Source organism: Ostrinia furnacalis, unplaced genomic scaffold, assembly GCF_004193835.3.
Source record: "Ostrinia furnacalis isolate ACB-3 unplaced genomic scaffold, ASM419383v2 OfSCF0069, whole genome shotgun sequence".
NCBI lineage: Eukaryota > Metazoa > Arthropoda > Insecta > Lepidoptera > Crambidae > Ostrinia > Ostrinia furnacalis.
The window spans coordinates 916,819-971,189 of NW_021130308.1; the positions used below are offsets into that span (position 1 = coordinate 916,819).

A 54,371-nucleotide genomic window follows, 5' to 3' on the forward strand; every position below is an offset into this window, starting at 1 on the left:
ACCTGTAGTACAAAGTAAGTAAAATGATCAAGATTGCCTCACAGCTCAGCAACACCGTACATAATGCATTACTTCTGGTCAAATAACGTAGCATCATGCTCATTATGCATATATCAGAGTAATATCTAACTATTGTCTTCAATTGTTTTCCTAACTTCGTACTAACATAAGGTTGAGAGAGAAACTGTTAGCTGAAGGCAGCTTTTCTTTTAGCTTATCGACACAAAAATAGTTTCGCTCAAAAAAAATCTCAATACTGAAATGTATGCAATCAAATGAGAATGAACGAGAATTGAAGGAAGCCTATGTTTGACATTAAGCTGAAATAAAGAAGATCTAACGTTCGTTCGTTTCAGCCGAATGACTGTCTGGACCAAGGTTTTCCACAAAGACCGGTCCTGCGCCAGGCCCCTCTCGCGACCTTCACCAGATCATCGGTCCACCTAGTGGGAGGCCTGCCAACACAAGATCAAAAGCAATAAAACTTAAATAATTTTGTTCAACAATTCTAGAATCTCGTATGTGGTTGCACTAAACTTTGGTAAAGCATAAACCGCGTTGGGTCGCGGCAAATAAATCGGAGCCCGCGTCCGTCTCGCGTACAATCCCGTAATCCCGCGCTAGGGCCGCCGCACGAAGATGATGTCGCGTTAGGTAAAGGATTGGTTTGGTAATTGGGGTAACGATACTGATAAAAGATTTGCTAGTTAGTTGGTAGAAAATGTGACGCGCTAGATTTTGGATAACGACGTAAAAAAATGTATCTATTGCCTTCGAACCTTAATTATACATCGGCGTTTGCGTCATAAAATGAAAAATAGAGCTTTCACGGAAAAGTTCATAAGTTTGTATTTTAACCACGAAAAGTAAACAGTATTTTTGTTCCCCCATATTTGAACAACGCATAAACTTAAGAAACTTTTCCATTATTTCAAACAATGGTCTAATTTACCTCAACCACCCCGTTTACGACCAATTTGGCTCTAACTCCTAATTCCTTTAAATACACTCAACATCAAATAAACCGCACCTTCCGCGACGCGAACTTTAAAGATTTTCTTCTGACACAATCATGGTACCCCAACAATATTGGTGTTATTTGAAAGACCAATAAATATCCTTAAAGAAAAATACATTTCATTTCTAAATAAATGATTAACATATACCATAAATGTGACTTGAAAATAGACCTCACTTTGGGCTCACCTATGGGATCAATTAGACCAATTTTTATGGTTATAAAACCAAATAAAGATCTCACGTGTCCTCTTTAACAGATGGATAGCGATTAATCCCAACTTAACAGTTTTATAGTCATAAAAAATGGCTATAGCGTAACTACCTATTTTTTGAAGAAGTGACTCTGGATCCTTGTAAAGACACATTTTTGGGGTAAAAACCTTTCCTTTAATGAAATGAAGTTTAGAACTAGACTTTCAAATGGTACCAATGTTGGTGGGAAGTGGGGATGCATACGTTTGATAAGTGCTTGTCGCGGGAGGTGCGATTTATTTGATGTCGAGTGTATTTCAAACTATTTTTGTACCACATACGCAGCTGTAATACCACATAATGGTTCAACCCGCCCCCGGTTCTATTTCCAGTGAGGACACATTTGCACCCTCGCATATTCAAACTCCTTAATGTGTGGAGTTATGTCACATTACTTTCGTCCGCCTCGTAAAAGCGAGTAAGTAAATAATTTTCAATTTTTGATGTAGTATTTTTAATAAGAAATTTTGAAACTGAAATAATACTTAGGTCAAGTAGAAAATCATCATCATCATCTTTATCATTTCAGCCATAGGACGTAGAAAATACATTAATTTAAATTACTACACTCATTCAATTCATAATAAAGACGATAATTACAACATGACATCTATCAATTAAATTGATTTACATTTTATTCTTGCTTGTTGTTAAAAAAAATTTTTTATTATCATTAATTAATCACTTACTTTATTCTGTCAAAGTTAACGATTTTCTAACACTAATTAGGAAGTATTTTTTTACCCACTAATTTAGTTAGCTAATTGTTTCAAAAATGAAAAAAAAACGTTATATCAGACTATGAAATTTTTGGGTAAAATGGGCACTTTGACCCTTTTGACTTGAGATGTTAGCTTGAGCGTACTTAATCTCTACTAAAGTGTAAACTTTTCATATTAAATTCATATTAAGTAAAAAATGGTCACATCCAAGCTAAAATTCATAAAACTCAATTCAGAAACCGGTCTTTTATTGCAACTCCGTTTTTAAGTTTTTTTGGACTTATCCGATTTCGAAACTCAGCCGTCGATTTTTCTCAGGATCGTCACTCTCATATTGCTGATGGCAGCGCCTAGGGAGACGAGTGTCGGCATGAGAGATGTGATGAAAAAGTCGTGCTTTACTCATACATTAATAAGGGACGCAGAATTGGTACGTCTTGCACCAGTCAAATGTGTAAGGGCGTATAAAATATTTAATCACAAAGAATTTAAGAAGGGACGCGCAAGTTGCTGTAATTTTCAGACTGATTTGTTAAACTCAAATATAGGTAACAATTTAAAAAATACCATAATAGACAACGCATGGTATGGAATTTAACTGATTATTTCAAAATCTGAAGGCCTTTCAGGCACTTGTGATAATAATATCTGCTTGGCAAGCTCCACTATCACAAATGCAATCTTCAGATTTAAAGATTAATCATGGGTCAACCCATCAGTATAAAAATGCTAATGCAGATGGAGACTGGAAAAAGTTTTAATAACCTTTAAATAGCAATATTATTTATTTTTACGGCGAAGGTTTTGAAGGGCATGGAGTGCATAACATTAATTAAGTATATAGTTCAATATTCAGGCCCTACCTAAGGATGCTGCCACCTAAGGATGAAACGTTACCCAGTAGAGTCCCTGGTAACTGTTTTATTGCATTTCTCCAAATTAAACAAATATCCGTCTCTGAGTTTGTCAATGATAACAACATGTATTTGATTAGGGGAGACTGTCTGACTGAGAACTCACCTCTGTCTCCCCTACATGTAACTGTTTAAAATATATAAAAGACGTCTTTCGTTTAGTAAAAGTGCCTAGATTTATTTGCAGAAATCAGTCAAAGCATTTCCTTGGAAAAAGGTTCCCTAATCAATTTTCTTATTAAAAGCCAATCGATTACAAAACACCTCGATTCAAACAGCAATTATCTGATAGCGCTCTAATCCAACTTCGTGCGTCTGCTCTAGCGCTCTGAACGAAGACATTGATGGATGGATCAGACTGTAGAGTCGACTTTAAAAGGTTTAGCACTAGACGGATTATTTTCTATTATAGGCCCTCTATAAGACCCAGTTGGTACTTGGTAATGGAAACCATCTTTGAAAACTTATATTTACAATAAGAGATCCTTATATTGCCCAGCTGCTATCACAGTGTTTTGTGTACGCTTCAAGGCAAAAACTCCTCAACTCAACTGACCAGAGTGGATGGTATAAGCCAAATCTGGGGGCACGGCAGTGCCCCCACCAAGTCGAGCAAAAAAGCGGCACGGCCGTACCATCCTTTTCTCGAAGCAATTCAGGCCATTTTCGACCGCCTGTAACATCGTTGTGGATAAAACTAGAAGGCTGAATTTTCATTAGCTATGCAGGCATTGTAAAGACACGGTATATTTAAAATTTCATTCAGTTTGAACCAGTAGTTTAAGAATTATAACGGGTCAAAGTTACTTAATTTTGTCACTCACTGACTCACCGATCATCAAAACTAAGGCACTTCTAGCAGACCTAGAGGCTTCAAATTTGGAATATAAGTAGTGTTTGGTGTATGAATCAAGGAAAAACTAAAATATTTGGGGGCACGGTAGTGCAACCGCCAAGTCGAGTAAAATTTTTCAATTTCGGTCCAGTTTTCTAGATACATAACTGCTGTCTACAAAATACAAAAAGAAATGAGATTTGGGGGCACGGTAGTGCAACCGCCAAGTCGAGTAAAATTTTTCAATTTCGGTCCAGTTTTCTAGATACATAACTGCTGTCTACAAAATACAAAAAGAAATGAGATCCCATCAAAAACAATACTTGTCAAAAAAACCAAGTCTCGCAACTCAGTTGTTCTACGGTAAAAAGTTGTGAGATCCATGTAATACCAAGTCCAGGCCAGGAAATCTTTAACGTTTTACATAAATATTAACTTGGCCATCGCATGAAAACACGTGTAAATTAAATTATTTAGTGCGATGGCCAAGTCAATAATTTATGTAAAACGTTAAAGATTTCCTGGCCTGGACTTGGTATTACATGGATCTCACAACTTTTTACCGTAGAACAACTGAGTTGCGAGACTTGGTTTTTTTGACAAGTATTGTTTTTGATGGGTCCTCTATTTTCGTGAAGAAAGAGGGTCGTGCTCCTACAGTAGACAAAATAACCTTTGAGTGATGATGAAGAATACTCTGTCAATTTTAACAAGAAATACAGGGCATTTGAATATATTGTATACCTAATTTTATTTTATGTTATTTCTTAACATAACATTAGGTATAGACTTTGAGTTACATAGTACGATTCATAGCAATAGTTACCATTGAATGACCTACTTTGGGAGACGTTCATTTTAATGATAGTCACAAGATTCGTGTAAAATCTAAAGACATCAATAATCATGATTCAAACGCATTTCCTTTTTCAGTTAAAGTAGGTGGTTTCATTCTCTCGGTGCAGTGTAGAAAGCCGAGAATCATCAACAATCGTGGGACTATTTACTGGTAATCCATAATGAATCAAGACGTTTCGAATCATAATCAGCAATGATTATTGCGATGGTTTTATTTTGATAGTCATAAAACCTAAAAAGTGGATTCATTATTATTTTACTCTAGTGATGATGCATTCAAATTTTGTCATCGTTAAAGTATGAATTCAGTCAGTTTATTATTATGTGTGAGACTATAAAGTAACCGTAGGATAAGGTTTATAACTACGAAAGATGTTAAGTAAACTGGTCACTAGTTGAAATTTTAATTTATAAGAAATTACATTTTTTTTTATTTCATCGCGCGTTTAACTGTTTTGTAATAAGGCGGACTTACTTTATAAGTTTTACGGTGACATTACATACTCGTACCTACATTTGATAAAGATAGATATTGAGCGGAGTAATTAATTAATGTATGTTTTATTTCGATACAACAAACAATCTACCTAATAGTAAAATAGTACGAATCTCAAGTTTTAGTTACCAAAATTGCATCCCACGTTAAAGAATGAAATAAATAAAACAGCAGCATTAAAAAGAAGAACGACCCATTAATCCCGATCCCCCTTCCCCCCACTTGTATAGTTCCAGCTATTGAAAAAGAGCAGGACTTTTTTCACCTATAAACCTCGTGAAGAATTTAAGCTCGTAAAATAAAGGGGGCGATACCTGCGGGTGTTTAGGCAATGGGATAATGTACAATGATTCGTAGAGAATGCTGGAAGAGATTTAAAAAAATCATTTTCAGAAACATTACGATCTTGCTCGGCCATTGAAGGCAAGGGTGAAAAGGGATCTAATGAGTAGGTAGTCAATAAGTTTGGTTATTAAATTTAGCTTCACTCAAAATATTGTTAGACAAATCACCCAATGTTTAGAATGCCAAGTCATAATTATTTACTTTTTACTTTCACTGACATTTTTTATTCACATGTGCGTTATTTTTTTGTTTTTATGTTCATTTCATAATAAGTTAGCAAATTGTTAGGTACACGCAATTTTTTTAAACTACTCGTAGTTCGGTCATGTGCGTGCCTACCTACTTGATCAGTAAATATTTTTTAATTGTATCTTAGGCTGTTAAACAAAGGTTTATTTTAACATTAAACTATGTAACTTGCACATTTCCTTCAGGAAATAGTTTCCTGCATAATATTACTACTATTTTTTTACTACACAATTTATTCCATTTTAATACATACTTTAAAGTTGTAGCCCCATCCAGCATCTCTACACAGGGTGCACCGAGTTTTATTGGCGGGCGTCTGATATATAGGGTGTACCCCCGTAAATCTGTTGCGGCGAAATAAATAATTTAAAACTAATAAAACGCACGCGCATCCCCCTCCCCCTTCCCCCTAACGATTTGCTTGCAAGAACGTCATTACTGGTTTATAGCTATTCGGGGGTCGGAAATATTTTTATGCACCTGATTTGCTGATTGATTCTTTACTTTATTGAAAGGTAATAAATAACGTTGCTTCATAACATGACCCGTTTTAAAAGAACGCAAGTGTAAAGTTCAATAAATTCAGAGTCTAGAATGAAAACAAGTTCTTCTTAAAATAAATATTGAGCTTTCATAATTGTCAGATCTGCATAATTAATAATTAAAATACTTCCAAAAAACATCCTTTTTTTTAAGTCGGTTAAGAACCGGAGTGCAACACGGATTTTGGAAAGCCTGTATTCAGCAGTGGACATGTGCTGTCACCATAACACAAACTCGGTCTAAGATATTATTATTAACAAAAGAAAAATGATTGAATAACAATTAAACTACATTCATAATACTGTATGGTTACTCAACGCTTACATAAGTAATTTAAGTGCATTATTGTGACCAGCAGCTCTATGATTCTGACAACGAAAATTGTACTTTAACATAAAAATAATAAAGCTCAAAACAGATGTTAGTGATCGAGATCAGAAAATGCATTACGCACCGCGGAAACGCGTGGCTTTCTTTACGTTCGTGGTATTTAGAATGTTATATGTGTCACTATTTCTTATAATAGAGACGCATACAGAAGGTTCATTATGCCCCATCTTAAGGTTTCTTACAGTAACTGTTAAATATTATCTACCTAATATTAATTTATTAAATTGAATTATTTTTTAGAACTCACAAAATGGGATTAAAAGGTAATCCTTTTAATGAATGAGATATTCTAGATGTTTTATTAGATTGGCTCAAGTTAGGTAAAAAAGGAATGTATGAAAAAAAAATCCCTAGCTGAAGCTCGAGCATGGATAAGATATAGATAAATAATTCACACACAAAACAAGAAAACTTTGAGTCACAATCACAATCGACATTTTATCGAATCTTTCCAGTAGAAGGTTACTGTGTCCACCTCCACTGTGCCGCATAAATCAAGGGTGGGAATTCATCGATGTTGACAGGTTGTATTTTAAACCAGTGATTCATGGACCAAATATTTTGTAGTTGATATGAATGCATTCGTATTTATTATGAGTACTCACTCATGTGTACCTACCTACTATCCATGAAGATACTAACGACAGAAAAGAAATGTCTTATGTCAAGCACTTAAAAATACTATTTTCGATAATTTACGAAACACTTCACTAAAGATAATTGCAGTTGTAATAGGAAATCCACCGCATCCTTTCCCGGTGAAAGAACGCGTCAACAAGAATGTTTAGTACCGATCTAGATGCTCGGAGACTAAAAGTATGTAAGTAAGATACTAGTCGTTTCCGTTCTATCTGAAAGTTGGACACTTTTTTGCTGTTAACTACGTGTTATTAGTAGGCCAGTGGTACTCAATCTGTTTTAAGCTAAGGTCTTCTTTGTTTATACATACATATATTTAATCACAGAGTGACTTAGTGAGTAAACAAAACATAATATCGAAAAGGTATAGCAATGAATACGAAAGGGAAAGATAATTATCGAAAATCCTATTATTAACTAGCTGACCCGGCGACTCTGTTCCGCCTTAGGCATACTCTGATTGATTGCACACCGTTGATTTTTCGTCGGCCGATAGTTTAGTCGGGCAGTTGATCAGTATGGGCATGTATGGGAGTGCGCACACTACGCCGATTCAATTTGGCCGATTCTTCATACAATTTAAAATCGGGCACAACTATCGGCCAACTAAAAATCAACGGTGTGCGCCTACTCTTAAAGGCAATAAATATGCCATTCGCAATTTTTCCTTATTTGCTCACCGTTTAGACCTACCCTACCCTACGACAAACATTTTAAAACCAAAATCAGCTCAATCGGTCCAGATGTTCTCGAGTTTTAATCAGACTGACGAACAGCAATAATTCATTATTATTTATATAGATAGATTAATAGAGTCTAAGTTTTGGGCGCCATCGCGTGGTATAGAAATGTAGAGGTACAAACTAGAGACCATACATGAGATGACCCAAATGTGGAAATACTAACGCTCAAGTTAGTTATTAAGGTTAATCCTGAATAAGAGTCAAAGTCCGAAATTGAACAATACTACAAATTGTGATCCAATTCCAAAGACCTTCACCGATAAAAAATAAATAGAGTCATCATCATCATCTTCCAAAACAATGTCCAAAACCAAGGTGTTTCCAACAACACATCGTTATATTAGCTCTAATAAAATATCATAACAGAACACAATGGGTATAATTTTCTTAGTACCACGACAGGCCGAGTTAGCCTGACCATTACGTGTGGTGAAACCGCCGCCAACAGCCTGTAACCAGGTGGACCCATTGTTTTATCTGACATCAAATTGTCAACCCCCCCGTGCGGTTTGGGGTTCAGCTGGAGCCTGGTGAAACCATTTTAGTTTATCTACTCCCCAGTTAGGGCAGATGCAGTTATCGTTCGTTCGTTCATTCGTTTCAGCCGAATGACGTCCACTGCTGGACAAAGGCCTCCCCCAAGGTTTTCCACAATGAACGGTCCTGCGCTGCCTGCATCCAGGTTCTTCCCGCGACCTTTACCAGATCGTCGGTCCACCTAGTAGGAGGCCTGCCCACGCTACGTCTTCCAGCCCGTGGTCGCCACTCGAGATCTTTTCTGCCCCAACGGCCATCGTCTCTACCAGCAGTTATGTTATACCTACTGCAAATGACTGACTAACGTCCGGCCTAAAACGTCTTATTTAAAGGGAAATCTTCACGCGTGTCTGTTTAGTGCCATTAGAACTTTTGATTTTGAATAATGCGTTCATTCTTTTGAATGCGGTCAGACAATGACCGATTTTTTCCCTAGGTCTAGATGTCTCAAAATCAAAAATGTTTTTCACAGTTATCCTACCTATATGTAATTAACTTTTAACTACATTTTAAGTCCGGTTTCTCTGTTAAAAGATATCTAACTTTCTTTACCTTTTTACCTTCAATACTATGGCTAAGATATAGCATTTGCAACAAGAACACTTATTTCTCTTCATCAATAATGACTATTCAGTACCTACAAAATATATGTTTATTCTGGTACCCTTAACAAATCACCTATTATATCCAGTCGAGTTACATTTACGACTGCGTTCATGTCCTTGAAAAATGGATTGAAAAAAAAATTTCAGCTACGGAACCCTTCGCCATGCCTGCCTTCTCATTCTTAACCACTTTTATTTTTTATAAGCCATGCTCTACCCAATAATCCACCAATGTTTGTTGTGCATTCGTGTTGCGTGTGTGATTTGTGCATCTGAAGTTATGTGGTTCGAAATGCCTAAACGGTTTCTGATGCTGATAGTTCTGGCGTTGGTACATACAGGAACGTGTACCGGGATCAGCAACACGCAATTCAATGCAAGTTTACGGGATTATGCTGTGACTGAGGTCACTGAGGATACCGTACGTATTTTTTTTATTTCGACAACGTTAGCTCAGCTGTTTAGCCATAGGACTGCTAATTTGAAAGTTCGATCTCTGTCGATGGCAGTGGCTAATGCCGGTGAAAAGAAATAAAAGGAAGTACTGAAAATAGAAAATGAAAATAATTTATGTCTAATAAATTAGTTCATTAGTTATGCCACACAGTTAACATCATAGCTTCGAGTACAACTACTTATATTATTATTATGTAGTTTCATCGCTTCAATGTTTGCAGAGATCTTTTGTAAAACGAAAATGAGTTAATTAATTGTTTTGAGTATAATCATGTACGTACGAGTATGTAGTGTGTGACCTCATTCATTATACTTTAAAAAGTGATGAGATAGCTTGCTAATCGACACCAATAGAATCACACAATGTGTTACACAAATAAGACCAATGTCAATATTGAGACATTTTTGATCGATTGTAACAACATGCCTAATTTGAATGTGTATTTTTTCTGTTGACGCATTAGTTTAGAAAATTATGTTAAATTCAGTTTTGTTGAAAAAATGTAAAACAGGTAGCGTAAGAACATACACGAATTTATTATGAGAGATAAATTTGCCACCACACTACCTATATCATATTGAAATCATTTTTTCGCATAGTTCTGCACTGAATAAGTTAAGAGTGTAATTTCCATTTCCATTGTTGGTTTTCAGAATTCCTCGGATGTGAAAACTTTGCAGAAAGAGTTGTATGAAAGATACGCTCACTTAGCGCCGGTCAGCAACACAGTGCGGTTTAAGGTGCGTATAATAAAATTTATTTCTATCTGCATGTACAAGAAGACGACACATAAAGTGTTTTATGTGATTTTGCAAGAAGAAAAAAGGAAAATTAATGAAAAACATTTTCATATAAATGTTGCCAAGACGAAACCTTATGGCTCGCACTGTCTTTAACTCTTCACACTCGAATTTCTATTCAACAAGCCCTAATTTCACAAACTAACACCTTAGGACCAGTTTTGTGATGCGCACTGTAGTCAAATCAACAATTTTTAACCGACTTCAAAAAAGGAGGAGGTTATATGTTCGACTGTATGTATCTTTTTTTTTATGGCAAATGGTTAATACTGTCAGCTTGAATTTTAGTACAGTCTCCAAATATAACTTAAATTTTGTTAATATTAACCGTTTAAAAAAATGTAAAACTGGCCCTTAATCATAGTTTTTTCTAACACTTACACGAGCATTACAACAATACCCCCTAACTATAAATACTGCACCGTATCGCATCGCGCAGAGCTGATAGCACAATAAAATTGTTTTATTTTATTATTGTATCGGCTACCGGTTACTCATGTCCGCTCGCTATCAATATGGGCCATGGGGCATGTTCGAAGACTTGTTCAGACGAGTCGGGAATGTCGCAATTTAAAAATATTATCCTCACAACGACTGCTTGTAGTTAGTTTTCTTGTGGACATGTTCCACTTTGAGCACCGATTCAATAGCACCTGCACGAATAGCACCTGCCCTAGTACTTTTGGGGTGAAATTAATAACCTAACAAAATTAGCAGCCAGCACTAGACTGCTGTGTTGTATGTGCGATAAGTGGAATACATCGTAAAAATATTTTTTTATGCAGAACAAGGCAGCTATTTGACCGCAATCGTACCTGGTGTTAAGTAAGATGCAGTCTAGAATGGTACATAACTGCCCTGTAAATGTAAATAGGCCAGGTGCTATTCGTGCAGGTGCTATTTGGGCGGGTGCTTAAAGTGGAATACGTCTTCTTGTGGACTGTAACTATTATGCCGCCATAGATTGACTCAGACAGGCCAACTGGACCAACTGGTATAACGTGCCTTCTGGAAGTTGACTCAAGCCTACAATAATGAAACAAAAATAAATAAAAAAGAAAAGAAATATCCGAAGCTATTTAAACCTCTTTAGTGCCATAGATGCCCAGAAGTTAATCTGAACAGAAAGTTGAACTCTCTAACGACTAAAATTTCAGATGATGGCTTACGACATTGAAGGAGATAGGTATTAAATATAAATATAAATATAAATATCCTTGGACATTTACACTGCGCTTCTAGTCCCAAACTAAGCAAAGCTTGTACTATGGGTACTAGACAACGGATATAAACATACTTAAATAGTTTTTTTTTTGTAAATACATACTTATTATACATAGAAAACACCCAGTCCAATACAAACAAATATGTTCATGCACACAAATGTTGGTACTGTGCGGGAATCGAACCCGCTACCTCCGGAATAGTAGTCCGTTTCGAACCACTACACCAAACGGCCGACATATTACATTATATTACTTAGTAACTATGAGCCTAGGAAATAACAGAAATAGATGCAGGAATTAAAAAAAATAAAAGTACTTGTTCTTTGTATGTAGGATTAGCTAGCTGAATTCTGATTCTGATTCTGAATTTGGTAGATTGGTTAACGTAATTTTATTAACTGACGCGATGTAACAGGGATGGAGATCAGTCACCTGAGAATGCCACCTGCCGTGTGGATCTGCGGATGCATGTAAATCATGTAATGATTAAACCCTTGGTGCTTTGGCTGCAATTGAAGCAAAAGCTAAAGGAATAACCGCATAAAGGGTATTTTTTTTCTAGAATCCAGAACGAGAAAACCCGAATATCAGAAAATGCTTCATGGAAGTTTAAAATGTGAGGAATGTCATGACATAAAATTAAATTGATAACTTGATGAATCAAGCATAATTGTATGCTGTATTTCCTGAACAGTAAACCGGGCGTTTTCAAGGCGAGAGTGAATAGGCAATTACAGGGCAGATATGTACCATCCTAGACTGCATCTCACTTAACACCAGGTGCAATTGCGGTCAAATACCTGCCTTGTCTAGCATAAAAAAAATGTAGTAGAACATTATAATGGAACAATACAAATTAAGAAAATAAGACAGTGTGTTTGAACAATTAAAAAAATTGATAGAGGAATAAAATAAATGATTACACGAGAATCAGTAATGTGATTCATTCATCGCACAATGGGAAATGATCCTAAAAATACCTAACAAACAAGTACTAAATTGCCAACAATGTTATTCATGTAATCTTACTTACACAATCTCATTAATGTTAATGAGCTGACCCCGCAGTTAATCAGAAACTCAGAATAGATACTAGCTACCAGGACCCTCTACTAATTCCCTCTGAGTTAGTTCTAACACTTTGTTTTAACTGCCTCTATGGTTTAGTGGTTAGACCTGCTTCAGACGCAGAGGTCCCGGGTTCGATTCCCAGTGGGGGCAGAATTTTCTGTTCGGTTTGGTTGGTGGTAGGGCTTGTTCCAAGTCCGCCTGGCCACCTTCTTACCTAAGTCTGTCGCCATAACAACAATGTTAACATTTCCGGCCAGGCAGTGAGAGGTGAGATAGCCAGTTCCTCCGTGGTTGAGGATTCCGGGTGAAGCTCGCTTCCACCTTCGGCCTGATCATCACTTACCATCAGGTGAGATACAGGCCAAGAGCTTCCTCGTATGGATAAAAAAAAACATTTCAACAGCTATTTCAATAAAGTGGAGTCTTAAATTCTGATACCAAACGATTATTACGTCCTACATGAGTATTCATACCAGCTATACTTCATTGTAGTGTATGGAACTGAACCAGTCAAGCATTAGAAACCTATTTCAATGCATCAATTAGCAGTAAAAATACTTACTAAGAGCCGATTTCACCAATAAAAGAGTTAACTAACATATTGTCAGAGCTGTTATTGTCACAAAAACGGTTTTTTTGCTGTCACAAGACAAAATAATTGAGTAAATTAACGATAAAAAGATGTGTATTTCGTCAAAACAGGTGGGTAACGCTCTTTTCATAGGTTTGTTTTGAATATTTACGCAAATGATCCGTTATCATGACAATTACAATTCTGAAACTAACAGTTAAACTCTAAATGAAATCCGCTCTAAATGACACTTTTAAGTATAGGTTTAAGACACCTGCTAGCAAAACAATGTGGCTGAATAGTTAGTATTTAACTCATACATTAAAAATGTCGGCAAGTTGTTACAATGCATGTATACGTTTAGCCGACAGATAGCATCAATTCCAAATTCCCATCATTCTTCGTTAACAACCGTCATTATTCTAACACTCGGGAAAATAATTTGCTATTACAACTAGAGCACCGACACTTAAACCAATTTCAATCTTATCTTTTACACAATAAAGACTTGAGTATAATCAACGTTACTACAAAATGTTACCTCTATTCCTACCTTGATAGTGCAATTTTGAACTCTATGTAGCAGGTAATAAGAACGGTGCGCACGCGCATCTCACGAAGCCACTTTCCGAATGCCTAAGAATCTTTCCCGTGACGACCTCGACCTTACTCAGATATAACTGATACCAGTTCGCGGTAACTGAATGAGTCTCCCTTCCCAATAATATGGGTATCATTGGAAAATATTGTGTTTTGACTCATGTAGGTATTTAATGAAAGCAATAAGGAAAATTGAGGGATTTATACTTATCAATGAACTAACATTTAACTATAATACGAATATTATTTTCATACCATTGTTATTTGTTACAATAATCACTGGAAATCAGAAATGTAAAAAATTTGATAGTTTTATCCCAGTTTTTGAACCTGACCTGTCATATCATTTTGTTGATTGATACAACAAAAATACATACAGCCGAACATAGAACCTTCTCCTTTTTTGAAGTCGGCTGAAAACAAAAGCCAATGAGACCCTTTTCTTTCAAACAAATGACATACGCACTATGAAAGGTTAATGAAAATAGACATGATGCATATGCTAATGTCAGCTGATAAAGCTGTAAAACAATAATTGAAAGTGTCAACCGCTTATCTCTCTAACGTAATAAGACCTCTTTAAAAAAGAAAATTAAATTACGGCTTGATAGACACCCGGCTTCCTGAACCAGTATAATTGAACTCAATTATGCCTGTCGCTGCAGGTCAGTAAAGAAATTATAATTTCGACCTTCCTGCTTTGACTTAAGAAAGAAATTTTTCATGTCTGCACTACGCTCCGATGGTCAGGAGTTGGTCTGGGTTCACACGAACTCTTTGGAAAATGTTTTTAAATTGCTGGTGGGATTCGAACAGCGAATTTGTGGCCAGTGCGTAATTTAAAATTTGATTTGTAGCTACAATTGCGGGTGCACTACCTAATTAAAATAAGGATAATGTAAAAGAGTTTTAAAGTATTCACATTCAATTGGTTAGTTTTACAACGATAAGAAATGACGCAAGTTTTGCTAGAACTACAGTAGCTGCTGAAAATTAAAGTGATAACAAAAATGCTCTACTAACACTATACATTTTATTTATTTAACTTTGTTCTAGGAAGTACCAGATAGTGCTTTATCACCTAGTTCAGCACACGGTCGAGGACTGCTTCATCTAAACCATCATGGTAAATATTAACCATCTACAGTTTCTTACAATCTCCAAGACCATTGTCTTTTCCAAGTCATACCATAGTTGTACAATCTTTAGCTATAACTTTACTGACTGGTTTGTAATAGCATTAGCGTCTATATTTACCGTTTGTAATATCTCTACTCTACCATCAAAGACGATAATTTAACCATAATAGTTAATCGTTACACCACGCCTATGACATGAATATTAGAACCTACACGTTCACAAGACAATGTAAGGATGTAAATGAGTTTCCTAAGAACCTTGTATGTACTTACCTATCTAGATACATTTTGATACAAAGCAAGCACCGTATTCAAACAGTTTGTTAATCCTAACATTTAACGTATCAAAGTCATGTGTGATTTTTTAAATTATTTTCAGGGTATGGCCTTTTGGATCACGAAGAAACCCCTCATTATGGCTACGAGTATCACTTCCCAGATGATCACCACGGTCATTATGATGATCACCATGATCACCATGATCACCATGACCACTATGACGAGCATGATCACCATGGGCATGATCATTACGGTCATCACCACCTAGTCCATCATGACGATTATAAACATGGCTACGGACATCACTATAAACATTACGATCATGTAAGTAAACAAAAACGGCGAGTGTAGAAGGATCTAATACACATTTTGTATAAGACATCGCCGTGGGTAGATATCTTGATGGAAATATTTTGACATTTGCACTGCTAACTGGATTGAGAGCTAAAAGCTTTTATCTACAAGGGAAAGTCAATATTTTCTCTATGTTTCAGGTAGGTATAATACAAATGGATGCTTTCACTAAAAGCCTTTTAGGAAATTCTTGGCAAACAACATGGCTAACTGCTCTAAAGAATCTTTGAATATTTGCTTTACGTGCGTGTTTTCATGATTAGGATAAAGTTCTACTAGGTAACTATAATCTTAATCAGATTTCATAAGAATATCATTATCAAGTTTTGACAAATTACTCAATTTGATTCTAGGACACCCTTCACCAATCCCACGAAGGTTCAAGTATCATTTGTACAAAGACCTCGATGCAGGATATTATAAATTATGTCTGTCACACCTACTCGTCCGTGCTCATGTCTTGCCTAACAATCCCACGGTAGAACTAGGTACTAATATATTCAAGAAATCAGATAACCAGCCCTTCACTTTTTATAATTTCTCAAAATATAATTTGTTTAACATGGACCAACAATAAATTGATGAAGTTAGAATGTCTTTAAGTATTCATAAGTACCTATCCTAGATTCCTAGGCCTGAGAATATTAGTTTTTATATGATATTCTAGCTGTTATCATTATTATATTTACGATAGTACCTAAAATAGCAGCAGGTAATTAGTTAGTGTCTTCTACTGCGCTTTCTCATAAAATACGCAGGTCTAACCTGAAAACTCCGACGAATAACAACAACCTGTAATTCTTGATTGTGTAGGGCATTGCCCCGTAAGACCATATAAGTCTCAGGCAAATATTTTGTTTCAGGCTCTCGCCGCAAAAACAGTTCTGTGGCCCATAGCCGGTATCGCCTTATTGGGGGCTGCAGCTGCGTTAGTCAGCAACCCAGTTCTTCTCCAACTTGGAGTCGTATCAGGTCGAAGAAGAAGACGTGACACCGAAGAAACTAACATCAAGCAAGAGATATTCACCAAAAAGGGACTCGAAGATGAATTTATCATACACAATTTGAATCATTTCCATAAGAATAATGACAGTACATCCAATTCAAAAGTGAAAAATAATAGAGCGAGCAGCACTAAAAAAGGGATGTTATTGAATAAAGCCAAGAATAACCGCCATAGGTTATTGTTCAGAAATGTAAATCCAACTGGAAAAACTGCTATTCAAAAGGCTTTTAATCAAATGGAGAATAATAAAGATTCTATAGATAAACATTACATTCCTATACCGCTCATGATGAAAGACGATGACAGTAACTAGTATAAGTTAATTGAAATTACCTTCCTACCTACCTTGTTGTTAAGAATATGTTTAATACACTTGATACACTTTGATTAGTTTGATTAATTTTAAAAACTTACCCGAATCAAGAAAAAGAATTCCGAAAACACGCACAGAACACCAAAAACAGAACTCGCACAAGATCAATCACACATTACAAACTAGACAATTAGCACAATGTTAACAGCACTAAACACAACAATGACACAATTTAGAGACCGAACAATCAATATTAAACAGTTAAATATTGACAAAACAAATGCGGCACGTCAATTGTTTGGGCAAACGTCACTAAGATCATACGGGAGTGAAGTCAGCCGAGTAACTGAGAGCTCGATCAATGAAGTTGGTTGCTTAGGTTTAGCTGTGTGCGTGCGGACGGATGCCCAAGCGCAGGGGTGTGTTTAAAAACTTGCTCTTATTTTGCGCACGTGTGCGTGAAATGCCGGTATCGGTACCGTAATTCTGATCCTTGCTGCTTGGCGATAAAGTGTTTAGTAGAATGAACGCAGTGTTGATATTCACGCATATTTGTGCATTCTTGCATTAAAGTCCAATATCGATTATTTTTCTGCGCTTGAATTGTGTTTTAGTAAATTTTAAGCCATGTCACACATCAACATAGCTAATACAGCTACAAATTAATAGCAACTTGGTAGTTTTTTTAAAATTATTTTTGAACTAGTTCTCGTAAATGGTTTCTTCTTTGGCGTAATTATGAACTGTATTATTACCAGTGGATATTCAGTTCACCTGTTCAAACGGACGTGAAATCATTAAACGACAGATGGTTTGATGTGATGTTTTGAGAGTATCCAAAACAAAAGATAAGGGTTAACATCGTTGGCAAGTTTAATTACTAGCAAGGTGTCTGGTAAATTATGTACGGACGACTGCACATCAAGCTACTCATAAACGCTGATATTTTACTACAAAACTTGTCTTGATGTAGGTAACAAAGACCGTCCTTTTACTATTATTATGTTAAACTGCAAAATAATATAATATAGACTATCTACATATCGTCAGTTGCAGGTTCACTTGGGGTAACTGACAAAATACGGTTTTTGAGTTAAATATACAGTTTTTCTTAGTTTTTTCTGCTCTTTCGAATGGTATACGTAAAAAAATTCTAGCTTTAAAAAAATTACAATTACACGGACATTTTCAGGTGTGAACTTTTCAGATTTCCTTCAAAATTTTGGTGTAACTGACATTGTAATAATTTTACCAGGTTGAATTGGTGTATCTGTAATAATGTAAAAATTTTGCTACAAAACTTTGCAATTACACTGATTTGCTAAGGTTTATAACATGAAATAAAATAGGAATTTAGAAAGTTTTAAGGTATATTACATTATTATTATACCAGCAGTATCAGTTAAAGAAGTTAAAGTTAGCTCAACAAAAAAAATAATTGAAATTGAGCAACTATCCAGCCAACTAGGCGTCACTGCGCGTTGCTAACATTAACCTGTTGTTACTCTGTTACTTTTACTGTTGTAGTACTCATGACCTTAATTCAACATTGCTATAAAGAGGTGGGAAATTAAATCCATTTTGTTTTCAGTTTAAGTTGCCCTGTAGAGCTAAATACGGTATTGGTAAGTTAAGGTAAGTCAAAGCTTCAAAAAATATTAAAATTACTTAGTTTCACAGTAATACTTTAGTTATTTAAATATTTCTGTCTTAAAAAAATTAAATACACATATTTTCTTGATTCCCATGGCTTTTTTAACATTATTTAATGAATAAAATAAAAGTTACTTCTAATAAAATAAAATAAAAAACAAAGAAAACGACAAAATGTTATTTTTTTCATGAATTCTCTTATTTTTTAATACTTTTACATAAATTATACAGCAACTAAGTAAACAAAACCCAGCAAAAACATCAAATTATTTTAATTTGGGCAGTACTTACACCAATTTGACCTATGTTTTTTCCAAAAGTATGGTGTAAAATTAGTGTAACTGTCAAAAGTACAAAAATACATTGGTGTAACTGCAATTTATTTCCTTTACTAAAACATATTAGATAATTCTTTTTATTTAATCTAAAACCGCGTAGAAACCTAAGCATTTCTGTAAAAACAGATCCAAAAAAGGTTAAATAGGAAAAAAGTTATGTCCGATTTAAGACGAAAAAAAACTTTAAACGGCTCTACTGAAAAACTGTATTTTGTCAGTTACCCCAAGTGAACCTGCAACTGTTAGTTGTGATAGTTTAATTTCCAAACACACAGATGTAACTTAAGGGTAGGTAGGCCATCTGTCTCAAAACAAGAACCTTAACATTTAGTTAACCTGCGTTTAGTAAACAGCAAGCGAACACTGCCGCGTTTGGTTTTCATAATAACCGGTAGATGCCGCTTTTTAGCATTGAGTGTGTTTATAAAATAAATAAAAGGAAGTATGTGAAATCTGACCTTCAACTATAAAGTTAATATTATTAAAAGAAAAATAAATACTGAGAAACTATATATATTCTTTAATCATAAAGAAGTATAGTTTCTCAGTATTTATTTGTCTTAATAATATTAACTTTGTATTTCAGATTATGAAATAAATAACAGTCATGTAGATTCTTTACCATTTTAATTAATAATATAACTTCTTAAATAATATTATGTGGAACATTACCTAAATTATTATTGTGATGTATTCGGTCTTCTTCATTTTATTTTAAAGCCAAACTGAAAATAAAATAAAAATTATAGTTACAATGCCACAAGGTTTTAAAAAAATTGACAAAAAAATTAACAACTTCAAAATAACTGTTAGTACATCGTTAGCAAGGGCTTAAAAAGGTGTCAGGGTACTTCTCATTTACACTCAAATTTGATGGTCACACAGTAATAGTTCATAAACGGTATAAGTTAGAACAATAACTTTGAAATCAGATGATAAAATATCTATTTAGCTACATACAAAATAAATTTTATCGTAATAGAAGCAAAAATAATACGAAAAAATCACATGAAACGATAAAAAACGGGGTCATTTTTCGCGTTCTCATCGTGTCACACCTTCGGTTGCAATGAAACATTTGGTTACTGCATTCACAATTTTCATTCAATTTGTGTGTATCATATACTAAAATCATCGTAATTAAATATACTTTCCACACAACAGTCAAAAAAATATCTTCTTATAATTATTTTGAATTGAGAAAGCGAAATACGTTGGTCACACGATTTTAGGTACCTAAAATTTTGAGTAATAATACAAAATTGCCGTTAAACCGAACACCAGCAACCAATCACAGCATTCTATTCGGTTAACGTCAGTCGCGCTTCGACCATTGGGGAGGTGAGATAGGTCGATCGTCGCTCCGCGAAAAAAATACGTAACTTTTTGTGATTATCCATAGACATACCGTCGCTTGCTTGAACAATATTTTCTACCTCTAAACTTTAAACAATTTAATTGAAACTTTGCCATTGAAAACTCAACATGTTAGACTTATTTGTGTAGTATTCAACTTGAACCGTTAAATTCAAATTTAAGGATAATTCATAAAAAACTAAAATTTTCGTCACCTTCGTGGCATCACCTTCGTGGTGTTTTATACACGAAGGTGATTTTAGGCCACGAAAGTGATTTCTTGCTTTGGTTTATTTCAAAATATAGTGACTGGTGTTTATGTTTTTACAATATTTTAATAACTAATAAATTATACGTGGTTGGTAGAGATCAGTAGATCAATAAATAAATAAGGGCTTCGTATTTTTGTTGTCTGTCTGTATGTATGTCTGTATATGTGACTGTGTAGGTATCTGTTTGTAAGATACATTTAATCTGAAGTTTGAGTTATAAAAGATTGGAATAAAAATTGTTTTTGAAAAACAAGCTTTTAATGCGCTAAAAAGAATAAAATAAACTATAAATTATTTCAAACCCATCAACTTATTACTTTACTCAATTTATATGACTAAAAGCTAATCGCGAGATTTACTTGTACAAATAGAGGCTTGGCGACCCCCCAGGGGGTCGCGACCCACAGGTTGAAAAACACTGATCTAGGCCAACGTACTCTTTAAGACGAATTAAATGAGCCCAAAGTCAACGGGGCTGTGTCGCTTTATTGCGGAGTTCCTATGGCCACCTTCCACTCCATCATCAGACTGGTTAACATATAAGTAGGATTGAAGTCATACTCGATGAGGTAGTGTCGCTTTAGTGCGGAGAATTCGTATGCCCACCTTTCAGCTCCATCATCAGACCCTAGTTATCATATGTGATTGAAGTGCTCGTCAATACGAATTACCAAACTTGACGAAGTTGTGTCGTTTTATTACGTAGTTATTATGGCTACCTTCCAGCTCCATCATTAGACCCTAGTTATTATTATAGGATTGAAGTTCTCTTCAATACGAACCAAATGAGCCCAAACTCGATGAGGTTGTGTCTTTTCAGTGCGGATTTCTTATGACCACCTTCCGGCTTCATCATCAGACACCGGTTATCATATAGGATGGAAGTTCCCGTCAATACAAATCAAATGAGCCCAAACTCTATGGGGTTATGTCGTTTTTTGCAGAGCTCCTATGGCTACCTTCCAGCTCCATGTCATCATAATATTGCATTGTCATCCGACTTACCTACACATGCATGAAAAATTTCAACTCAATGGGAAACCGGGAAGTTGGTCAATTTTAAGTTGCAAGATTTGCCTACACCAGACATGTGAAAGTAAATATAAGCTTGCAATAATAATAAAATACGAGGCCCTCTGGCCAAAATAAAAAATATATTTTTGTTGAGGAACTGATAATCAGTAAGAGTTCTTTTTTATTGAGGTACTGATAATCCGTTTTTTGCTTCTTTAGCATTTCAGAATGCCACCAGTGTCACCCTTAAAACCAATTGCGTAGAATCTTGTAACTTAATAGATGAGTTAATCGGTAAAATTGTATCTTGTATTTAAGGTAGGTAGGTACCTATTTATATTATGTTATTGCTATTTATCTATGAAAATAAGACAAAATATGTGTTATACTAAACACTTAAGAGTCATTTACAGTAGTAAAGTTTGAAAAAAATATTGCTGTGAAATACAGAATCACTTTCGTGGCATCAAAAAATTCAAAACGTTAAAGCTTCCAAACGAGACTCACTATTTGACTGATTTACTGAGAATACAATCTTCACATCAAGCGCTACAATTTTTGTTTACAAAAAGTTTAAATAAGTTAGAAATAAAATTCGCCACGAAGGTGACGATGAGAACCGTGGCGATGAGAAATACCCGTCAACATGTCGTTTTGATTAGAAAACCCCCACTGGGCTTAAAAATAATTAGTTAGCAATTTATATTAATGGTTAAGCTCACCTTAGGTGCATTTTCTACAGCACATTTGAAGATCAGTCTAGCTCTTTCACAGCCTTTTTCTCCATCACTGACCTCTTCGTCGTTCACTAAAAGAACAACGTTGGTGATAAAAAAATATTCTCTAGATTTTTCTAGATACTTATTTTGACGAATTCGCTCTTTAATATTTTATAGTAGAGAAGGTGCTCTTTAATATCCATCATTGGAAGGATAGACGATAGTGATTTGTTTGTATTACCTTTGACACACACGTCCGCCATCTTCTTTGCGTTTTCCAGTCTCTTATCGTCGCCATTCTTTGTGAGCTCAGCCACTTTGTAAGCGTGCTCTATATTGTAGAGACCTTTGTCAGTCATCTGTAAAATATAGAATGTTAGGGTTAAGTACGAATTCACAGTGACAAGTGACTTTCTTAACATACCTAATTCTTTATTGCCTATGGTGCGGTCTTACGTTACCCAAATGGAAGATTTCCAAGAGTTTTTCAGCGCTTCAGTAATAGGAAATTAAAATGGAAAAGTTATCTATACAAAATTTTTAAGTCCGATCCGAAATTACATATTTTTGCTAGGTACCAATATAGAATCCTCAAAAAATCATAAGATTACCCCTTTAGGATCAGTCTGATTTTGATTTTTAAGGAAAGTGAAAAAATTTACTGACTTAAATTAAAATGTGGATCGTTCGTTCCACATTTTGTTCAACATCATAATCATCATCGTTGCATAATCTTATTTCACGTCGAATATTATCGGACTTAATCATTGAGAACAACATCTTGCTACAAAATATTTTCAATCAAATAAGGGCCATAATATCCTTACCAGGCCGTCCAGCTTATAGGCGCAAGCCAGCAGACACTTGACTTCAGGTTTGTTGGGGACGATCAGCTGCTTCAGGTTGACCAGCTCTATCATCTCCACCGGGTTATCCTTCATACACTGCACTACCAGCTTGATGAAGTTTGCCTTAATCTCTTCCTCGGTCAGTGCCTGTAATTTATTAGGTTATTTCTATAACTCGTCTCATAGTTCATAAAATAAAGGACACATTTATTAACTTTCAATTAGAATGATTCGCTGCAGTCCTAGAATCGTCCTTTAAAAGCAATTTCTGGAATTCTCCAGACCATTTTAAAAAGTATAAATATTGTATATTTTACTTACATTGCCATATCCACTAAATAACGCCACAGCAATCAAAAATAACTGTATCATAATGATGGATTTTCTTCAATATTAGTTTTTGGAATGAATATTCATCAAAAATTTCGTCAATTTATACTATGTTTGGAAATAATTGATGTAGGTGCATGTAAATGACTAATTTTAGATAAGTATCAAGTCTTTGTATGTAGGTAGGTAAACTATAAAATAAATTATAATAATAACCCATCTCTATTATACTTCATCTATTACATTTCAGGTTTTGATTATCATAAAATACTTATATCTTGAAATCATAATCTATGTATGAAATTATGCAATTTATTAATACGTTTACACGTGTGTTAGGTTTTAGATACGGAAGTTTTGCCATTTAAAACATAGTAAGCAGTGTTCATGACAAGACAATATTCAAAGGGGAGCCTACAAGCCACCTCTTCTTCAGTTAACACGTTGAGTGCGAAACCAGGTCTATAGACCTTGTGTACGTCTCGCTTACCGTGCGGCTAAGAAAATTATAGTCTTCCTTGTCGTGCGAAAGGCATAACTTCAATTGGGTCCGGTGTAGGAAAGTGATGAATATATATCTATGATGTATTCTTAAAATAGAATCCAATGATGTACCTACCTTAATACCAGGTTTTTAGACCTGGAACCGCACGGAAGTAATAAAATGTCTTCACAATGCGAAACCAGGTCGAAGCACCTTGTACCCTGCGCACCTGGTACCGCACCCCACGCTAGCTTCGTGCAGCCAGTGCTGCCTCGCATTCGTAAGAAACGCACATGTCGACATGGCGTCAAGAGAAACAAACAAAATCAAAACTCCAAATTGATTATAATTTAATTTGCTATACGATTTATTGCTAATTTAAATAATGTTTTTCGTGACAAACATTTGAAGTTGTAACTAAATGTTATTAAATAATATGTTTTCTTTAAATATAGCTTATTTAAGTATTTATGCACGTATGTCTTATTTGTAAAATATTTAGACTAAATTATTAAAACATCTTTGTTTGTTACTTTTTTATTTTTTTATTAAAACTTAATTTAAACTATCGATATTTGTATTTCACATCACTAGAATACCCACCAGACTTCCCTACTTCAGTGCGGCACAAGGTGCATAAGCCTTGTATTTTGAATATAGCTATAATTTTCATACTAAACAAGTTATTCACGAACGCCTTCAGGTGTATGTCAATAAATGCATTATTATTAATATTCAAAGAAAAAAAACACAATATCTATTAACATGAAGCCAAAAATAAAATTAATATATCTTAAATATTACAAGGTCTTTAAACCTTGTGCCGCCACAATGTAAGTTTTAATACCAGGTTTATTGACCTTGTACCGAAGGAATGGAAAGTATTAGAAAGTTACTGCCGCAGCAAAGGTGTTAAGGGATAAAAAAATATTCCAGAAAATTCATTGTAAGTATTTATTTGTAACATCTTAAAACTTAATTAGGTATGTGGAGCATTACAGAAACATTTCAATTAAGTATCGCCTGTTCAATAGGTTTTTAATCCTTTCTATCGACTTGGTCACTGTGGTTCATTTCTTACATGCCAAGCTATAGTAGAAGATTGTCTGGTATTCTAGAGCTTGAATCCGAACTGAAAATAAATACATGTGTTATTATCCCTGAATTGCACTGGCTTATTAATTAAGTTTAAAATAATACACAATTTAAAGCATTTGTGATGTCCTGAGTTACCAGTTCCTAGATTGAATGTGCTTGTGAAGGTATTTTTTTTTTTAAAAGAAATGGTTACAAAAGTAAAATCAACAGTTATAGGCCTAGAGAGGAGTAGATGTGCGGATTATTTCCGCCGAAATTAGAGGAGAGGAAATGTAAGCTGCGCGTAGCTGTCGCCAATCAATCAATCTACGAAATATGACTTTGTGAATAGCAAATCCTAGTATGTACGAAGTAGTAAATGTGAAACTTCTACTGTATTAGTCACTATTTTTTAAATATTTTAATGTAAATGCTTACCTTGGGCGCATTTTCTACTGCACACTTGAACATAAGCCCTGCCCTTTCACAGCCCTTTTCTCCGTCACTGACCTCAACATCGTTGACTGAAATACAAAGATTATTAAAATTTCATTGATTGCCAAAAAAGCATATCTCGAAAGGCCGCTAAGTCTTAGGAGTAAGAAAGTAAGTCAAAATTATAAAACAGTACCTTTGACACACACGTCGGCCATCTTCTTTCCGTTCTCAAGTCTCTTCTCATCGCCGTTCTTGGCAAGCTCAGCCACTTTGTAAGCGTGTTCGATATTGTAGAGACCTTTGTCGTTCATCTGCAAAAGTTAAATATAAAGAACATGATCTTCCATTTTTCAATGATCAACATCATCATTTATGCCATAGGACGTCCACTGCTGAACATAGGCCTCCCCTAATCCACGTTGATCGATTATTCAATACTACGTGCTATTTCGACTTATTTCTATAGAATCAGTGGGTACCTAGAGCCAAAATCATATATCGCTCTTCAGACTACGGGTACCTCACTATCAGGTCCTTTAGTCTACACTGCAGGAGCAAGACCCTCTCTAATTTACCAGAGGCAAACGAAGGATTTGGCCTTCACTCCCCACGCTGGCCAGACGGGTTGGGGAGGTGAAGTAAGGGTTAAACAGAGTTTAACGATACGAAGTCGCACCAATTGCTTACTTCTCTACTACACGATTAATGCAGGATTCTATGCGAATTAGATTTGGAACAGTTAAATAATAAGTCCTTAGAGAGCGCGTCCTTGGTTGCTTCGAAAGAACTCTGTTAAGGGATCGAGCCTGCAAGCTCTATCATAGTTATTAGTAATCCATAGTCCATAGTTCAGCCAAATGACGTCCACTGCTGGACAAAGATCTCCCCCAAGGCTTTCCATAACGACTCCTGCGTTGCCCGCATCTAGGTTCTTCCCGCGACCTTCACCAGATCGTCAATCCACCTAGTAGGATGCCTGCCCACGCTACGTCTTCCGGCCCGTTGTTGCCACTCGAGAACTTTTCTGCCCCAATGGCCATCGTTTCTACAAGCTATATGCCCCGCCCACTGCCACTGAGATATGGGCAATTCTACGAGCTATGTCAGCCAGGCCTAGTTAACCGTCAATATTAATTACGACGAACTTCTAAAGGTAGCAGGAAGGTGCTGGATGCAGGCCCCTACCAACCGGTCAATATGAAAATCATTGGGGGAGGCCTATGTTCAACAGCGGACCACCTATGGCTGAAATGATGATGATTTTTTTCAAGATAAATTAAAAATATTGAGAACTTGAGGCGACACTTAAGATTGCTGATTATTGCCAGAAAAAAAATAATAACTATGATGATGATGCTGATGACTTCCTTACAATTCCATCCAGTTTATACGCGCAGGCCAGGAGACATTTGACTTCGGGCTTCTTGGGAATCACCAGCTTCTGAAGGGCGGTCAGCTCAGTCATGTCCACTGGGTGGTCTTTGAGACATTTCATCACCAACTTTGTGAATTCTGCCTTAAGTTCTTCTTCTGTTAGAGCCTGGAAGTCAAATCACAACCAATAGAGACCTTACTGAAAGTGAAGCAATACCCAAACACATTTTATTTATTGTACAAGCAATTTATACATTGAAGCGCTTTGTCTTAAAATAATAACTTAGCTATATGAATACACAAATTACACATAGGTATGAGTACATTTTATTTGACCTAACTTTCTTATACATCTGAATAAACTTACCCCAGTATTTAGAAGAGATTTCTTAGATAATAATACTGCACATATTGCGTAATAGATACTTAAAGAAGTGCATTAAAACAAGTAAAATACTTAAATACTCACATAGGTATATCCTCCAAATACCAAAACCACAAACAATATCCGCATCATTTTGGAAGTTGAGTCTTTTAAATCCAATTTCAATTTAAATGTTTAGCAATACGACACTGTATTTATACGTGCAGGATCTGTTTTAAAACCAATTTGATTTAAAAACCGAAATTACTATAATACTATAATTTAAGTTCATGAAAATAAACCTGTCCTTTTTAAACAAATGTTATTTCTGTCATCATTATCAATCATTAGATTGTTCAAATTAAATACCTACATAACTATACCTATTTCAACAAATGAAGTTGGAGAGTCATGACCGTCTGATGTACACACACACACAACCCAGGTTTGATTTTCAACAATGTTAATAAACTTGCACGAGTATATATTGTCTGTTACAGGATCATTCCTTTTCTTAAAGGTTGCTATGGAGGGAAGATCTCCATAATTTATACTGCTCTGACTGAGTTTCTTGCACTGCTTCTTCTCAGCACTGGCCTTAATGTCCATAATAGTGGTAGGGTTAAGGATTATACTACATTATAATGGGATTTATTATTATAATGGGACGGGTAAAAGGCTAAAAGCGCTTCTTAAATAACCTACTTGCAAATAATAAATGAGTTTTATGTTCTTCTGTTTAATTAGTTTTTTTGATATTATTTAAATGTTTGACGGGCTAAATGGATCAGAATATCTTAACTGAAATGTAATAATATAAATTTTAAAGATCTATTTTCTATATGAGTGTCTTAGGACCGGAAATAAATTATTATTATTATTCATAATTCATTATTACACATAATTGGCGAATGATTTTATTTCGTGAAATTATCCGTACAGGCAACAATATCAACAAATTGAAATATTTTGTCTGTTGTTCTTAGATAAATCCAAGCTGAAATAAAGAAAAGAAACAGAATTAATACAAATAGTTCAACTATTTGTCATTGTATCTAGAGCTACAACAGCAAGTAGAAATCCGATAAATAATACTTAAAATTATGTAATTTTTATGAGACTTGAATTTTTAGTGTCTCGTACATCAAAGACTAATTTGCATTCAGTAACTGATGATATTTATAAAGTCAGCTAATATTCCAATAATACTTTTATTATCTTTATAAGACTTACTTCGGAAGCATGCTCATTGCTGCACTTGAACATAAGAGCTGCGCGTTCGCAGCCCTTTTCTCCGTCATTAACTGGGACTTCATTCACTGAAAATATACATATTTTTTACGATGACCCTACGTCGTCAACAGGTCATTCGGTTTCCATTGCAAGAACAATCTTCCCTAAACCAGAGGCAAATAAGTAGAAGAATTGATTGAGGAAGATTTGACACATATGATATTAATAAAGATTTAAGCATAAAAATATCAAAATTCCACTTATAACCAGCTTGAATTTTGTATCAATTTGTAATAAAGGCCTTAAGGGTGTGTATTGAGCACATCGCTGAATCCAATCCTCAGCAAATATTCCCATTTTTACCGCTTCTGGTCAGACTATAACAACTATTACTGACCATCTTATTATGCTCAAGACAACTATGCTTTTCTCAAATATTTCTATAGCAAACTTACCCTTATTGCAGGCGTCAACAAAGTGGTTAATCTTCTGAACAACACTCTCGTCATTCCCATATTGCTGTAAAGACATCTTCCTCACATTATCGCCCCAAAATTTACCTTCTCCATCCATCTGCAAACATCAGAGATGACGTGCTCAAATCTTTTTTGAAATGTTTGAAATACCGAATTTCCTACTTAATTCAGATTTCCAGTTTCCAGAACACTGGACTGAATAGAAAAAGGGTCGGTTAGAAAACCTTAAATATCTTCAAAAGTACCTAGCTTTATGAAATAAAGACTAAAATAAATAAAACTGCGTAGTTTTCATAGTATGTTTTGTTTCATAAAGGTTGGTCAAGTACTTTTGAAGACCCCTTTTCTTTGCGGTCCAGTGTATATCTTGTTTTAATTTTACTAATTCATAAGACGATCCTTTTTCCTATAAGACCAATTCAAAAATTCAGTGAAATTATTGGGTAGGGTAAAATAAAATCATACAAACAGACATGCACTGTACCGGCAACATAATATTTTAGTCACAATTTAGGCGGGGCCACTTATGACCACCGCACACCGTGAAATTAGTACACTGTAAGACCTTGGAGTCACGTCATTCATACGTGTGACCTATGGACCTGACTATAGTTTCAAAATAATATCCATCCTTCATAAAATTTTCCTAAAATAAATGGTCTGTAATGAAGCCAATTAGCTTCAGGAAAACCTTTTTCATTCAATAGCCCTTTGTGTTGATATGAATTGTTTGAGTTTGAGAATAGATAGCATTAAAATTTCAAACAATTTATCATTTGAACGACTTATGAAGTTTGAATGAGGCAAATGAATAGAAGAAAAGGTTAGGGAGAAGAAATCACTTACCATACCAGCCCTCTTATAGGCGCAAGCGAAGTAACACTTAACCTTCTCACTGTCGGGCATCTTAGAATTCTTCAGCTCTTCTAAATCCTCAGGTGAAAGGGTATATTCTTGGGAACATTCTCTCAGGGCATTCATATACTGCTTCTGTAGTTCTTGCTGGGAATTCGCCTGGAATTAATAACATCGGAAAACTACAGACTTTATAACTCAAGGACTTATAAACAACAATTGACAACAAATAAATATTGATTTCAGGTGGAAAAGAAATAATCCAGAGTCAAACTGATCTTCGATCATGACGTGGAAGTTCACTTTTTAGAAAATAGTCGTATAATAAAAAGTATAATACTCTGTAATATAACTAGTATTAAATTTTTTACACACCTCAACATTCGATTGAATGAAAGAACAAATAAATAGAATATTCAGCACAAGAGCAAACATTTTTCCACACCAAACTGTTCCCGATGATTTAAAAATGTTAATAACAAGGTGTAAAGCAGTGTAAACGCATTTATATAAGCTCGAAACTATTATAAAGCTTATGAATGGGGAAATATTGGACATGTCCATTCACACCATGAAATTGATGGTAACAATGGGAATGTCACCATCACAGGGTTATGAGCGCGAAATGAAGTAGGTAAATCGCTAATGGCAATGCAGAGTGATGAACTGTTTGTTTCGCAATGTGTTTGCCGTTTTGATGAAAAGGGTTCAAATAATGATCGTTTAACAAAACAAACTCTTACTTTTCTCGTATTATTATTACACTTTTTTCTAGAAATTGTCATTTTAAACAAAACATTTCTGAAATAAAGTAAAGGACCCATTATACAGGGTATTAGATGAATGGGTATATTATGAGCCGACACTAGCCCATGTTAACATGGTCATATAAATGGTATAGTGAAGTCAGAAAGTTGATATTTCTTCATTTTAATTAAGTATTTTAATTTTCATACACATCGGATTTTATAAAATTTATTTTGTATGAAAATTAAAAAAAATTAAAATGATGATATCAAATTTCTGACTTCACCATACCATTTATATGACCATGTTAACATGGGCTAGTGTCGGCTCATATACCCATTTACCTAACACCCTGTAGAACCCTGAGGTGCTCCAAACTTTTTTTCAAACATAACTTACTTAATACCTATCATTCTTTTTGAGTTCTTTTGACTTAAACTATGTATGAGGATGTACAAAGTTCATTCTAACAATAGGCGTTTCCTTCTTCAGTTTGTCACATTGCAATTTTAACGAGCTGATAATTTGAGCAAATTACATACATCTAAGTAATAATCAATTGTACGTATTTCAATGTTACATCCAAAGTCGTTTCATTAGACTAATCATAGTCTGTGAACCTGATTATTTTATTATTATCTGGGACTATAAAACCACTTGTTTTGGGAAGGATATGCCAAATTCAAACAGTACCTTCGAATAGTTTGGTGGTGTGAAGTCAAGATACAAAATGATTCGTGGTTTAGTTTTGTTGTGTGCTCTCTACTTTTTGGCTTTGACCTCCTATTCGGTTAATGTAAGTAAATATTTCAATACTCTTGTACTAGTGTTCTGAACTCTGAAGATTGAAACAGTCTAAACTTAATTTTTAGTTAAAAAGATCTACTGCTTCAGATGAGACTCACGCCCTTATTCACAAAACGATGCTTGCTTAAGTGAAGCAGCAAATCGAACGGATAGCGTTGAAGAATAGAGCTCTGTGATTGGTTCCTATGTCACCCGGTGCGTTCACGCGCACTGTGAGACCTCAATAATGTTTGTGAATACGGGCGTCTGTCTAAAAAATATTTTTCTTTTCATTTTCTTAATATTTATTTTCCACCATGCAGGCCATGACAAATGAACAAAGGGCAGTGATAAGGGAGCACTTTGAGAAACTTGGTATCGAGTGCATCGGAGACAACCCGATCACTGAGCAGGACATCAACGACCTGCGGGCCAAGAACGTGCCTTCAGGACCTGCGGCCCCATGCTTCTTAGCCTGCGTCTTGAAGAAATGTGGTGTGGTAAGTTGTAACAGACCATCAAAATACGACATTGCAAATGCCAACTCTTCATCATCGTCATCAATTCAGCCATAGGACGTCCACTGCTGAACATAGGCCCCTCCCAATGATTTTCATAATGACCGGATAGTAGCGCCTTCCTGCTACTTTTATGAGGTCAATGGTAACATTTAAAAAATAAAATTAATAGAATAATGAAAAATCAAATTAGTTTACCCTACCCAAAATTTGTATCTACCACGAGTTGGTTGTGAGTTGTATACAATATGTATCTACACATTTGTATGAGAAGTGTATGTATGTAGAGCCATAGATAATATAATACTAGTGTAGAGCGTTAAAGCCAAACGCGTTTGAGTACCAAAGATAATGTACCTAATAATGAAACTTCAAAAATGAATTCACAGATGGATGACCATGGCATGCTGAAATCGGAAACCGCTCTGGATTTGGCGAGGAAAGTATTTGACGACGAAGAAGAACTCAAAATTATTGCTGACTATCTCCATTCGTGTCATACTGGTAATTTATAATATCAACCATTTTTCTTTCAAGGCTGAGCGTCAAGAACCCAGATCCATTAAACTTTAATATTTATTCCATTCTACTTTGATAATTATTAGTTACTCGTGTATCACTCGTCCTGGATAATAGATTTATATCAATCCGTACCTATCTTCCTACAAAAAAGTAACTAAGTCACGGTTGCACCATAATTTACTTTAAACAAACTTTAAGTCTATCAAACTCCATACCAAAACCCCCGGTTGAAGTTATTGTTACCGTCAAAGTTGATGCAACTCAACCTAAAAACAGTTCTGGAATTGATGGATGAATGTCCCTAAATGATACAAATATTTTCTCCCAGATATTTAATCGTGTAAGCTTATTAAATAACTATCCCAACTAATATTATAAATGCGAATGTAACTCTGTCTGTCTGTCTGTCTGTCTGTCTGTCTGTCTGTCTGTCTGTCTGTTACGCTTTCCCGCTTAAACCTCGCAACCGATTTTGATGAAATTTGGCATAGAGATAGTTTGAGTCCCGGGAAAGAACATAGGATAGTTTTTATCCCGGTTTTTGAAACAGGGACGCGCGCGATAAAGTTTTTCTGTGACAGACAAAATTCCACGCGGGCGAAGCCGCGGGCGGAAAGCTAGTTATTTTATATTTTCCTTTACAGTAAACTCTGAAGCCGTAAGTGACGGAGAGAAGGGCTGCGAGCGAGCAATTAGCGCGTACAAATGCATGAAGGAGAATGCACCCAAGGTAAACACAAATTTTACTTTACCTTATAGGGAATATGCATCGATTTTAAAAGCTAATAAATTAAGAATATGTAGTTAAATCCTAGAAGTTTTGCAAAATATTGTCTCAAATCAGACTGGAAACCAAAAAGTGAAAGCGTATTAACTTTTTTATGAAAAATGTAGCTGAGCATGACGTCACATTACTAGCTAGTATGGGACACTGCATTGTGTAGGTATAGAGATGTCACGAGATTACAAATAGCTGTATCTTAGGTACCTATTTCTAGAGATTTTTGAAGAGCAGAAGGTTAATGCCAAAAAGTGTGAAATTTAAAAAAAACCCATACGGTCTCAGAATGAGGATCATTTCGATTTTTAGCTGTGAATGCAGATTTATAGGGCTAAGANATGGATATAATTATAAATGTATTAGACTTTGCGAATAAATTCACGTAACGTAAAAACATTTGTCGGCAGATGTTCAAAGCTGCACAGATCATTTTATATGTCATACAAAGTAAATTGAGGCAAATGGAAAGGCGTGAAAAAGGCACCCGAACCAAATCCAGCAGATCTTTTAACACATTCATTCCATTGACTCTGGATCTTTAAAGGAGATAAATGTTTGTCTTTATTTGTTGACAACAATTGATAATTTTCAGGTTATATGTCCTTAATTTTGTGCCTTATAAATTACAAAGCCTCTTTAGAGGTCTGTCTAATCATTAAATCATCATAATCACAAAATGTCTAAACATTAATATGAAAAAAATATTTTTCAAGAAACCATTGGTAGTATGTTGATACTTAGCCTAGTATATTAATTTGATTATTTATTGTTTGCAGTTTGGCATCGACGTTTAATGAAGAACAAGTTTGCAGCATCATCACTTTTAAGACCTCTCAAAACATCAAAAAACGAAAAATATTTCACAAAAATAAAATTAATGAATTTTGAATTAATGTACCTATAAACGCAACTTACTCGTACGTATTTTCTCGACAATGTGATATTGGATAATATTTGACTTTGGCTGAACGGATAATGGAGATATGATTTGTTATTAATTAGTTTTAAGTTAATAAAATTGAAGTAACTACTCATTGAAATTACTTTTTATTGCATTTATCCTTTCCCACCTAATTATATCTAGGTACCTACTTACATAATTATTTTGTAGTTAATTCGTGGTCAAATGCTTCATGGAAAAAGTTATTTCCTACAGAGTAATAGCGTGCGCAAACGCTGGAACGGCATGATTTCGTTCTGGTGCGCAGAAATTTTCCCATCGTTGCCCTAAATTGCCTCATCAGGGGAAAATCCCCGTGAATGGGTGGAGTCAACAACTTAACTTACAATAAAAACCCAACCGGTAAACTTTGAGTTAGTAGGTATTTGTAAAGATTTTATAGTTTGCTTTTTAGGCAAATTGGAATCATAGTCATAAATTCATTGAATAATTTCTAAACTTCTAGCACTATAGAAACGGACTTAGTTTCAAACCAAAATCATAAGCTAACTTACGGCTCTGGTACTGTAAAATTTTGGTCATTATAATTATTGATAAAGAGCATGCTTACTAAACTTGAAGAATTGCCAAAAGAGATTGTTAAAACCTCGTCAAATAGCACCATCAAGACGATTTCGAACCGTTTTTATCACAAAACTTTCAGAAAAAAGTTCCAATAATGAAATGCAATCTATTCGAAATTGCTGCTTCATACATAGAGTCAGTACTTGAACTTTCAAGGTCACCCAAAACTCAAGTCATGATTCTTTGTACTTCTCCAAATTGTCATCAGCGATTCTCAATAGCCGAGAAATAAGGTTCGTGTAATCAATTTGGGTGTGTCCAATAGTGACACTATCATGCAGGATGTCGCTTCGGGAGTTCCATTATAAAAGTATTGGATCTTGAGTTTTGTATTTAGTTAGCTACTGGACTTTGTCATTTGAAGAAGTGATAAATAAACAACATGGCTACACGTGGAGTTTTCTTTGTTCTGTGCGCCTGCGTTCTGCAGTTGGCTTTGGTAAGTTATGAAGTCAATAAATACGTAATACTATTAGTTATAAGATTTTAGGAGTGAGTTCTTCATAATAGTCCAAGTATTGAATTAAAAAGCATTAGTATCTAACAAATCTGGGCTTACTACATAGACCCACGGTGATCAGTCGAACCCTGATGGTAGTGGTATGGTACATGATAAGAGCGCCACTTTAAATTCAAATAGTTTATTCAGTACATAGGCCCTTTAAAGGGCACTTATTACATGGGACTACGGGACGGTTTAACGGAACATACCTAGCTCTTACAGCTTTCTCACTGCAAGGTTACGTGTGACAATGTCCTTAACTCGTGGAACTATAAGTGGTCGCATGAGACCGCGGTAATTTCTATTGCGTCTCGATTCGCTGATACTTGTAGGGTTAAGTCTTAATGCTTTTATTCCAGTCCCTAACAGAAGAGCATAAGGTCCGTATCCAGGCAACCTTCGAGACGGTTGGCGAGAAATGTGCCAAAGAGAACAACATCACTGAGGAGGTCATCGCTGCTTTCAAGAGCAGGGAGTTCCCCGAGGGTCAGGAAGCAGCCTGCTTCAGCGCCTGCGTGCTCAAGAATATCGGACTGGTAAGTTAGTTTATCTTATGTGGCAAAATTTGACAAGTCTCTTCTTTGCGACATACATACTATTAGAAGCTTAGATATTCAATAAATGACCTGAGTGTTAACTACAAGAATGAATGAATTCTATACTAATAGGTAACTAGCGGCCGCTCGCGACTTCGTACGCGTGGATCCCGTTTTACCCCCTTAGGGGTGGAGTTTCGTAAAATCCTTTCTTAGCGGATGCCTACGTCATAACATCTACCTGCATGCCAAATTTCAGCCCGATCCGTCCAGTGGTTTGGGCTGTGCGTGGATAATACTTTTTCCATATTCAAATTCGTTTTAAGCACTTTTTACGTTTTACTTTTCAAAGCCAGTCTTACAAAATAGCTGAACAAAATAAGTATAGGATGATGGTGGTGGTCTATTAGAATAATATTTTATTTTGCAAATAAAATACCTTGTTTCATTGCAGATAGACGACGAAGGCCAGCTATCCCGGGAAACAGCAGTGACCAACGCCAAGGACATTTTCGGCGATGGGGACGAGCTCAAAGCCATTGAAGACTTCATAGAAACCTGCAAAGGTAATAAAAGTTAATCAAAAATATGTTACTAGGTGTACCTATTTAGTGTGTTTCACAACAATAAAAAAATCTGAATACTTTTGAAAGGTTTTCTAAACTTAACTAAAGGTCGTCAACTACAATTTCATAGAAAAACATTGTATACTTAACTCATTATACCTACTAGGTACTTACACTATTTCAAGATGCCATCGGGACCTAAGCGGGTTGTTTATCGAATTCGAAGCGCTTCAATGTTTTCTTATATTTCGATAGTGGAAGTATCAATTAATGTAAGGGACATTTTGGCCAAAATGAGTTATATATACCAACGCATTCAGAATTTTCGGCTCTATCGATTGGTATACTTGAAATGTTGATATCTTTAAAAAAATGTCCCTTACCTTAAACATTTTTAGTCGTCTGAATACGACTTTTGGGGAAACAAATGATTTAAAGGACGTAATTCCTTTTAATAATACAATTCAGCCCTTACCCTAAACTGTTGGTTTTAACTTTTGAACTCATTGAACCTTACTTCATTTAAAACTTTTTGATTTATTGTAATTAGGCCCTTACGTTAATATGCATATAGGATATCAATTACTTTTTTGGTGGTGATATGCATTTAATGCCTCCCACTCCTACTACACTTATGAACACTAAGTTGTCTTGTTTCTATCTATTTTCTGTTTATTTTTACGCAGTTGGGTTTTTGACCGAGGGGCTGCAGGCTCTTCAGAAGCTGTTCAATTCCGTCATCCTCGAAGGAAAAATGCCTACGGTATGGCACAGAAGTGTGGTGACACTCTTCTTCAAAAAAGGCGACAAAACCTTGTTGAAGAATTATAGACCCATCTCACTTCCGAGCCATGTCTACAAGCTGTTTTCGAGAGTCATTACGAATCGTCTCGCTCGTANGAAATTTGGCGTTTATATTATGAAAGAACAGAAAATTCTAAGAAACTTTGCCATAGAAACTATTTAAATCGTAACATCACATAAAAAGATATTGAGGTATAAAGAAAAAAAAATCGTTTTTTGGCTCTCCTGAAAAGTCGTGTTTTGTCCCTTACAGTAATTGATATTTCCACTATCGATTTATCACTTCACCGCACTTTAGAACACAAATTAACACCAGATTTGTACACTAAAGTCCATTAAATAATACATTAAAACCATTAAAACAGATCGACCATTTTCCCGTTCAACTACCCTCCACTGAATCCTAAATCTCGCCATGAAGCGCGCGTAACTGACGTTTACTGCCAAATTGACATCTGTCATTCGTAGTATGAATTTGGACAGCAGCCTTTTGGCCATAGACTACAAAAAATATTTGAAACGTTACGTTTATTTTCAGATTCTGTTGTGGACGGAGCAGACGCCTGTGAACGCGCCAAACTTGTCTTCAAATGTTTCGTGGAGCATTCAGAAAAGGTTAGCTTTAACATTGATCTTAAATCATTTTGGAAATACAGTGAGGCAGATGTAACCTATTAATTATTTAGTTAAATTGTAGTAACAATAAAGATTCCCTAATATCCTTGGATATTTTGTACTGCGCCATCTACTCGTAGTCCCAAAGTAATGCCCCTAAGAAACAACTTTACTTTTTATGTAAGTTCCCTTGATTGTAGATTATATTAACAGTGGCTCCTTTATTCCATTATTCAAAAAAGTACGAGTAATTATAACTTTTATATTTTTGTTCCAGTACGATTTCTAAACACAAGAAGAAGACGCTCGGCTGGGATTTTTATGGAAACCTGATGAAATTATTTAGTTAAGAAGGCATTATAAAATAGGATTGTGGACATTAAAATATCATAAATATTAAATAAGTTAAGCAAACAAACTGTTTCGTTTTTTAATTAACCTTATCTCAGTCATCAAATAGGTACTATTGATCATTTATGATAGAGAGTAGAGACAACAATTATTATGATAAAATTATCGTAAGTAATTTTCTGTTGGCCTAAAAGTTAACTGGTAGAGAATGCCACACGGCATTAAGTTCGCCTTAGGTATCTTAATTTTTGTGTGCAATAAAGAATTTGCCAACTTTCTTGAGTAGGAGTCACAGGGTGTTTATGGTAAAGTAATAAAAATAAAAACTTCTGTCTGAACACGATTTATAAAAATATGTAGATTAGTAGTTTTTTTTACTCAGATTGACTTAATTGCCTAGTAAAGTTTTTTTTTAAATTGAAGAGCATTTTTTAAGAGCGTTTTCATACACTGCATGGTACAATTCAATTTTGAAATGTTAGAAAATGGAAAATATTACTTTGTTTTTTAAGTAAAATGTACTGAATTTCAATGCGGATATGAAATGATATCCATATTTATTACTTTGCAGTCGGTGCTTTGCTTATACCCTGTGTCACCTACCTCACGAGCAAGCAATTGTTCACATGCCAGTTTACATTCATAGTTAGTGAAGGCGCTTTTAGTTCAATCTAGTATTGTGGTTCATCATTGAAACGCATTGGAAAAACTCTAACTAAGAGAGGATAGCCCAGTTCCCAGTTCAAAATGTTTTACGAGGCCGGCAATTAGATAGGTACAGGAATACTAAAACACCCCCGTCAACACTAGTAGGTACACTATTAAGATTTGTAATAAAATTACACTTTGTGCAATTTTGTATGCTTGACTATCCCTAGAGATGTTTCCTGGGTAAAAAACAATAGTTTGAATTAGTGCGTCGGTTAACTTATCAAAGAATACTCGACACGTATTTTTCACTTTTTTAAACTAATGAAAATTGAGAGATAAAGCGCGAAAGAAGGGGCCCGTGACAAGGTGTTCTTAAAAATGTAGTCACGCGGAACTTCAACCGAGTAAATACAAATGAGTAGGTCATCTTCATAGAAACCACTTCAACGCATCATAACTTCGTAATTACTTGGTTACCTTGTTGGCTACGTGTTCAATATTTTTTGATAGTGTAATTGAAAAACTAAAAGTTAATTGTTAGGAAAGTAGCCTATTACTCTTTTTTTTGCAGCTTAAAATAGATAGTTATTAAACATGAGAAATATTTTACCATAATATCCCAATATCACACTAAATCACAAACTCAAAACAGAGCTAGTATGGTAACAAACTAGCATTTCCTCCTGGAGGAAGTTCGCTGCCGTGATTCTCGGATTTTTGCTCCACTTTCAAGGTTTTTCATAAAATATTTGCAGTGGACGTCCTATGGCTGAAATGATGATGATGATGATTTGCTTGAAATCATAGAGTGATTCTATGAAACCTTAATTGAAACCCAATGTTATGTAGTTATAGAAAATAAATTCATGAAACAAAACGAGTTTTTATTTACACAATACTTTATTAGGTTTAAATTGCTAATAGTATTTACAGATTCCGCAAAACAATGAACATAACGCAATTTAAATTATTATTAATAAAATAAACTATATTTTACCTTATTTTAAATTAATTTCATACATTAATATCTGTCATGACAATAACTTCTACAGCCAATCATTTTATGTGGACGTAAAACTAAAAGTATCCATGATCTTCAATGTCTTTCAGAAATTGATGTTGAAGCCGAACTGTAAATGAAAATGCATTTTATTCTTAGTATGTTTTATAAATACACATTCAAATAAAAAAAACATTGAGGGCATGGGCCTTTGTATAAGCATTATGACGTTTATTTTTTCAGGTTTTTCAGGCGTTCTGAAGCGATGCGCCTGAAAAAACGTGGTGTACAATGGGCATGGACTCTAAAATAATAGAACTTATATATTCATACTTGTATTGTTTTATTTATACAATCAACATGAGTGCGGCTGAGAATAATAAGTATTGGGTACATATGTAGGTAGTTACTCTATATTGCGTTCTTAAGGGACCTGCAGCTGATAGTTTTAAAATTGATTTTCAGAGATTTCTGTAGCTAAAATCTACTTATCACTTACTTTATCCGCATAACCAGTTAAGCAGTCAAAAACTAACTTCGCTCGATCACAACCCATGTTACCGTCGGACGTTGAGGCGTCATTCACTGAAATGGAGAAAATTAAGTTTTTCATTAGAATATACATTTTAGAACTGTAGCAAAGACGATTGAAAATTATATTTTGACACTCTACTTTTATTTTTTTCACCGTCCACCCACAAGGAGGACAGATGATTTCATGGAGGTAGCAGGAAAGCGCTGGATGCAGGCCGCTACCAACCGGGCGATGTGGAAATCATTGGGGGAGGCCTTTGTTCAGCAGTGGACGTCCTATGGCTGAAATGATGATAACTTTTCCTTAGTCTGCTGGTTAAAAAGGTGGACTCTTTCAATCCGTAATTTCCATCGGATCCCGGGACACACAAGTAATTAAAAACAAGCTCGTATTTTTAATTTCTGAAAAAGACAATGCCGGAAATTGGCGTCTTTTTTTTTTCGCGCGGCCATCGACCTAACCTTGTTTTTTGATTACAAAATAGTGTAATAAACTAAACTTACTATGGCATGTATACCTCTAAACTCAGTCTGAACTGAGTTACGAGCATTAGAAGTTTGATGATTTTCATACTAGATTTGCTTTTTGCGCGCAAGTTTTGTAAGAAATTGCAACAAAATAGTGACATTGTATGTGTAAACAAACAATACCATCCATTATAGGCTCCAGACATCAGTATGGAGCAGAATCAGCGCAATAAAAAAATAGCGCAATATTTTGTTGCAATTTCTTACAAAACTTGCGCTCAAAAAGCTAAATCTAGTATGAAAATCATCCAACTTCTAATGCCCGTAACTCAGTTCAGACTGAGTTTAGAGGTATACATGTCATAGTAAGTTTGGTTTATTACACTATTTTGTAATCAAAAAACAAAGTTTGGTCGATGGCCGCGCGAAAAAAAAAAGACGCCACCTTCCATACAAAATCTGGCATTGCCATTAATCATGTTTCCGCTGGACGCAGGCCGCTACCAACTGGACATGGAAAGCATTGGGGGAGGCCTATGTTCAGCAGTGGACGTCCTATGGCTGAGATGATGATGATGATGAATAATGTTTCCATGCTATCGTTGTACTAACCGGCAGAGCACTCTGTAATGACTTCTTCTACTTTCATCAAGTGCTCGTCGTCGTTTTTGAACAGTTGCTGCGCGTTCTTCCTTACGCCATCCGGGTTGAATTTGCCCATGTCGTCCATCTATAGACAAAATTAAATGAGTACTTATAATATTTATTAAATACATTTGCATATAATAAATACAGTCACTAACTAAGCAAATCCCAAAATAAAACAATCGCCGTACTTAACCCGCCTCAATGAACTCACATGTACATATGTATTACACTACGAGTATCAACGTGTTATAATCTCAATAATTAAGCTCTTGTCATGTAAATTAATAAATAATATGTACTATTTGATCTCCTTAAAGCTTGTTTATCATGACTCATTATGAAAAATTTCAACCCTAACAACTGTAATATTGCTATTTACTGTAACTACTATTTTACAGCCAGACCACTTTGCTGTTATCATTATATTATGATAAAATATGAGGTAAAATAAGATGAAGTTGTAAAAAGAAATACTTACAACACCGATCTTCTTGAACAAACAGGCAGAGAAGCACTTAGCGTTCTTCCCATCTGGCAGCATCTTGTCTTTCAAGACCTTAATCTCCGCTATTGTCAGAGGGTGGTCCTTGATGCAGGACAGGCCGCTGGTCAGGAGCTTCGACTGGATGATAGCCTGCTGGTCTGCGCTCAGGGACTGGAATGAGAACAGAATTGGTTGATGATCGATGACGATATACCTACTAGAATCGCTTGTAGTTAGGCCTTATTTCGTTTGAATAAAAAATGCTGTATTGGCTTTGTCTCTGATATTAAAAGCCAAAAATAACATACAAAATAAACATGGCCGTATTTTGACAGAAAATAAATGATTTGAATTTGGAACACTTAAAAGAACTGGACCAAAAGAACGAAACATAAATTGTATTTTTTTCATTCGAAAGTAACTGACAAAAGAGGACATACGAATAATATTTTAAACTCATTTCTTTATTCGTTTTTAAATACTTTCATTTGTTTTCTATTAAAAGAAGGAGTTTTATTGCATCGCATAATAACGAGTGCATTTTGGATTTACTTGGCCAAAAAATCACAACTGGATTTTTATATTGCATCAATATTCATGAATGGTTTAAGATAAAGTGGTAATGGTTTGAGAAACCAACAAGGGGACTGAAATGAGACCTCACAAAATACAAAATACAGTTAACTGTGGTATCAACTATTTCATTTTATTTGCCAATAAATACCCTGATAGTAGATTCATACAGTAATTAATCTACTTACAGAAGCACTCGCCGCACACAACACCGCAGCTGCCATCCAGAAAATAACGCCTTTAACCATTGTTACTTGATTTAAATCACTGTAATTGAAACTAGCGAAGGATAGTTCAATAATGACACCCTATCCAGCCACTATACTATTTTATACTAGTCTAAAAGCATGCATGAAGTGCAAAAATCGTGTATGTAAACCCACTTCCGAGGATTCGGCCTTCAATTAGTAGGAAGTACGCTTAACCCGTGGAAACCGAATGATGATCATTTGTCTTGATTGGATATGCTGGTGGAACGAAAGGCAGATAAAAGGCGCGTCTGTTAAGACTTGTGTTTGTCGCTTCGCCGTGAAGCGTTAGGTTTGTTTTGGTAATTGATAGTTCTAAACCTATATATAGATAGTAGAGAATTTGTCGGTCTTGAGGAGGTTGGATTTCTATAGGACCCAGATATTTAAAAACACTAAGAATACTCAATTGTTTATTGCATCCTCAATGTTACAGAGGTGGTATGTTTTTATTCTAAGATACAAGGACCCTGTCGGGCACAGCATTCTAAGAGAGCAATAACTTTGTACTTTATGTAACTCATTTCAGTCTGTCCAGAATTGTGTTAAGATAAATTATAAATGAATGAACAAGTTATTTATTGTAAATGTAATTTTAACTGCAATCCATTCCAAAAATGACATCCTAACCTTAGGTTCACTTTTTATGCCAGGGCCTATCTAAGTAATCTCTACCAGTAATGGTTTTCAATAGTTTTTTATCATAGTAGGTTTTATCACAGGTTTACTCAGTTTTGCTTTGTTGGCGCTAGAAATAATTGAAGACGGATGGAACATTGATTTCATTTATTAAACAAAAAGTGAGCATACAATATAATAAGTAGAGTTCCGTTGTAAAATTATCCTAGTCGGTAAACGTCAGCTTCATTTCACCATGTCCTTCCTTAACGCCCGCCTTTGAGCTGAAAACAATTAAAATGGGTGTTCATCATCATCATCATAATCATCATCATTATTATCGTCGGTCGGCCGTTTGGTGTAGTGGTTCAGAACGGACTACTATGCCGAGAGGTCCCGGGTTCGATTCCCGGCCGGGCAGAAATTGAAATGATGAATTTTAATTTCTGTGACGGGTCTGGGTGTGACTATGTATAATATTTATGTATTTAAAAAAAAAAAGTATATAAGTAGTATATCCGTCAAGCTAGCACCCATAACACAAGCATTAAGTTGCTTACTTTGGGGCTAGCTGGCGCTGTGTGAAATTGTCCAAAGATTTATTATTTTATTATTATTATTATATCAAGTAGGTAATTTTCTTCAATGAAGGAGCACGACCCTTTCTAATTTACTAGAGACAATGAAGATTTAGCCTAAACCCCCACGCTTGCCTGAATTTGGGCTAGCGATATTAGGAATAGCGCTTAGACACTATCTTTAGCGATAGAGTGAATCGGGATTCCATTTATCAGAATTAAGAATCACAGTCGTTTTTAGACAGTTTTATAGAGCACTAGCATTTGCCCGCGGCTTCACCCACGTGAAATTTAGTGTCACAGATCGGCATAAATAATACTTAGCCTATATTTTAATCTACATTACAAACAATAATACTGTAAAGTTTCAGCAAAATCCGTTCAGTAGTTTTTGCGTGAAAGAGTAACAAACATCCAGACATCCAAACTTAAGCATTTATAATATTATAGTAGGATTAGAGGCTGCAACCTGCGTAGACACTTTTGTGACCTGTGTGGTATCAGGTCCCTTACTTATTTTCATAAAATCAACATTAATCATCGGTCGTTTCAGTCGAATGACGTCCATTGCTGGACAAAGGCCTCCCCCAAGGATTTTCAAACGACTTCAAAAAAGGAGGAGGTTCTCAATTCGACCCGTATGTTTTTTTTTTCTATGTTTGTTACGCGATAACTCCGCCAATTATGAACCGATTTGAACAAATCTTTTTTCGGCGTATAGGTAATACCTCAAGGGTGGTCCCATTTAAATTTAATAATAAAAAAACAACCCCCATGGGTGGAAAATTGGGGATGAACTTTTTTATACGCAATATCTCCGCCGATTATAAACCAATTTGAACGATTATTTTTTTTTGTTGAATAGGTATTATCAAAAGGGTGGTTTCATGCGAATTTGAAGAAAATATTTCACCCCCAAGGGTGGAAAATTGGGTATGAACTTTTTTATACGCAATATCTCCGCCGATTATGAACCAATTTTTTTTGGTCTCAGTGTACTGCCTACCTTCAGTGGTAACATCAAGGTAATAATTAGTTAACTAAAAAGCAAGAAATAAGTAAAATTTTATAAAAAAATAAAATAAAACCGACTCCAAAAAACCTACACTAAAACGTAGAAAAATAATTACTAATTACCTACTTATTTATTAGGACAAATTATTAATATTTATGTAGGTATACCATGATTTTGGAGTCTACGTTTTAGTGTAGGTTTTTTGGAGTCGGTTTTTTACAAAGACCGATCCTGCGCCGCCCGCATCCAGTCACCTCCCGTGACCTTCACCAGATCGTCAGTCCATCTAGTGAGAGGCCTGCTCACACTTCCGGCTCGTCATATCGGCACATTTGTCATATTCTAAGATAAATCTATAGATATAATCTAAATATGGTATAATCTCATAATCATCATCATTTCAGCCATAGGACGTCCACTGCTGAACATAGGCCTCCCCCAATGCTTTCCATGTTGATCGATTGGTAGCGGCCTGCGTCCAGCGCTTCCTTTACGATGTCGTCGGTCCACCTTGTAGGTGTGGTAGGTATAATCGAAAAATGGTATAATCTAAGAGGTAGTTATTTGTTAACAATAAACTTACAGCATTCTTGTGCTTAGCGAAGCATACCAGAAGATGTTTCGCGCGTTCGCAGCCCTCAGCCCCATCCGAAACTGACTCATCATTCACTGAAAATTCATTAAATAAATACACTTGATAATGGTTCTATGGTTGAAATTAAAATCCTTAAAAATTTTGTTTATAATTTAATTATCCTTTGCGCACAATAGAGAAGCTCTTGGTTTCTTTCACTCGATGGAAAGTCATGATCAGACCGCTGGTGTAAGCGAGTTTCACTAAATCCTCAACCACAGAGGATGAATGTATTCTTGTTATGGCGATAGACTTAGATAACATGGTATTATCTAGCTAGGCGGACTAAGAACAAGCTCTACCACCAATCAAACCAAACTGAAAATGTTGCCCCCACTGGAAATCGAACTCGGGACCTCTGAGTCTGACCACTAGATTACAGAAGCGGTTCTTGAGGTTGAGATCCATCTGTGTTCACAGGTAAAGCTGAGAAAGCCGCTCAAGGCTATTAGCTCAGTCCTTCCGAAAAAAAATACAGAAGCGATTATTGGGTAAATGCCTATTTTAAAAACCTTTATCATACCTTTAGTGCAGTCCTTCGCGATTTCAGCCATCTTAGCTTTGTCTTCATCGTTGCTCAGGTACTTGTCACTCAGCTTGCCAGTGACGACTTCAGGGTCGTATAAACCTTTATCGTTGATCTGAAAAAAAAACAGCAATATTTTTTTCACTGCACGGAGAGCTTAAGGATTCTGGCAGTGATGAGAAGTAGCCCTATGAGAAGTGGCCATAATGAGAAGTAGTCCATTAGCGAGTCGGTTGCCATAATACGCCTGAAGGTAATTGATTATGTACTTATTTAACTAAGAACCAGGAACCCTACAAGTGATGGTATTGAGTAATCCCGGGCATTCTCTCGCATGTCAACGGATAACCTACCCAACATACACAAATGAAAATGATATTATTGACTTCTTTCAATCGTAGTCGACAACATAGCGGCCTATGAAGGGTGACTCACTACGTCAGCGGTGTTGATGACACCCTATCATCAAAATTCTGCATCTAGTTGTGATATACAAGTCTGATTAGGCGATCTCAAAAATGTCTATACAACTGGTAAAAAAATAATTTAAGTTCACTATTGCGTTTAAGAATTACATCCTAACCTGAACACGACCAGTCAGATGATTTTTCAAAGTTGTAATTAGGTACTATATTATGTTATTGTATTGTGTAAAGTTCACGGGTTGCTTACATTATAATATTATGCATGCTGTGGTTATCGTTTGTGTGAGAGCAGTTAGCTAGAGACCTTTGGCTTAATTTTTTTAATTGTGTATAATACTGTATCTCATGTTGATAGCCCAATAAAATAAATAAATAAATAAATAAATTTTATTGACACTCTAAAAAGGCCTAAAAAGGACACAGGCTCGACAATTTCCCCAAATATCAGGTCCCTGAACTACTTTTTAAATCGGAAAAAGAGTTATTAACGTAGGTAAGAGTCAGATCTAGAGAATATTTAAGGGAGAGTCCGCTAATTTGGACCAGTTTTTCTCAATCCCATTTTACACATAGTTTTCTTTTGTTTTTGCTAATGGCCATGGTATATAATAAAAGATACATTATTCAACTTACTATTTCATAAGTATTAATTAACATGATTGTTGTATATGTAGCACAAATCAACAAAGTACGAGTTCAGAGCTTCGGTCCAATTTAGCCACCGGTTCGATAATTTGTACCACAGGGTTACTAAATTGGATTTCAATAAATTTCAAGCCTATAAAAAAACTATGGCAAAATATTATACGATACATTCTTAACAAATTAGGAAACGAAAAGGAACAGTAGTTAATAACATAGACAATCGGTATTGTTTTACACGTTATCACGATTTTGAGTACAAGTTTTGTAATTCCAATTATCGTAACGCACACTTGTACCTAATCTACTTTGCCAGTCTTTTGCTTTCATTTATTGTTAGTCAAACATAACTACGCTATTATAACTTCAAGATATGATTTACTAAAAAAAAATTCAAAATCCTTTGGTAAAGTCCCATACAACTTGATGTGGTACAATTTAGCCGACTAGGTGATAGTGCTTTTAAAAAATCGGTAAAAAATATAGCTTATAAATACCGAAAAATGTTTCAAATAATTGTAATCCACACTAATTTACGCTTCTAAATAATATATTAGAAACACCCTCTGATTAAATTTAACAAAATTACAAACTAAACATGTATTGTCAAAAGTTACTTGAAAACAATGAAAAAATACTTTTCAAAATAAAACACACATGTTTGTTGTCACGGCAAAAACCACATGGCCGATATTAATTGATTTTAGTTGTGTATCGCTGAGTGTTGCAATTACAGACATTCAATAAATACTTTACGAAATATGAGGGTGGTACAATTTACCCGGCGGTACAAAATACCAAACTCTCCCCTATAGGTTTTTGAACATTTTAAAATGCATTTTTTTTCTTCCACCGCAACTTCAGGGTTGTGTATGGGTATCCAACTGGCCACAGAAAGGACAAACACTTTTCGACTGGTTGTGTTCAGTACCTCTAGCATGAACAACTTTCTTCTTCGAATCGTTTGCGTATTCGATAAAATTCGATACTCAACCTTCGAATTAAACGATAACGTGACAATTTTGATTCTCAAAATAAGTTTCGTGCAACCATTTCATACACTAAGTTCACTTTACGACACGTTCACAAGGGCGCTGTTGTAGTTTTCGTACTAAATCTTTTGATGGCGATTCGAGTACGCAAACGATTTGAACTCGAAAGTTTTTCGTGCTAGCCGTACAGATGAATGTAATTCTTAAACGCAATGGTGAACTTAAATGAATTTTTTACCAGTTTATATTTTTATGATGGCTAGAAATATCAGTAGCATCCTATGAAGTATGACACTCACCAAATTAGCATTCTTGAAGACGCACGCCATGAAGCAGGGGCTGATGTTGTCTATGTTCTCCTTCTCCTTCGCCTCCTTGAGGTCGTCATCGCTGACGCTGAACTTGTCCGCGCAGTCCTTGACGTACACCAACATGTCTGCTTCGATCTTGAGGAGCTCCTCGGAGGTGAGAGCCTGAAATCGTGATCAATACTGAAAAGGGTCCTACAGGGAACTTAAATGAAAGAGTGGACTGTATTTCGATAGGCTGGTTTAATATCCGTTTACAATTAGGATTAAGTATTAAACTATACGACGTGGTGATACAAAATGGCGATCGCGAGTTGGAGGTCCGAACGAGTAGTACGTGCTATGTATGGCTGGGGGCCCAAGCGAGTGTGTGACGGCGCGCTGCTCGTGGTGGTGGGATTCCTCCCGCACGTCTCCTTCCGTGCGTCAAGACTGGTCCGCGACAATACTCTTTCATTCAGATCTCGAATCAGAAATGAGGAGATCCGTAAACGAACTAAAGTCGCTGACATAGCCCAACGGATTAGCAAGCTGAAGTGGCAATGGGCAGGGCACATAGTACGCAGAACTGATGGCCGATGGGGCAGCAAGATTCTGGAGTGGAAGTCTCGTACCGGAAAGCGTAGCGTAGGACGTCCACCCACAAGGTGGACCGATGACCTCATAAAGGTAGCAGGAAGGCGCTGAATGCAGACTGCCACCAACCGGCCATTGTGGAAATCATTAGGGGAGGCCTATGTTCATGTGAAATCGGCAGTGGGAGACGGCGTATGTGACTGCACCAGACAGTCTGCTAATAGAGAGAGACGGCGGGAGATCTTGCGGAAAGTTGTATCCGCCTCTACAACCGAAGTGAACAACGCCTCAACGTGACCACGACCGCTCTGCCAAGAGCGTAACGAATAAGAAGAAGATGTTCAGCAGTGGACGTCCTACGGCCTAAATGATGATGATGATGATGACTCAATCATTTATTGCATCAAATTCTTTATAAAATACACGAGGGGCTACATAATCAGGGTTATACCACTTTCAAATGCTTTTTAGAGAAAAGAGTTTTTCAGTGGGCGGTAAAAGATTGGAACTCTCGACTTACAGATTCTGGGATCAATATCCAAGTAAGACCAACTTAATAATAGTGTTAAAAATGATGTATCCATGTAGATAGTACATTGCAGGCTTCATAGCAGAATTATCATCATCATTTCAGCCATAGGACGTCGTCCAGTAGGTACTGAACATAGGCCTCCCCCAACGATTTCCACAAATGCCGGTTGGTAGCGGCCTGCATCCAGCGCCTTCGTACTGCAGCAGAATGTCCAAGAAAATAAATTGTTTTGTACTTCAGAGTATCTTATGGTGTAGGGATGCCTGAGCCATAGGCCATTCTTACTTCATAACGTTTGACACCCAGGTTTGAGATGTCCTTCTAGAAGTAGCCTACACTTAAAAATATTGAAGAATTTCTACCTGACTCTATAGTTGTCCCATAGATTCTGCTTAAAAGTAAGGTATTATGATAAATATAAAAGTAACAAACACTTACTTTGGTACTGCTGATAGCCGCAGCCAAGACACCCAGACACAGAACCAAAAACTTAGCCATTATAATAAAATATTAATATTATAAACAATAAAATACAATCCAAGCTTTGTACCGCACGCAAAGGCACTGTCTGTGGTATATACCGGCCGTCCTTTTTATATAAAGTACAAGAGCAATTTTGCTTTGATATAATTGCCCGCATCATTCACACACGGTTCAAAAATTATCTGCAAAAAGTCGGTAACGAGCAAAAATATGGAATTGGCAGGTAAACAACGTGATTTAGATGTAACGTGCGACAGCGACTAGATGAGGGTAATTTGAAATTAATTCGAGAATTTGGGAGATTGGATAATCGTCACCTTGATTTTTCGGGCTAGTTTGGACAACAATTGAGGACTGAACTATTTGAATAGCTGATGGATGGACGTTCAGTCTAAATGAGATGTCATGTAGTAAAATACATACAGCTTATTTGTTACCTGAAATAGTTCAATTTGTGTTGTGAAAATGACTGCTAAGTAATCAAGCTAACCACTGTGGCGGTATGAAAATGAAGAAGACTTTTCTATTGGGGACATACCTAGTTACTAGCTTTTCAAAATTTTCACTCCTGAAATGTACGAATATTCGATGATTATGTCGCCAGGGAGTAAAAGCTTAATTAGAGCTTAATTTCAGTTATTTACTGAAAGTTCGTCAAATTCCAAGCTTGTGCACGAAACTAGGTGTAGCTGGAAGAAATCTATCTAATATTCGTAATCTAATGCTATATGTTTTCACGATGGAAAAGTACGACTACAGAAAAGTACGAACTTTATTAACAAATTACACACAAGAATAAAATCAATTGTTTTAATTATTCGATGTAGCCAACAGATAGGCGTTATTTTTAGATGATGAATTCTTTATTCGTGATAAAAACTATAATTACACGCTCTGTGATTATCAAGTAACATAGCATTACTAAGTCCATTGTGCATACATTGTACGATTTAATATCATTTGGGCAGTCATACCTAGTCACGATGCAGTTGTCATGTAAACTTATATGTAGCCAGTAACTATATTTTAGTTATTGAAACTTTCTGGCGAGATTTGTCGTGGGTTCGATTTGCACCTTAGGCAGTTCATTTTTTCAAGTTATTTAAAAAAAATATAACCCTCCTCCTGGTGCAGTCGGGTAAAAACTACGGTTTAGTTAGCTAAAATTAGTATAATCACTTCAGCGGGAGATATTTAATTAAAAATAGAAAAGATTAAAACGAATAATCATATTAAATTATGTTTATTAGTTAGAACTGTGTCTATCCCCTGATGCATAGGTCCTAGGTTTCATTAAAAAAAATTGCGTAAGTTACCATTACTACTGTTGCAACCAAAATATTATGGAACACCTGATTTCTTCCTCTACCAAGTACTGGCTTGAATAAATATCTTGTTTTTCTAGTAAAAATACTTGTAAATGTTTACCTGCTTAGTTATGATTATGACGCACAAGGAATACTAAGAACAATGATTTAAAACATAAGTTTTTTGTGTACTATACCTATCGCTTAAAACATACTTTGAGGAAATTACTAAATAAAGTGCCTAATGCTTGTCTCAAAGCAGCTGACGATTTAACAACGCTTAGCGATGACTAAAAAATAAATTATGGTTTGAAAAAGCTGGAATAAATTTTTTAAAATTGTATAACTAATTCATCATTTCAGCCATAGGACGTCCACTGCTGAACATAGGCCTCTCTCAATGATTTCTACAAAGGCCGGTTGGTAGGGCCCATAACATATCCAGCGAATTCCTGCTGCCTTTATGAGGTCGTCGGTCCACTAATATTGTTACCTTTTTAATTGACTTACCAACTCTCAAGAAGAGAAGGGCTAAAGCTTAGCATGGAACGGCACCCTCAAGATGGACAGAATATGACCATAATAAATATTACCAAACCGCTTGGTGCAGACTGCTTAAACGATCCCAATCTGAAAATCATTGAGGGGGACTTCCTGAGACTGATATGATCATGATACACATTTCAGCACGGTTGCATGTGACGTGATCATGAATAAAAACAAGTAATTAAAATAAGTGATCGTGAACCATTACTGGACCTGTACGAAATTACCGACCCATTACGTCATCGAGCTATTTTCTGTACATTCGTTCGTTCGTTTCAGCCGAAAGACGTCCACTGCTGGGCAAAGGCCTCCCCCAAGGATTTCCACGAAGACCGATCCTGCGCCGCTCGCATCCAGGCACCTCCCGCGAACTTCACCAGATCGTCGGTCCACCTAGTGGGAGGCCTGCCCACGCTACGTCTTCCGGCTCGTGGTCGCCACTCAAGAACTTTCCTGCCCCAGCGGCCATCAGCTCTACGAGCTATGTGCCCCGCCCACTGCCACTTGATTTTAGCGATTCTGCGGGCTATGTAAGTCACTCTGGTTCTCCTACGCATCTCCTCATTTCTGTACATTACTATAATTATATCAGTTCATTTTCCTACAGCAGCTTGTGCAGCTAGGAGTCGTTATGGCGGAGGAGCAGGCGTATGAACTCCATGTTGCGTAGGCGTGGTGAGTACACAATCCAATATTTATGGAAGTCTGGATGGATAGTCTCCATTACCGCAGCACGACTCGCTCTAGTTTCATCATCATCATCATCTCAGCCATAGGACGTGCACTGCTGAACATAGGCCTCCCCCAATGCTTTCCATGTTGCCCGGTTGGTAACGGCCTGCGTCCAGCGCTTTCCTGCTACCTTTATGATGTCGTCGGTCCACCTTGTGGGTGGACGTCCCACGCTGCGTTTTCCGCTCTAGTTTACCAGAGGCAAATAATATATGTATATCTAAAGTCATACTTATTATTTATATTGTCAATTAATGTTAAATTAATATGGAGAGCGGGGATATTCTACCACAAGTATTTATTTACTTAAAAGAATTCCTCGATCGCAATATACAAATGTAAAAACACCTGGTTATGAATAAAGAAATTTGAATTTGAATTTGAATTTGAAATGGAAGATTTACTCTACATTTCCCACGCCGGCCAGAGGGGTTGGGAAGGCTTTAAAGGTACCATTTTTCGGTTTTCCGCTTAATCCTCGGAAACGATGCGTCCTAGTGACATGACTAACTATGAACTTAAAAAAGTACCGAAGTCAGAAATTGTGTTACGCGCATTTCCCTGTATAATGCTTTATTGACTGGACTATAAAAAACATTTTTGCAACAAAGTCTCTGAGCCAGAATAAATTGTCCATGCAATTAACTGCAGTAATGGTCAGCTAGCCTTGATTGCAGTCGGATCAGCGAACGAGTGATCTCGTGCACTCACGTCGCAATTATAAAACAATGGTCAACGAAGGGAACATGATTTGACGTTATTATTGCAATAGGAGTTGAATATAGTAGGCTTACTAACAGAATAGGCGTACTAAGGGAACTTCAAACTCCTCATCATTCATATCGTTGCGGGTCTATTATACCTTAACTTTCCCTGGAGCAAACTTGACCTTCACTGGTTGGGTTTTTATTGGCGGTCAAGCTGTAGATCCTAGCTGGGCCATAGCTATAATTTTTATACTAAACAAGTTATTCACGAACGCCTTCAGGTGTATGTCAATAAATGCATTATTATTAATATTCAAAGAACAAAAACACAATATCTATTAACATGAAGCCAAAAATAAAATTAATATATCTTAAATGTTACAAGGTCTTTAAGCCTTGTGCCGCCACAATGTAAGTTTTAATACCAGGTTTACTGACCTTGTACCGAAGGAATGGAAAGTATTAGAAAGTTACTGCCGCAGCAAAGGTGTTAAAAGATATCAAGATGCCGATCACACATGTTATAAAACAAGTGATTTTGAGTATTTCATGCGAAGATACCTTGTCACTTATCTCTGCGTACTTTTGAGTTATCGAGAGTTGAATAATCGATCTTTTTATATTAAATATTTCCACCAAAAATTGCCAGAATTACAATATGGTGTATGACTCGCATTCGCGCGCGCTCGTATGCATCAGCTTTTAATAAAATAAAATAAAATTTTAAGGGAAATACTTAATACAACGTTGTATACAGTGTGTCCGGGCATGTAGTGATCAAACTTTATGGGCCAAATCTAGGGACAATTTTATCGATAAAAATACTTCAAATTTGAGGATTGACCCATTTATCGCAAAATTACAAGGATTTAAGTTTTTAATTTTTAGTTTTCACCTCTTCCNTTTGCGGCTCACTCACTACGTTCAGCTATTTGCAAATCTAATAAGATGACAATGTTACTGTTCTAAAAAAACTTAGCAAGGGATGCATATTTAAAGTGGCGCACGTGGTTGTGACACAAAAACTGCTCACACAATGTTTGGTGTTCAAAATCAAAAATGGTAATTATTATTGATATAAATTTTTAACAGTCTT

General features: G+C 35.8%; 7 protein-coding genes across 7 annotated transcripts; 3 read left to right on the forward strand and 4 right to left on the reverse strand.

Moving 5' to 3' along the window:
- The first annotated feature begins 9,439 nt into the window (after positions 1 to 9,439).
- Positions 9,440 to 16,964, forward strand: LOC114366313 (uncharacterized). Its single transcript, XM_028323152.1, has 5 exons — positions 9,440 to 9,569; positions 10,259 to 10,345; positions 14,930 to 14,999; positions 15,392 to 15,615; positions 16,509 to 16,964. Exons 1-5 carry the CDS (start codon positions 9,441 to 9,443, stop codon positions 16,962 to 16,964), a joined length of 966 nt encoding a protein of 321 aa, XP_028178953.1. The 5' UTR covers position 9,440.
- A 2,679-nt stretch (positions 16,965 to 19,643) lies between these two features.
- LOC114366189 (Odorant-binding protein 99c) lies at positions 19,644 to 27,695 on the reverse strand. The gene is made up of 8 exons (XM_028322974.1): positions 27,337 to 27,695; positions 26,866 to 27,033; positions 25,687 to 25,804; positions 25,494 to 25,579; positions 23,144 to 23,311; positions 22,558 to 22,675; positions 22,320 to 22,405; positions 19,644 to 19,680 (listed from the first exon to the last, which is right to left on the reverse strand). Exons 1-8 carry the CDS (start codon positions 27,382 to 27,384, stop codon positions 19,660 to 19,662), a joined length of 813 nt encoding a protein of 270 aa, XP_028178775.1. The 5' UTR covers positions 27,385 to 27,695; the 3' UTR covers positions 19,644 to 19,659.
- Positions 27,696 to 28,118: 423 nt separating this feature from the next.
- LOC114366145 (general odorant-binding protein 28a) lies at positions 28,119 to 30,291 on the reverse strand. The gene is made up of 5 exons (XM_028322925.1): positions 30,171 to 30,291; positions 29,787 to 29,954; positions 28,920 to 29,037; positions 28,465 to 28,550; positions 28,119 to 28,228 (listed from the first exon to the last, which is right to left on the reverse strand). Exons 1-5 carry the CDS (start codon positions 30,228 to 30,230, stop codon positions 28,214 to 28,216), a joined length of 447 nt encoding a protein of 148 aa, XP_028178726.1. The 5' UTR covers positions 30,231 to 30,291; the 3' UTR covers positions 28,119 to 28,213.
- Positions 30,292 to 31,155: 864 nt separating this feature from the next.
- On the forward strand, positions 31,156 to 34,157 carry LOC114366121 (uncharacterized). The gene is made up of 5 exons (XM_028322912.1): positions 31,156 to 31,338; positions 31,652 to 31,828; positions 32,236 to 32,350; positions 33,013 to 33,098; positions 33,926 to 34,157. Exons 1-5 carry the CDS (start codon positions 31,273 to 31,275, stop codon positions 33,941 to 33,943), a joined length of 462 nt encoding a protein of 153 aa, XP_028178713.1. The 5' UTR covers positions 31,156 to 31,272; the 3' UTR covers positions 33,944 to 34,157.
- An 869-nt stretch (positions 34,158 to 35,026) lies between these two features.
- Positions 35,027 to 38,102, forward strand: LOC114366162 (general odorant-binding protein 28a-like). The gene is made up of 5 exons (XM_028322946.1): positions 35,027 to 35,113; positions 35,536 to 35,712; positions 36,167 to 36,278; positions 37,621 to 37,697; positions 37,975 to 38,102. The coding sequence occupies exons 1-5, from the start codon at positions 35,057 to 35,059 to the stop codon at positions 37,984 to 37,986; spliced, it is 435 nt and encodes a 144-aa protein (XP_028178747.1). The 5' UTR covers positions 35,027 to 35,056; the 3' UTR covers positions 37,987 to 38,102.
- A 1,617-nt stretch (positions 38,103 to 39,719) lies between these two features.
- Positions 39,720 to 43,016, reverse strand: LOC114366111 (general odorant-binding protein 28a). The gene is made up of 5 exons (XM_028322900.1): positions 42,595 to 43,016; positions 41,828 to 42,004; positions 41,314 to 41,431; positions 40,199 to 40,284; positions 39,720 to 39,829 (listed from the first exon to the last, which is right to left on the reverse strand). The coding sequence occupies exons 1-5, from the start codon at positions 42,652 to 42,654 to the stop codon at positions 39,806 to 39,808; spliced, it is 465 nt and encodes a 154-aa protein (XP_028178701.1). The 5' UTR covers positions 42,655 to 43,016; the 3' UTR covers positions 39,720 to 39,805.
- A 409-nt stretch (positions 43,017 to 43,425) lies between these two features.
- On the reverse strand, positions 43,426 to 50,112 carry LOC114366134 (uncharacterized). The gene is made up of 5 exons (XM_028322915.1): positions 49,939 to 50,112; positions 48,384 to 48,557; positions 46,023 to 46,140; positions 45,449 to 45,534; positions 43,426 to 43,556 (listed from the first exon to the last, which is right to left on the reverse strand). Exons 1-5 carry the CDS (start codon positions 49,996 to 49,998, stop codon positions 43,539 to 43,541), a joined length of 456 nt encoding a protein of 151 aa, XP_028178716.1. The 5' UTR covers positions 49,999 to 50,112; the 3' UTR covers positions 43,426 to 43,538.
- Positions 50,113 to 54,371: the final 4,259 nt, after the last annotated feature.

Bases quoted from the DNA above. Each gene is read 5' to 3' on its own strand.
- LOC114366313 (XM_028323152.1), top strand. From the start codon at position 9,441: ATGCCTAAACGGTTTCTGATGCTGATAGTTCTGGCGTTGGTACATACA. The intron at 10,346-14,929 runs GTGCGTATAATA...ACTTTGTTCTAG, and splicing joins GCAACACAGTGCGGTTTAAG to GAAGTACCAGATAGTGCTTT. The intron at 15,616-16,508 runs GTAAGTAAACAA...ATTTTGTTTCAG, and splicing joins ACTATAAACATTACGATCAT to GCTCTCGCCGCAAAAACAGT.
- LOC114366145 (XM_028322925.1), bottom strand. From the start codon at position 30,230: ATGTTTGCTCTTGTGCTGAATATTCTATTTATTTGTTCTTTCATTCAA. The intron at 29,038-29,786 runs GTAAGTGATTTC...TGATGTTTGCAG, and splicing joins CCTATAAGAGGGCTGGTATG to ATGGATGGAGAAGGTAAATT. The intron at 28,551-28,919 runs GTAAGTTTGCTA...GTATATTTTCAG, and splicing joins TGTTGACGCCTGCAATAAGG to TGAATGAAGTCCCAGTTAAT.
- LOC114366134 (XM_028322915.1), bottom strand. From the start codon at position 49,998: ATGGCTAAGTTTTTGGTTCTGTGTCTGGGTGTCTTGGCTGCGGCTATC. The intron at 46,141-48,383 runs GTGAGTGTCATA...TTTTTTTTTCAG, and splicing joins TCTTCAAGAATGCTAATTTG to ATCAACGATAAAGGTTTATA. The intron at 45,535-46,022 runs GTATGATAAAGG...ATGAATTTTCAG, and splicing joins CGCGAAGGACTGCACTAAAG to TGAATGATGAGTCAGTTTCG.
- LOC114366111 (XM_028322900.1), bottom strand. From the start codon at position 42,654: ATGGTTAAAGGCGTTATTTTCTGGATGGCAGCTGCGGTGTTGTGTGCG. The intron at 42,005-42,594 runs GTAAGTAGATTA...TTCTCATTCCAG, and splicing joins TGTGTGCGGCGAGTGCTTCT to TCCCTGAGCGCAGACCAGCA. The intron at 39,830-40,198 runs GTAAGTGATAAG...TTTCATTTACAG, and splicing joins TAACTGGTTATGCGGATAAA to TTCGGCTTCAACATCAATTT.
- LOC114366121 (XM_028322912.1), top strand. From the start codon at position 31,273: ATGATTCGTGGTTTAGTTTTGTTGTGTGCTCTCTACTTTTTGGCTTTG. The intron at 31,339-31,651 runs GTAAGTAAATAT...TCCACCATGCAG, and splicing joins TGACCTCCTATTCGGTTAAT to GCCATGACAAATGAACAAAG. The intron at 32,351-33,012 runs GTAATTTATAAT...TTTCCTTTACAG, and splicing joins TCTCCATTCGTGTCATACTG to TAAACTCTGAAGCCGTAAGT.
- LOC114366189 (XM_028322974.1), bottom strand. From the start codon at position 27,384: ATGATGCGGATATTGTTTGTGGTTTTGGTATTTGGAGGATATACCTAT. The intron at 25,805-26,865 runs GTAAGGAAGTCA...TAACTTTTGCAG, and splicing joins CGTATAAACTGGATGGAATT to ATGAACGACAAAGGTCTCTA. The intron at 19,681-22,319 runs GTGAGCTTAACC...TTTTATTTTCAG, and splicing joins CTGTAGAAAATGCACCTAAG to TTTGGCTTTAAAATAAAATG.
- LOC114366162 (XM_028322946.1), top strand. From the start codon at position 35,057: ATGGCTACACGTGGAGTTTTCTTTGTTCTGTGCGCCTGCGTTCTGCAG. The intron at 35,114-35,535 runs GTAAGTTATGAA...CTTTTATTCCAG, and splicing joins GCGTTCTGCAGTTGGCTTTG to TCCCTAACAGAAGAGCATAA. The intron at 35,713-36,166 runs GTAAGTTAGTTT...GTTTCATTGCAG, and splicing joins TGCTCAAGAATATCGGACTG to ATAGACGACGAAGGCCAGCT.